We start from the raw sequence: 72089 nt of genomic DNA on the forward strand, positions 1-72089 counted from the left end.
GGTGGCGTTTGAGCTGCCGTTTCATCATTGCCACGCTCCCCCCCTGAGTGAAAAAAAAATACACCCCCCCCCTCACGAGCGCTATTTTCGGCAGAAAATAAAGTAAAAAATAAAGGGAAAATAAACCAGCAAACGGGGCTGTGTAGTGCTTGGTTACTTAAGACAGCTCTGGGGAGGGACTGCAGCCGGGGAAGCCTCGCTGGGTAAACGAAGGCTCGTTGGTGCGTTGATCTCCGCTCACTCCGATTAAAAAAACATGGCGATCGCTTCACCGGAAGATCAGAGGAGAGATCCAGGGGGAGGGACTTTGCAGAAACCGCAACAATGGTAACGCACAGAACTTTTCTGCTAGTGTTGCAGATTGGTTGCAAAAGTGTAGTGCTTTCCGGAGGGTGAATCCACTTTTTGGGATTTCCCTGAAAGCGCTACAATGAAGTGCTTTTTGCGGATCGGTTTCAGGAGTGTGGCAGATTGTCTACGACGTTGTGCATAACATTTTTGTAGCGATTTCAATTTGCCACACGCCTGCTACAAAGAATCTGTGTGGAATGGCCCTCAAAGAGTGCTGCAGTGTTTGGGGGAAAACACAGGAAGAAAAACCTCTCAACATAAAGATTTAAGGAACTGTGAATAGCTTTATAAACTCTCATTAGCCTGAAACACAAAAATTAATGTCTTTGCATGTGTTGATCTTTGTGTTCTTTAATACTTATTTACCTCAGAAATTTCACCCCCTGATTTTGCCTGACATTCCCTCTCTATGTGGAATAAAATATTTTGCCTCATGTACCATTTTAAGTTACGTATGTTAATGTGGGTTCCTGATCCTTCCCTCAGGTTCAAATATTGTACTGTGATGGGGCACAACTGCCAGAGTTCTTCAGCCAAGAAGAAAACACCTTACAAGGGCTGCTCAGTCACAGAAAAGATAGAAAACTGGAGGGAAAATCTTGCCTCTGACGGAGAGGACAGGGCCCGCCCCCACCCCAAAAGGCTGGCAATTAGTGGTATTGTTTTACAATGCTATGATGTTATAACATTACTGCATATCCACTGAAAAGTAAGTTCTGTCACTGACAAAGTACATGAGGACACATTTAACATGTTTCATAAGTACTGAATAACACTTTTATGAATTGGTGTATTCAGTTCAATGATCACAAACAGAATACTGTTTTCATTAAGATTTTGGGGGAATATCTCCTGGCCATTTCCTTAGTTGGTGACTAGGGAAGAGCAGAGGACCTTTGAAATAGCAAGAAACATGCTATAAACCATGATACAACCAGCCTTTTTTTTTTTTTACTATGTAACAGTGTTATAACATTACACAAAAAGCATAGGGTCAACTACTGATGAAGTACAGGAAGACACATTTAGCATGCTTCATAATTATTGAATAACAGTGGTATGAATTGGTACATCCAGTTTGATGATTCCCAGCCATTTCCATAGTTGGTGACTAAGGAAGAGCAGGGGACTTCTGAAATTGCAGCAACCATGATGTTCTTCAGAATACATACCGCTTTTTTACATATTGTGATATTATAATAATGTTACTGCACATGTGTGAAAAGGGAGGTTCCAGCACTGATGAAGTACAAAGCACAGCCAAAAAAACCCCTCTTTTTAAAGGAAGTGAAAAACATAAGAGGAGAGTAAGATCTGAATTTAAGGAAAAAAAAATCCCCCAAAATATAAATGCTCTTTTTTGGAAGTGTCAAAAAGTCAGGAGCATTAGCTGGGGATTCAACTCACTAGTAAACAGCAGCAAGTTGCGGAACAGAAGTATCCTTGAGAAGAAATGTATACTCTGAACAGTAGGATATTCAACTAAACATGCTATTTGCTGAAGTTCCGTTGCCATTGAAAGCACCAGCCTTTGTCATTATATCATTGCAGTTCTCTTACTGTTTATTACAGGGCATAATAACTGACAGACCATTCTTTGGGAAGAGTAAACAAAGCCTCCTTTGTGGCAATTCCCTAAATCAATTTGTCATCCCAACTCTTAAATCCCAAACCCATCTGAAAAAAACAGAGTAGGTCCCCATAGTGGAATTCATACTAAATTAGTGATTGAAATGTTCCAATTTAATGTTCCCTTTAAATCTACCTATATTTCGATTAATATGCGGGAATTATTATTGAGAGTAAGGAACTAACAATGCAGCATTTATTGTTGACTAATTTTATGTTCTAAATAAGGCAGTAAGACAAGGAGGAAGCCAGTATGGAATAGAGCCAGCTTGGTGTAGTGGTTAGGAGAGCGGACTTCTAATCTGGTGAGCCGTGTTTGATTCCCCGCTCCGCCACTTGCAACCAGCTAGGTGACCTTGGGCTTGCTGCAGCACTTATAAAGCTGTTCCGACTGAGTAGTAATATCAGGGCTCTCTCAGCCTCTGTGCAACATGGTGTCTGTTGCAGGGAGAGGAAAGGGGAAGGTGACTGTAAGCTGCTTTGAGTCTCCTTTGGGTAGAGAAAAGTGGCATATAAGAACCAACTCTTCTTCTTCTTCTAGATGGACTAAAATCTAACACATGTGATTGTTGCAAAGATAACGTATGTGTGTGTTGGGGAGTAACATGTATTCTGCCTTGAACTTCTCAAACAATGGGTAAGATAAAAAAATCTTAAGGTGGAAAATGAGGTATACATCTATATACACTCTATCCATTATGACTGCACATCAAACAACAGATTCCCAAGTGTGTGTGTGTGTGCGTCTGTGTGTATGTATGTGTGTGTATATATATATATATATATATATATATATATATATATATATATATATATATATATATATATACACACACACACACACACATTCATAAACTAGTAAAGATTATTCTTGTTAAAATAAACATATATATATATGTGTGTGTGTGTGTGTGTGTGTGTTTATTTTAACAGGAATAATCTTTACTAGTTTATGAATTGTAACTTTTCTGACATAATTTCTCCACTACCATCATGACACTCTTAGCTACAGTTGCTATCTTCCTATATTGCCTCTGGCTATATGATTTAAATCACACCACATTAAAAAAAACCATAATGTTACATTACAAGGAAGTCTACCTGAGAATAATTGCTTTTTTAGTTTACCTTTGCTTTCTTTCAGCTTGTTAGATCCACTGCATTATCAGTCTTTCCTATTAACCTACTTTTACAGCCCTGTTTGTTCCCAATATTAAATTAGATTTAAACCATTCATCTTACTTGCTGCAATTTTCCTTGCCATTCACCCTTTTTCTGCTTTTCTCGTTGATTTTCTACATTCTGCAGTTTCTGCCAGAGAGATATGTTGTCACATTTTTCACCTTTGAAAGGAAGCTGAATATTAAAAATGTGTTCTATTAAATATAAGGATATTATTGCTAGTATTATATGTCTAAAGGCAGAAGATTGAAGAAACAGTAATAATATTTATTTCAGACATGAACAACAGAGCATTTTTTTAAAGATCTGAGATTCATGTCTGTATTTTTTCTCTTTCTTCTAATTTTGTTAAAGAATGTATTTATTTTTTATCATCTGTATGGAACTTTATGTTACCTCAGACATGCCACAGTTTATTAACACATTTGAAACAATCATACATGTAGAATTTAAACATATCTACTAGCCAGAGTTTCACAAATTAACTGTCACTGTGGTTTTTTTTAGTACTGCAAAATAAAAATAAAAGTATAATTGCTTGTGTCAAAAATAGACATATGACCTCTTATCACTTTTAATTGCTGCCTGCATAGTTCTAAGGTTGCAGATTTCTTAAATCACTGTGTCTTACTCATGTATAAAGATGGCTAGCCTCAGACTGTCTCTTAAAGCCTATAGCTATCACATGGGGCAAGAGCATTCACTTTTCTATCAGCAGCTGTGGAATGAAACCAACAAAAAATTTCTAGGCAGACTACCTTCACATCTCTCGTTTCAACACAAAGAATGTTTGATCAGGGGAATGGATAAAGCAAAAAGCTACTCCATAGCTATTATCACCAAAGACAGCTGTAATCCTCCACATTTTTCCCGTGAACAAGTTCAAAAGCAACACGCTGTATGCTGTTGGGACAATTTTTCCTCTTCAGTAACTCTGGATGCTGGAAATAAAAATAATATTCATTATTTAATAGAAATAAAAGACAACATTAATGTAATGAGGTATGCTTCATCTTGGGGGGAGGGAACCTTAAAAGAACATTTGCTATGGTTAATTCTACCAGAGACAGAAATACCTATAGTTGCCTGCTAATTTGGTACTGAGGATTTGATGCTGAAATAAAATCAGGGGTCCATGAAATTCTGAAAGGTATTAGAAGAGATTATTATCAAAGGTTTAGAAAAGGGAGAACACTTTCTGAATTTTATGCATTTGTCGTTAAGTTTCTATGGTAGGATTGTCAGCCAACCAGAACTATCAGCCTGTTGTGGTCTTGTGAGGGGGAAAAAAGAGAACTCATAATTCATTTTTCTCTCAGACATTTTATGGTGCAAAACAGAGCTGAACCAATGGCTTCTGCACAAAGCACTGCCGCTACCCAGCCCTGACAAAAAGCCTCAGGAATTTCTTCACTCTGATTCCAGTTCAGATAGGGGTCGCCAGGTTGCCTGCTATTGCAGAAAACGTCCTACTCTCAAGATCTGGCCAAGAGAGATGAAAAAATCCTAAAATGTCAGGTCTCCAGATTCTGCGGTGTGAAATTGGCCATCCTGCCGATCTCTGCCTCTCAAAAGCTCTCAATGCTGTTCAGGCAAAGAAGTGAAATCGGTCCCACTAAGTTACAAGAATATTTTCTGTGAACATTTGGCAAGCAACCCTTTTTAGTTTTTAAATTAAGATTTGTTAAAATACAAAGAGACATAAAAGAAACAAAATTTTTACCAAGTAAGTACATTGCCAAAGGATTTGTTATATATTGTCCAACTGAACTGTCCTAGTTAAAATCTTTTAACTGCTACTAGTTCTATCCTCTGTCAAGTCCCTGAATATAACTAGTCCAGTCTGGGCACAGCACTGTTTTGTAGTTGTTGCATTTTTGGTAAACCATTCATTTCATAAAAGCATGAATCTCATTTACTTACAATAGGTAATCTTGAATCTTGGGCATATATTTTACTTCCATTTCCTGGCAGCCAGAACAGCAGTAAGAACATGTAAGATCATGCCTTATATCAGTGGTTCTCCACCTGGGGGTCGGGACCTCTTTGGGGGTCGAACTACCCTTTCACAGGGGCTGCGGCAAGGCAAGCAGCTTGGCTGGGGGGGATGCCATCCACACAACATCCTTGTGGGGTAGATCGAGATAGAGCGTTCCTCTGAGGCAGCAGAAAAGAGCAAGATCAGCATGGTGGGACAAGAAGCAGAACTGAACTGAGAAACCCGGGGGTGGGGGGTGGGAAACAATTTATATACAATCATGAACAATGGATTTTTATGCCATTGGTCAGTTTTGGTTTAATTTATGTGAAAGAACACTTGCATAATTTTATGGTTGGGGGTCACCACAACATGAAGGACTGTATTAAAGGGTCGCAGCACTAGGAAGGTTGAGAACTACTGCCTTACATGATTTTCCATTTGAAGATCTCTACGAAGTCAGATTTGTAATTTAACAGCAGAGTTTCTGATTTTTCAATCCAGCAATATAATGCTCACCACTCATTTCCAATAATGGTAGGCATGTTTGCATGTCCACCACATGTGGATGAAGTCATCTTCAAAACAGGACTCCATGCTCATAGTATATAGATTTTTGACAATCTTAAAGGCAGGCTTTCTCAAGTCAGGGTTTTGGGAAACCCTGCAGTTTCTTGATATCCTTGGAAGGGTTTCTCCAGTTGGGTGGGTTAATTTTTTTTTAATATTTGTTATAATGTATTGGGTGAAATGCCCATATATGGTCATGTTGACACTCCACCTCCCTTATGGCCAATGATGGGCCTGCAGGGGGTGGGAAGGGCCCTGGGTGGGTGTGATATGCTTCCCAATCATATTCTGCATGATTGCACCACTTCAGGTTCTCAAAACCTGAAGAATATTTTAGGATTTTTTCAACTGTATAAAGGTTTAGAAAGGCTGCTTAAAGGTGTCAGATGCAACTTGAAATCATTTCCATCAAGTTTTCTCTAAAGAAAAGACTAACTATAAAGATAGTTCCATACAGAAATACATATAGTATTACTAATACAATTCTGCAGTCATCCAGAAGAAGCCTTGGAGATTGTTCCTTGGCAGCTCTGCAGCATTGTTGGTATATCAGTCCCCTCCCCTTCCCCAGTAAGAAACTGGCAAGTTGGTTGGCAAGTTGCTTATGAGAAAAGCAAAAAGGCTAGTTTAGATTAGTCTTTCCCCTGTTTTGCTTTACTAGAGAAATGGTAAGTTCAGCTAGTCTTGGTGTTTCAGTTGGTTGGTCAGTTCTTAACTAGGATAGTGGCAGAAGCAATAAGGTTTTGACCAAAAGGATAAGGCAAGCTGGTGAGCACCATGATATCTCTAAGAATGTGAGGACTTTGCTTAAGTCAGTCTTTCAAAAGCTTAGTGGTTAGCAAGCATTGATGAGGTTGGGGCTGGGGAACATTACTAGAAGTCTGATGCTGACAGGCAAGAGGAGATGGCAATGAAGCCAGAATTTTCTTGTCACATATTCTAGTTCATACAGGCTCCAAGAAATGAGGCATGGGAAAGCTGCAGTGTTGGCAATGGGGTTGCCTTATCACTGGTAGCTGAGGGGGATGCCCTTAGATAGGATTGATTAAACTGAAAATAGAAATGAGACTTTAGAAAGTTACCATTTGAATGCAATAATGAAACTTCTGTATAGCCTATCAGCTTGTCAACTGCATTCTGTGATACAAGAGCTATCAAGATATTCTGCCAAAAATCACGATTTCTATAGCGATTAAAAATATTTTCAAGATGCTGGTGCACATGGCTGTCTTTTACATCCAATCATTAAGAATTCAATTTATTCACCTGGACAAAACCTAAAATTTAGTGCATTGCGCGTAGAATTCCTGCTACAAATTTGTGATGATAGTATCTACTTTGTGTACATTAAAAACCACTACTGCTCTATAATTTCCATGCAAGTTTTACTTGTTATCATAACAGTAACATTAGGGCTGCAAAGTTTTATTATTATTTATGTATTTATGTATTTATTTATTATTTATTATATTTCTATACCGCCCTCCCCGGAGGCTCAGGGTGGTTTATATTAAACTTATAAACAATACATGGAACAGTCTTCATTAATAATCATACTATAATCATTATTAGCAAAAGGTGAAAGTTGATTATGGGGTGGCATCCAATTTTAATCACTGAAGCTAAATTGATGGGGTTGAAAATTAAGAGCAAACATTGATTTTACAAATCTGCATTGATTCTGACATGTGTAGATAAATAAATAAAATATTATAGATAACCATTCTGTGGTAGATTTCATTGTGAGGTAACTAAGACATAGCACAGCAACTCAAAAGCTTTTGGTAATTGAGGGTTTTTTGTACATATTTTACTGTATTTTTTTCTCGAATTGTAAGTCACTGTGAGCTGGCATTGGCTGAGAGTTGCAACAAATAAATAAATAAATATATTAATTAATTAATTAATGTTGCACATTTCAAAAATAATAATTATTGAATCCATCCATCCATCCATTCATTGGCTGCTGACAGCTGGTGATATACTCAGGGTTTTTCTTATTGGAGTGAACAAAAGCTATTGAATAATAGCAAGCAAAGTCCACTTTAGCAGATGATGATATTAGCCATCCAGTTGTGTCTGACTGATCCCATGGATCAACTGTCACTGCATTATTTGATCTTGACAGAATACAAAAAAAGAAAAAGAAAAGAAAAGTACATATAGTGCATAGTGCAGGGGGTTAGACTAGGGTGTAAACTGCACGGAGCTTTTATTCCAACCCCAGATCGATTCAGTCCCTGCCCTCTACACAGAATGCGATTTCCATTTGGATTTGGGGGGATCTAAATTTTCCTTCTGCAGCAAGAAGGATAGATATCTTAGAGTGCTTTTAATCCTGAATGTATTATAAAATTGCATTGTTTTGAATTGGGGCTCTCCTCTGTGGTAGAGGACCCGTGATTGGCCACAGGTGGTCATGTGACAAATTTGCCTTAAAGGAGAAGCCTCTAATTTCTCTCAACTTCTGTCAGTCCTGGATTTTTTCCCCCTTCTCTGCCTTTTTCGATCTTCTCCCCCTCCCCTCCAAGAAAGAAAGAGGCTCCCTGCTTGGCTCCTCTCTCCCATCCTTCAAGAAAAGAAAGAAAGAGGCTTGGCTCCCCCCCCCCCTTCTGAACTACCCTAACCATGTGCAGAAGACTTTCCTGTTTCTATGGGGAGGGGGGGGAAGAGGAAGATCTGAGTTCAAAACGATCTGAATTCAACAGGATTGATAATGGAATGAACAAAGTAAGTGCAGACTCTGCCCAGATGACCCAGGAAGTTCCTTCCAACTCTATGATTATATATTCCCTTTTTTGCCACAGCTGTCAGCAGTGGTCATGCTGGGCCAAGTCCATACATACAGGGAAGAACCAGGCCAGATTCCTCCCCAGCCTATGGTGTCTCAACAGGGACAGAAAATGCCCCATTCAAATTTGAAGTGCCACAGAGCTGAATGGGACATTAAAAAAAAACTTTTACCCCTCCCCTGCCACCTCTGCAGTGAAGGGCAGCATAGCCTTTCCACCCAGGAGTTGTGAATGTGCATGTACTACTCTGGGGCAGACCATGTGTGCTGAGAAAAATCTTCCCCCATAGGCACATGAGAAGTCTTGGGGCATGCTGCCCTGCTGCAAGAAACCACCAGTGGTCAGGTGTGGCCATCAACATACATAAAAGGTCAATGCCAAACTCTAGGTAGAGACTGAAGTTCTACTGGAAGTATAATTGATCTCTAGTCAACAGAAATCAATTTCCTTGGAGGAATTGGCAATGATGAATAGTCGACTCCTTTCCCAACTCTACACTCACTCCTCCCTTGGCAGCTCCACCTAGGCTTGGGAAATTCCTGGAGTTTTGGGAAGGGAACTCAGCAGAGATGTAATTCAATACAGCAGAGATAATTCTGAAGCTGCGATTTTCTCCAGGGAAACTGATTTCTGTCATCTGGAAATCAGTTGCTATTCCGGAAGAACTCCAGGATTGCCAAGCTTGTGGTTGGCAATCCTCCAGGAATTCCCTGAGATAGAACTGGCATCCATAATGTCCAAACTTCTCCTCACCACAGTGTAGTTGCTGCAACAGAAGAACTTTCCTTTGACTGGCAAAGATGTTACATAATAATTTATTCACTAGGACTGTCCATCTCTCTTTACTTTCACCATGGCCTACTTCTCCTCCCCAAACTGTGCATGTGTCTCTTTGTACAGATTTCCAGAAAGATAAGACTGAAATTGCCTAGGGAGGAGACTGACAGACTTCTGCCCCTGAACTGGATTAAACAAAGAAAGGAAGTCAGGGTTAGGGGCACTTGCGCCTGGTAGGGCAGTGCCCCAATCCCCCTAATAATCCAGCCTTCAATACAATATTTCTTCAGCACATAAAGAATGGAATCGGTTTGCCTGTTAGATCAGCTGAGAATCTAGATTCATTACTACAGTGAACTTCACCCATCAACTTTTTCATTCTGGTGATTTCATCACCACTTATAATATGCAAATTTGTTTTATTGTAATTTAGTAATTAATTGGTTAAAAGGCAGATGATTAATCAACTAAAAATCTGTAATTGGTTGACAGTCTTAATTTATATGATTAAAAAAATTATCTTTCCCCTCCTATTTCTCAGTCTCTAATCAAGTTTGTGCCAGAATAATTATCTGCAGGAACCTCTAGAGACAGTGACTACAGTAGGGAACCATTAATATCATTGCACGTCTCAGAAATCCCACAGTGAAGCTCCATGCATTTTGGAATTGCTCACACAGACCTGATACTGTGAAAAACAGAGGGTGTGGAGAATAAGAGAATGACAAACAATGGGGCCATATTGCTTCCTGTAGGAGCCTTACTGAGTCCAACAGAAGTGGTGATGGACCCTATGCAATTGTGTTCATTTTGTATTAGGTATGCTGTCTAAATTATGGGTATAATATGCTTGAAGCTACACTGTCACAGATTGTCCTGGAGACTAACTGATGGCCAACAAAAATGGCCACTTCTTGGTTCCCCTTGCAAGGCTTCCCTCCCTGTCTTAAAGTGACTATGCTCCAGAAGCCCTAATTTCTCTCAGCAGAGATTTGCTTCTTAGATTTATTTTCCCCTTCTCTGCTGTCTCCAGTCCCGCCTGCCGCCCCCCCCCCCCCCCCGTTCAAGAAAAGAAAGAGACTTTTGCTGTGCTTGGCTCCCCTTTCTCCACTCTGAACTTCCCCAATCAAGTGCAGACCACTTCTGTTTCAATTCGGGGGCGGGGGGGGGCAGAGGAAGACCTGAGTTCAAGTTGATCTGAATTCAGCAGGATCCACAACGGGAAAAACAAAGTAAGTGCAGAATCAGCCCTGGAAAAAGTTTTCCAGCTTGGATTACTGTGACATTGTTTGTTTCTACAATTTATTATGCATGAAAGTTCTTTTCATTGTTTAAGTACAGTACGAGACAGAAGAAAAATGGTAAATGTGTGACAATTTAGAATTTTCCATTAATAAAGCTATAGGTGAGGCATAATTTAACTTTCATAATTAGGAATGTGAGGATATTCTGTGTTGCATTCTACCTGTTCTCCATCTTAAGTGGAGAATTTTAAAATAATTAGAATTAACCTCAACAGCACCTATTGGTACCACTCTGTACATAAGAAATGCTAAGAAGGTCTACTCATAATCCTGCCCTTTGTATACTTAACAGCCAGGACAAAGGTTTTAAGATTATACTGCCATACAAAAACAGTCAAAATGGATGTAACAGGCCAAATGTTGTCCTGTTACAACGTGAAGAATCTGTTGGTTCGTATTAGGGATATGCACAATTTTTTTTTCTTGGTTTGAGTCTATTAGACTACAGAACTTCTGGTATTCCGAAAAAGAATCCTTGGGCTAAATAATGGTATGGCATTTGTATCCAGAATTTTGTTTTGTTTTGAAATCCCAATTTTGGGGTCCCATAGACAAAATAATATATAGATAAAATAAAATAAAAATGTGAGGATCTGATTCTCACATAATATATATATGAGAACATAATGGAAGGGGGATGGACACAAATGGCCAGGTATCTTCCCCTTCCCACCTCCTTGAGTTAAGTTCCCAATGGTGCCCCCCTATGCTTTCCTTCTACAGGATTTAGAAAATGCAGTTAGTTTTCCAGTAAGCTTCGCCAGAATATGCCCACAGCTAGGGATGCCAGCCTCCAGGTAGAACCTAGGAATACCTTGGAATTACAGCTCATCTCCAACCTACAGACATCAGTTCTCTTGGAGAAAATTGATGCTTTAGAGGGTGAACTCTATATCACTATACTGAACTGAGGTCCCCATTTTCCCCAGACTCCAACTCCAATACCATTGAAGTCCCTCTCTTAAACTCTGCCCTCCCCCCAATCTCCAGGTACTTCCCAAGCAGGTTCCCTCCATCTCCAGGGGAACTATCCCCTTTCCTGTCCACTACCACTGCTCAGAAGGTGCTTGGATCTGCCACCCAGCTGCCACTGCTGCTCTCAAACTATGCCTCCTGCACTCAGCCTGGTGGGCAGGTAGCGCTTCCTCTTACTCCTTGCCTAAGGTGACCAGATTGTCCCACTTTTGGAGGGACATCTGAGGGTACCTGGCAAATTGTACTTATGTTGAAATTTAAAAATATATGTTACAATACTATTTTTGCATTCTATGCGTTTTATGAAAATTTTATGCGTTTTATGCAAATCCATATAGACCCATTTTTTAATCAAGAAAGCCCCCCCCCCCGGGTCAATGTTGTCCTGTTTTACCAATGTTAAAAACTGGGGACCAGTATCTTCAGGGCAGGAGGTCCCCCTCTATATGGCCATACTCAGACCAAGGCAGCCTCCTCCTCATCCTTGCTCTGTGGCTCAGGTGCAGGTGAGTGCGGGGGGGGGGGGGAACACAACCTCATTTCTACCGGCTTTCCTTTCTGTTTCCCCCCCAGACTGCAGCAAGAGATATTCCCACATCAAAACCCCAAGATTAGCTGGGGTGTGTGAGCTGAGAGCTCTTCACTGTTGCAGCCAATCCCAGGCTGCATCCTATTACAGCTCAGTCTCAGGTGGGTGTGAAGCTATCAGCTCAGCTCCTGCTGCTGGGGCCGATCCTAGGTTGCCTCACCTTATTGCAATGGAAGGCATGTGACGGAGAGTGCATGTGCACGGAGTGCATGTGACGGAGAGCTGTCAGCTCTTGTCACTGGGCTGGCCTTGATTAAAGCTCAAAGGGAGCTGCAAAGGGAGCCACTCCCAGCCTGAGCAGTGCTGAGCTGGCAGCTGCCACTGCCTGAGCTGCTCCTGGGCCTCTGTTTTATTTCCCCCCTTCCAAACTGAGGGAAGCAAAATGCACTGCTAAAATGACTTGCAGCCATCAACAGTCCAGTTTAAATAGGCATTCCCTTCCATCTCTTTGGAAGTGGAGAAAGTGAAACAAAAACAATTTTGCTCCCTCCTACTTGGAAGTGGGGGGAAGCAAAAGGGACCAAATCAAAGTGGGGGAAAATTGGTTTTTATTCAGGTCAGCTGTACTTGTAGCTGAAACAGATTAGAGAATCTCTAATCGGCTTAGAAAATACTGGAAAATACCAGTACGGGTTATTGTATTTTTTTGTATTTTTTCGGTTCAAGTAAACGGAATGCACAGACCTAGTCATTAGTGACATCACACGGTCTATCTGATTGCTGAGTGCTGGGAATAATTTGGCTAGCAGAAAGTTGTTTTTGTTTTTCTCTTCAAACACTGGCAGTGCAACCTCTGCTGCGAGGTACAGTGAATGGGATGCAGAGGCATGAAAAACTATGCTTTGGGAAAATGAGTCATGATAATGCTGGGTCCTAAATAGCTTTTTTGCACCTAACAAGTTTGACCCTGAAAATACAGCACAGTCCTCTAATTATATCCAGTTACAAACTGTGACTGAATAGCATTGCATTCCAAACCAAAAGCCCTTGTGGATCAGTTGGCACACATAATACATACGCAGACGTGTAATTGTGTATTTTCTTTTGATTCTGCCATTCTCTGACACAAATCTCTTTACAGTGGAACGCTATATGCATATCAGTGGTGCCAATTGTGACTTTTTTTCTAAAAACACACAACCCCGTTTCTCCCACTAGCAGTGAAGTTATAACTCTCTGACAGTAAGGAATTATCATGGAAATGATAGAGCTCCCGTTCACTGAAAGCAAGCGACTGACATCTCTATATTGGGAGTAATGAAATGCAGCTTCGGCTGGCAACAGACCAGGAGCCTGAGAAATGTCTCCTGGTGGAAATGAAAAGACTGCATCAATTGTAAGTTTGTCACATGCTTTGTATTTTGTGTGTGTGTGCATGCACACACCCAAGTCGTATGCTTTTTGATTCAGTCCGGGTTAATCTTTTTGGGCCTAATAAGTACGGCCTTTGCACTGAAACATGATCTGCACCTTTCCTAGCATTTGTATTGCAGGCAGCTACGCAGCAGCAACTTCTGTAATCCCTTCTCCCACAGTTAGAGCTACTAGAAAGGCTTAATAATATCCCAGAGGCAAAGATGAAACCGTATCTGCACAGCTACTGTTTGCTGTAGAGAGCTTTTGAAGTCAAGCTTAAGATGTCTTTATTTCCCTACCAGAAAGATTTCTTTTCTCTCCCCCCTTTTTTATTTCCTTTGCTCCAGTGTTGTCATGATGATGACTTTCTGCTTGGGAAAAAAAAATAAAATTCCAGCGCTCCCATAATGCACAAGGGAATGAGAAAGGCTTTTCATCAGAGGCTTCGGGTATATCGGTAAGTACAGTTTGTCACTGCAGAACTCACAGCCATGCCAGCAGAAATTTCAATTGAAAAAAGAATCACTTTCATTCCTCTATCATGCTCTGAACACTTACCGTATTCACTGGCTGCTGATTCTACGACATCATTGGCTTTCAACTTTTAAAAAATCAAATCTAAATTGATTTTTTTCTCTTCACATCACATATAGAGCTGGGTTTTTAAAACATACAACAAGAGAAAGGCAAGAAATGTCTTCAGCAGCTGATGTGTAGATGAAAACTAGAGATTAATTTGTAAAAGTGTTTGAGGCCAAACTCACTAAGAACTCTCACATTCTTGGGCTTTGATACTTGTTTGCCTCTCCTCAACCTACTTGTTTTTCTTCTTCACTTGCTATCTTTAGGAGCTACAATCCCTTAATATCTGGAAGTGCAGAGTTTCTTCTTTGTTTCCTTGCTTGTTTTGCAGCCTGGAAGAGAATGGAGAGAGAGACAGCCTTCGGGGCTAACCACAAGGGTCGTAACCAACTCATTTCTTAAAAGTACAAATGGACTCCTGTCATATTGAGATGATCTTTAAGAGCAGAGGGAATCTCCTGATGACTATTAAGTTCAAGGTCAAAAATGAAGAGAGGTGACTCAGGTCTGATTAAACCTGGGGATCCATCTACATATCATAAAATTCCCATTCCACATGTGAGGCAAAGTCCTAAAATGGTTCCCCAACAAACATTTTGTAATATGTTGATGGTGCCTGAGGCCAGAGTTCCAAAGAGTATTCTGATGTCTAATTCAAATTGAGTGGGAAAAGAACAACACAGCTGTAACTTGCCAGCACAATATCTTCAAAGAACATTGTTGTTTTTCTCCTCACGCAAGTTCCAGCACAGTTTAAAGGAAGCCCTTAGCCAAGGCAAAGACATACAGGGAAGGTCAGGAGGCAATCCTCAGCACAGAGCTCCTGAGAGGCTGGGAAGTGCCACAGTTTTCAAGGCTAAAATAATACATGGACATTGCACCACTTTAACAATCCATGTTTCTGTTGTTCCCGACTTCTGAAATTAGGAGCTCAAAGACAATGTTGCTGGTTTGTAAAATGTATAGGACCAGGGGCTGACTACCTCAGTGAAGGGACCACCATTTCCCACATTGTTTGATAGGATACAGTACACAAGTGCTATTCAGCAGGTACTTTAATGGCTGGATTCCTTGACATTGCCAATTGCAGAAGTAAATCTTCTCTGTTTCTCAGCCAGCTTGCATCTCCTCACCTCCACTCGTTTGTATCACACTGTTTGTACCACACTGAGAATTCAGAGAACCTGCTTACACTACATTACAACACTATATAACAACACTATATTAATGTATCAGTATTTTAGTGCTGCTTTCTTCAAAAAAGCATGCAGCCATTATATCAAAATAACAATACACAAAATATTAAAGGAGTGGAGTTGTGATGTGATGCCACTAGTGACAACACTACCCTCCTGGTTATTAGAAGAAGAAAAATTAACTTCACAATTATGAAAATGCAAAGATATATGCCACAGACCCATACTCAAATTTCTTTCAATACTTTTTGATTGACTTCCAAGAAAATCAGGCATAAATGCCCTAAGTTTAGGTGTATGCAAAATGTGAGCCTATTTGTTGGGTTACCTTCCACATATTCAGGCAATGCAGTACCCAACTGAAGTACTGTGTGCAGTTCTGGAGGCCTCACTTTGAAATAGACATGGACAAAATTGAGAGGGTTCTGGAGAGAGCAAAGAGGATGCCCTATAAGGAAAGGCTAGGGGACTTGGGCATATTCAGCCTGGAGAAGAGGAGGTCAAGAGGGGGACATGACTGCTGTCTTTAAGTATTTGAAAGGTTGTCACTTAGAGGAGGGAAGGGAATGATTCCTATTGGCATCAGAGGATAGAACCTCCGTGGAGATTAATATTGACTAGATATCAGGGGGGAAATTCACTGTCAGAGTAGTTCAGCAGTGGAACAGATTGTCTAAGGAAGTAGTGAGCTCCCCCTCACTGGCAGTCTTTAAGCAGAGGCTGGACTGATACTTATCCTGGATGCTTTAGGCTGATCCTGCATTGAGGAGGGTGTTAGACTAGGTGGCCTGTTGACAGTGTTTCATGCACACACACACTCTCACCTATCCCACTGGAAGTCCCTGATGCTTAAGGTGCAGTCCACAGGTGATTGTGCCTGTCATAAAGAATCTTAATGTAATAATATGGACAATAAATACAAAACAAGGCAAACTATGATTCAGTCCCTAAATTATTTTAAACACTGGTAATTCTTCCATAATTGCCATTAAACAATTAAACAATGGTAATTATGGAAGAACAAGTTACTCTGGTGTGAAATTCTGGAAGAATGAAACAATGCGGTGGAAGAGATCCACTCACCCCTACTGCTAAAGTATGTCTTCATTTACATCTATGTGAACCTGGATTTCAACTTACACATTCAAAGATACCTTCAGGGTGCTTTCTAATCATCTCACTCTCTTTTGCTGAAAAATTCTCACTGATTGAGATGTTATATATCATTCTGAGTCGTGTTAACTTAATCATATCTTATCTATGGAGGATTTAAGCATGCCAGTGTGGTTGACATTAATTATTAAATAAAAAGGGAAAATGATCTGTAGAATGGGATGTTCTGCTTTTGAAGTTTTTAAAAAACTTATCCTTAACTTTTTCTCTCTCTCTTTCTTACTCTCTCTTTCTCTCCCCTAGATGTAAAAAACAGCTTCTTACCTGCAAATTACTTTTTGACAAAAGTAAACCACAAAACACAAAAGGACATGCATTTGATCATGAACGCCATGGCTCATTAACTGATACTTGGTTTGTCAGCACTTGTCAGGCTTTTAACATTTTCCTCTGAGGCCAGGTATGTAAAATAGAAATGTCAAACCCTCATGGGAACCTGCAATAAAATATTGATGAGTAAACAGGAAACCTTACCTATATGCTGGGAAGCTCAGTAAATGCAAAGTGTAGCTATAAACCCAAGGTATGGTGGAGGGAGGGGAGATCTGCATTCCTTCTTCACAGCAATACTAATGAAAACATCACTTTTGTGCAGAAAAATAAAGAAAATGCTTAATGATTAAGAATCCATTTCAATTGCTCCTGAACAGAATTCAATAGGAGCCAATAGAATTTCCTTGGGATTAAGCCATCCTCATTTTTGGACCCAGACTCCCTGGTCTGTATTTTATAATCTGCCAGTGGCCATTTAAGCTATGTGTCATGCCATTAAACCTCTGAGCAGATGCTCAATTGCCCAGACATAGTGACCATAGGGGAAGCATAATGACTGCCTAACTATAAGAAGATGTCAAAATGTTACCAAAGAGTAGAAGCTAATCATTCTATTTAGTTAACAAGGAAATAATTAGATGTCCATAGAGGATATTTGAGTAGCAAGCATCAAGAATAAAGTTTCCTCTGTGGACATCTCAGTCTGTAATCTTTGGAAATGTTTGAAAGTAGAATGTCCAAAGTTATCACGAACAGAACGTAGACACGATAAGTTTGAAAAAGAGAAAGAGACAAACTGAAGGCACTTCAAAAAATTAATTCTAAATTACTCTGCCCAGCATTATGTTTATGCCATGAGGATCTGCCAAATCTTAATGTATCCTTTCTTAACAAATGGTTGCAGCATATGTGGAAAAAGCAGAGAGTTTTGTTTTGATTACTATGCATATGGAATCACAAGAAATAGACATCAAGTTATACTCAGTTGTCTTGATCATGCAAAGCTGTCAACTGTCTGATTGTGCATAAAGTCCTGTTGATCTATGTATCTTTAGATCTACTCATCTTTATAGAACCATGCCAAATATCTGTATCAGTAATAAACACAGAAAGAAAGAAAGAAAGAAAGAAAGAAAGAAAGAAAGAAAGAAAGAAAGAAAGAAAGAAAGAAAGATGGTAATTTACTATTAATTTGTTACCAAAAATGCCACCCAGAATGTTATTTTCCACAAGTACATCTCCTGTTAGATCATGTGCACAACTGAGTGTGCTGTACATTAGCGTTGTTATGCTGATGGGAATTTCTTTTCCCAAAATCACTATTTTAGATATAGCCATTGATTCCTTTTGTAATTTCTCTAAATTCTCTTTGAAATTCTAAATTCTCCTTTCACTTTCATTTCCTTTGTTCTAGCAAGAGGATTGGGAAGTTTTGGGAAGACATTGCCTGCCTCTGGCCATCTCCAAAATGAAATGCCTTCTCCTCCTTTCTTTGAATTTCTCTTTGATCAAATTGGAATGCGTTAAAATTGAATCCCAAATTCCTAAAAAGAGGCAAAGAAATGCATTGTTGTATTTCAGGGAGAAATTACATAAAGAATAATTAAGAAAATTTCTCTGAATACCATTACTTATATGTGGACTTCCTCCTAACAATATGACTTCACGATCCACTGAGCAAACATCAACTCACTAACACAGATTTTTTTTGTCTCCAGGGCTCCTTTAAAAGGCAATACTCTAGTACCACCAAACTACAGTTGTGAGGAAGGGGGAAAGTGCACTGAAGGGAAGAGGATGAGTGAGTGTTACTATTTGTTTCTTTTTAGTATCAATTTCCAGTTTCATCACCGGATTTGTTTCTTGGATTTTCCCCCTGTTGATTTTTTTCTTCATTGTTATGCATGTTGCACAGTGTTTGGGCACAATATATACATAATGTATATTGTTTTTATATTTACAGAGCGGACAATTTATATGTATCCTATACACGTAATGTATAATTTATTGGGCACACATTACATTTAAAAAGAAATGTTATACAAGAAAAAATGGTATAAGGAAAAAATCTTGTAAATAAATAATTATATGATTTAGACACAGAAGGAGAAACTATATCAAAACAGGATTTGAGAAATGAAAGTGTAGGGGGGACGGAATTGCATTGCATGCGAACAAGTGCAAGTAGCAGATGTAAAAATACTGATACCAAAACATGGGGCCATTCCGCACAAGGACCAATGTTGCCAATTGTTCACAGAATGCAGAAATGCTATATTAAAAAGTGGAATTTCATCATTCCGCATACCTTTTTTTTTTGTGGAATATAGAAGTCCCAGTAGTGTTTCATTCATTCCCCACAGGTTTCCGGTCTCGCAGGAATCGCAACAAAGGAAGCGATTTTTTTCAGCGCTTCTTCCTGCCCCTGGCCATCAATCAAATGGAACAGTCAATGGGCTGTTGTGTTCATGCTCCCGAAAAGCCCCTTTCTCTTTAAGAACATTTTTTTAAAAAACCAAACATACCCGTTGCAACGAATCTGTGTTCAATCATTTTGGAAAGACCTTTTTTGCTGGCATAGGAGCTGGTGATTAATTGTTTACACACTCAAGTAGAAAAAAAAATCTCCCCCCACAGGCGCGATTTGTGGCCGAAATTACGGGCAATGCTGAACAGGGGGCTATGTTGTGCTTGGGAACTTTAAAGACACTTGCAGTAGGGAGCTTTGTTTTACTGTGTTAATCACTTCTGTAGAGGGACTTTAGCTGGAGAAGCCTCGCTCATTCATTGCTTTCGCCGGTCTAAGGGGGAAAAAATGGCGAGAGTGACAACAAGCGCGCTGACTGGGAAAGATCCCTTTGCAAACTGTGGGCTGCTGGTGTGCTGAAAAGCAGGGAGGGAGGTTTCTGGACTTGATGCAGGGTGATTGACACTCCAGTAGTTGGGGGGTCTGCGAAGGGGGTGGGGCACCCGTCTTCTTCCTCGGAAGCTGCTGCTGTCTTCAGGGACCTCCCCCCCCCCGCTGCTGCTGCCGCCGCCACTGCCCAGCCCCGCTCTAGGGCTCCTTCTTGCCTGTCGCCTCACCTGCTGGCCAGCGCCACTCTACATGAACTCAGCCAGAGCCATTCTGACCATGGGTCTTTCTGCTGCTGAGGCATAAGCGCTGACTCTCGGGCGCTCGCTTCTCCGGATGTTCACTTCAGTTCTGTGGAGGGACTTTAGCTGGAGAAGCCTCTGAGAAGCCTCGCTCGTTCGTTGCTTTCCCCAGTCTAAGGGGGGGAAAATGGCAATCGCTTCTCTGGAAGTTCGGTGGCGAGAGCAGGGGAGGGACTTTCTTTCTACCGCTACATTGAGAACGCACATGTCTTTCGCTGATGTGTTGCAGCTTGTGCTCAGAAGTGTAGCAATTTTTTCAGGGGGAATCCACTTTTCCTGATTTCCCATAAAGCGCTACAACGAAGTGATTTTTGCGGGAGTGTTGCAGGAGTGTTGCAGATTGTGTGCGACATCATGTGGAACCTTGAATTTGTAGCGTTTACCAAAGGTAAGACTCCTGCTATATTTAAGTTGTGTGGAATGGACCATGGTTTAGTTGGCAGAAATTGGTCACAGCTTTATTGTAATGCAAATGAGCACCAGCACAGCATGGGAGGATCCAGCCATCTTGTGGACTGCAAGGAAGCCTACTATTCGAGCAGCAAGGCTCAATGCAAATGGAGATGTGCATGCGTGACAGGGATAGAGGCTTGCTACATACCTGGGAGGTTGCAGCAACCAGGAACAACCTGTCAGGATAGTGGGAAATCTTAAAAGTCAAAGCAGCTGATAGAAAAGGCTACACATAGATACAAAAAAACTAAACATCCTTTCATTCAGCTTTTGACTGTAGAACATATACAATAGTATTTAATTTGAAAACATTGTCATAACTGGTTCACATTTTGCCATTTCTACTACTACCCAGCATTTTTGTATATGTTCTACAAACAAAATCTAAGTAAAAGGCCACTATATATTTTTGATATACACTTGGTTTTTTCTGTTAGCTGCTTCAGCTTTTTGAACACCTGGGAGGTGTCAGGCAAGAGGAGGGCCCAGTGGGCAGCGGCTACAGCTAGGCCCCCCATACTACCACTTGGGAATGACAGCCAATCAGCCAGTCTCCAATGTGGCCAGAGATGGCGCTGCAGCTTCATGTATACATGGCCTCTTAAGGAGGTCATCAAAATAGGGGAGAAACTGGCACACAAGCTCAGCATCCCCCTAAAATGGATCTGACCCATGCAGGACCACCAACTGTGACAACATAATAAAACAAACATAATACAATGGAGAAGCCAGAACCACAACCATGACACCACAAAAAAGAGGGAGGGCTGGGTGGGAAAAGATGAGATTGAGAAGACTTGAGAGGCCGACCACCACATGGAGACTCTTTAAATAGGGTGTGCTTGGACAGCCCCCAGCCAGGATAAGTCTCACATCCTGAGGAACAGAGATCCGAACTTTGAGTATGGCGTTCAACAAAGTTCCCTCTTGCGTCCTAATTAACCTTAACTTGTAGTTCAGGCTGGCCAATATGGGTGGACTCAGTCTTTAAAGTACCCTTGACACAAGTTGTTTAGAATTTTAAGCGTTAGTGCCAACATTCATCTGAGCCCCCAAACTAATTATAAGCCAGTATAGCTGAGGGGAAAAACACTAGTATTATGAGTTCACTCTGATTATTCTTAAGATGTACCTTTGCAAGTATTTCCAAGCTTAGAATCCTATCTGCATTTTCCAGGGATGTCTGCAACTGGAAAACCAAAAAGGGGTTCTTTTGAGCACTGCAATTATGTATTTATAAAAGGTCAATGAGAAAACCAGAAGAAATTCCCAAGCTCTTCAGAAGTGACATAAGTTTGTGCTGAAGACAAAGCTGAATATTTATCTCTCCAGCCAATCTGAGTCCCTCCTCCTGGTATTTCCATTTTGTCTGGATTAATGTTCAATTTATTCATGCTTCTGACACCACATATACTAAAATCCCAATTATACAGGAAGATTAGCATGTCTCCTGCACAAAGATGACATGCTTCTAATACCAGATTGAGATTGCCACTTAATCCCTGGCATTATTTTTCGTGGGTGGAGAGAAATACAGTTGTGTATTAGCAGCATATGGCTGTCAATGGGTCACTCATCTTTAACCACTCCTGCGGTTAAATAAAGCCCTAAGGGCTATTGGGGAGGAGTTAGGGCGGGCTCTGTCCATGATAAAAACTCAGAGGGGCGAATCAGGAGCCGCAAAGCAGCTCCTGATTCACCCCTCTAAGTGCCACTCAAGGGCCAAGAGGCCAATGGGGAGGCGCGCGAAGCGCCTTCCAATTGGCCCATCACCAGGACAGACCAAAATTCCATTCACCCAGTCCAGTCTTGGCTGCCAGTCTGCTCCTGACCACCACAGGGAGAGGAGGTCAGCAGGGCTGCCAAGGGGGATGAGAACAGAAGCTGCACCAGCCCTTTTCGCCCCAAGGCTGTCCTAACTGTCATGTCCAACTGCAAATTGCCTCAGAACCCTGACAGAGCTGGCAGGAGGCTGCAGAGTGCGCTCCCTCCCCACCTCCCTTCAGGCCTGCTGCAAAGGACCCTCTGACAGGCCCTGACTGAGGGGAGGGAGGCCTTTCCAAGAGCAATGCAGGGGAGCCTCAGGGCATGAGGGTAGGCATTCCTTTGGGGGGGGGGATTTCTCCTTCTGCCAAACAGCTGACAGGGAGGCCACAGAAAAGCCCCTTCTCATTTAAAATACTGCTCTGGCCAGGGGTTGGACACAGCCAAGCCATGTGTCTTTCTTCTTCGCAACTCTCTGCAGATTTGAGGTCACTGCACAGTATTATTCTGCAGAAGAAATTGGCTCTTTTGACTCCTGCTTCATCTGCACAACAACCGTGTGCAGTAGGCCTCAAGTCTTTCAATTCAACAACAACCTGTGTGGGAGGCCTTAAATGTTTCTTCTCTACCACACCCCTGTCCAAAGTAGCCCTTTCTGCTTGGGGAGCTGATCTTTATACTCTGCAGGTGAGCTGTAATTCCAGGAGCTCTCCAGGCCCCACCTGGAGGTCGGCTACCCCTGGGATGGAAATATTCCTGGAGGTTTGGAGGTGGGACATAAAAATCGTACAATGCCTCAGAGTCCAGCCTTTAAAGGAGGCATTTTTGCCTGCAGTTGGGAGCGAGTGGTGCAGGTGTGTCCCTCCTGGCCTATGGGCTATGGCCAGCCCTTATCAGCAACTGTTTGTATTCTGGGGTGCGGACAGGGAGACCAGCATCAGTCCTGTGAGTCTGGAAAGTGCAGGAAGATCTAAATAAATATTTACAGCCTGAAACTGTAAATAGAGAACAAATAACCTTGGCCTGGCAAATTAAAAAACAGTATAAAAAACCTTACTAAGGTCAAGACTGCTGTGCACAGACAGTCTTCCTCTTAGGGGTGCCAGCTTCCCTGTGAGGCTCTCTACCCCACCTCCCTCATGGGGAGTCTGCTATGGGGAGAGAAAGGGAAGAGGATTGGAAAATGCTTTGAGACACCTGAGGCCTGCTGGGTCACTTCGGCCCATTCCCAGTTCTCTCACAACCCCACATACCTCACAGGTTGACTATTGTGGAGAGACGAATGGAAAAGGTCTTTGTAAACCGCTTTGAGACTCCTTTGGGTAGTAAGCAATAGGGTACAAAAATCCGTTCTTCTAAGGAGCAACCATGAAAGAAGCATGTGGGCACATCTCATTTTATCAACAATAAAAAAAGGGAAAAGAAGGAACAGGGTGGACACCTGTGTACTGTGACTACCCCATGTGTATTAGGGCAGAGGGGCATTTCGGTGAATGTGGCCTAATTTACACAAGAAGGGAAATGATGCAGAACTGGGAGGAATTGATTGCCATGTAATCCCCCCCTAAGAAGAGTCTCCAGTCTGATTTTCCCTTCACATATGTGAGGACATGGCTCTGGAAAGCTCATCTGTAACCACCATGCCAAAATTCCCGAAGGTCAGCCCTCTCCCACATTCAAAGAACATTCCACACCACAGGTTCTTGACACCCATATTTCCACACCCATACCCTCATTTGCCACCATGCCACCACAACCTCCCACACAACACACACATTCAACCCCATGCTTTTACAGACTGGACAACTCCTCCCCTTCCTCTTTCCACTGTCAAGCTCTAGCGCCCGTTGTATTCTTGGATACAACGGACTTTGCCCCTAGTCTCTTATAAACATCATGTAGATGTTAGATATTATATGAGTCAAAATGAAATCTTGTGTTAACCTCTAAACCAATATTCCTGGAGCAGAACATATGTCACCTAAAATACCTCCGAGACTTACCCTTCAAGAAAGGCTGAAATGAACACAATACCATACATATTTCACAATCTTGGGCCAAGTACTCCAGAAGAATGTGGGTTGACATGTCTAGATGTCAGTTTCCTCATAACACAAGATTTTGCTCTCAAAGGATTTTGCAAATTGGTCACAGTGAGCATTCAACTAATCCACTGTGTCTTCTTGGGGACCACAAAGCCAAAAATCTCATGTAACTTGAACCAGTCTTAGTGGATAAGACCAATGGATACCATGATGGTATTCTGTACCCCCTGACTGCCACAGGATAAGCTTGGAAATGAGCTTTAGCATATAAGTAGCTCGATTCTGCAGGAGTCTTTTCCCCCGACAGAGAATTTAATCTGACATAGGCTAAACACTGATTTAAATTCCCAGAGAATGAGAGGGTGTAATGGAGATCACTGTGGGCAGGACAGCACTTCAGAATAATTGTGTTCCTTGTATGCAAGGTCTCCTGATTCCTGAGGCCTTCCAGACTGCCAGCTGTTATCAACAATTTAATATCATTCAAGTTTTCTAGAAGAAGAGACAATTGTCACACTCAATCACCTCATCATTACACATTAACTGAAATAAGTATAATAGATTTCACAGACCTCTTAGCAATCTGCAACAGTCTCTGTGTGTACATTCTACTCAATTTATTTATTTAACCATGTGTGCCTTTTCAAAGAGATGTTGAAGTGATAAAAAGGAATTCATTGCCCAGAGCAAAAATGCAACTGTAGGCAATCATAAATATGTGCTCAATCGAGCCAGTAACCTGGTCACGAATAATAAAGAGAAGAAATAAATAATGAATGCAGTTAATTACATTACTTTGAACTAAATTAATTTACAGAATTGGATTTAAACTTGATATGTATCTGAAGCACAATGGTAAAGGAACAACTTTATTTACATATATAGACAGACGGTCACTGAATGCCTTCTCTTTACTATTAACACCACCCTGAAGTGTTGTTAAACATATACATATTAGTGACCACATTAGTGACTATGTCTGTTGCCAGACAGACAAAACATTAAAAGCAATGTTCTTTAAGAGATTAAAAATGTCAACAGTTATTGTTGTCTGTCAAACATATTCCCAGATGATGTACATAATAATAATGCTGTTAAGATGAATAAGCCCGTCTCGGAATTTGTGCTAAGTGTTGCATTTCAATTCTTTCTCCAATTTACAGGCAGGGACATTGCTGGCAGGAAATAATGTTCAGTTTCAAACACTGAACATGTTGGACAGTGCAACAAGTATTCATAATAGCAAAATGAACATGCACATGCATTAAAAACATTAGCACTGCCTGCTGGATCAAACCAATAGACCATCTAGTTCAGCAAACTGTTTCACACAGTGGCCAGAAGTTCTTGGAGGGCCAGACGAACAGGGCGTAGAGGTCAGGGTATTCCCCTGACACTGCCTCCAAGCACTGGCATTCATAGATTTGTTGCTTCTCATGTATGTATAGATTTCAGGTGACTAAGTAGGTTTGTATTAATAGTATCTTAACTTAATATTCAAAACTGTTAGGAAAATAGTGATACATTACCCTTCTTGCACATGATTGAGAACTGAGTTTAGTAAGACAAGCTATTTTGATACAAAAATGAGGAAGGGATTTTTAAGAATTGTTCTGAACTTTGGATACCCCATGACCAGGGACATTCAGTTACTCTTATGTTTGGACACTTGTTTGTTAATGAGTTGTGAACAGGATCTTTGAACTAAAATATATATTTATATATTGGTTTGTTTGTTTAATTGATTTTTGCCCACTGCTCCCAGCAGTGGGTTACAACAGGAAACCTCCCACATCAACAGTAAAATGATAAAAACAATTCTCACCTTAAAACCATTGACTGTCCACAATGTCAAATGTTAACATTGTCCTCACTCTACCACTCAACAACCTCCCCATCAGGGGCCTTAAGGAGATGGCCTGCTGTCTTGGTGGACTTGAAGAGAGGCTCCTGATCTTAATTAACCCAGTCTCAACCAAATAGCTGGTGGAAGAGCTCCATCTTACAGGCCCTGTGGAACTGCACAGGCTCCGTCAGGGCCCTGGGAGCTCATTCCACCAAAATGGAACCAGGACCAAGGAAGCCCTGACCCTGGTCAAGGTAGGCATACTACTCGTGAGCTGGGGTAGTAAAAAAAATTTGCACCTGCAGAGTACAAGGCCCTGTGGGGGGGGGGGGGTGAAGGAAATAATCTTTCAGATATGTGGGGTCCAGACTGTGGATGGCCTTAAAGGTTAATACCCAAACCTTGAACTTGATCTGGTATGCAACTGGCAACCAATGCAGCTGCCTCAGTGCAGGCTAGATACGGGCCCTCCAAGGTATTCTAGTGATGGGCCTAGTATCTGCATTCTGCTCCAGCTGCAATTTCCATGTTAAGGACAAGGGCAGGCCCTCATAGAGCGAGTTACAGAAGTCAGTCCTAGAGGTGACCATTGCATGGATCACTGTGGTTAGGTACCCCAAGGACAGGTAGGGCACCAGTAGCCTCACTTGGCATAGATGGAAGAATGCTTAGCAGGCTACTCTTGTGACCAGCATCTCCATTGATAGGGAGGTGTCAAGGGTCACCCCTAAATTCCTGGTGGACAATGTGATGTTAAGTTGCACCCCAGCCCAGTGGGGTAAACGTGCTTCCTGATCCGCTTCCCTCCTTTCCAGCCACAAGACTTTGGTCTTGGTGGGGTTGAGTTTCAGATGACTCTATTCCAACCATCTAGCCACAGGTTCCAAATATCTGGCAAATGTATCATCTGATATTTTTGACAGCCCAGCCCATAACTTCAGACCAGCTGGAACAGAGGGGGTACAAAGATGTTTAAAAGAGAGAGAACAGCCCCCTGTGGAATTCCACACAGGATTTGGTAGGGGGTAAATAAATCTTCCTCCACTGCAACCCTCTGTGTCCATTTCTGAAGGAATGAGATCCGACACTGAAGAGCTATCCTACTTATTCAAACCCTGGCAAGGTGGCAGGCCAACCACTTATAGATGACCACATCAAACATGGCCAACAGATCTAATATCACAAAGATGGCCGAAACACCCCTATACAGCTGGTGCTAGAGATGGTCCAACAGGGTCAGCACCGTCTCCACCATGTGGCCAGGACAGAAGCCCAACTGGAATGGGTCAAGTGCTGAAAATTCATCCAAGAATTCTAGGAGCTGATCTGAGGTGGCTTTTTCAACCACCTTACCCAGAAACACAAGATGCAAGACTGGACAGTAGTTGGCTGGATTCCTCACATCAAGAAATAATTTCTTCAGTAAAGGGTGAACCACCACCCCCTTCAGCACCTCAGGGAAAGTCCACAGATGACAGGGAGAGATTTATAATATCCCTGAGGGGGCCTCCTATCCACTGGTCATTCCATTTGAGTAGCCAAGACCGACAGGGATCAATAGAACAGGTGGTTGCCCTCACCGATCCCAGCGACTTGTCCATTTAGTTAACAATTCCCCCCCCAAAAAAGTTTGAAATTATATGAAGAATGTTATTCCCATGTGCATTATCACACTGTTTTTTATTTATTTTTATAATTCAACATTAGACTTTGATACCACCCATCCTAGCGAACTGGCTCTTTATTATTAACTAGGAGCAAAGCCCGTTGTATCCAAGAATACAATGGGCACTAGAGCTTGGCAGTGGGAAGAGCAAGGGGAGGAATTGTCCAGTCTGTAAGGGCATGGGGTTGAATGTGTGTGTTGTGTGGGAGGTTGTGGTGGCATGGTGGCAAATAAGGGCGTGGGTGTGGAGATATGGGTGTCAAGAACCTATGGCTTGGAATGTTCATTGACTGTGGGAGAAGACTGACCTTTGGGAATTGTGGCATAGTGGTTACAGATGAGCTTTCCAAAGCCATGTCTTCAGATATGTGAAGGGAAAATCAGACTGAAGACTCTTGTTAGGGGGAGATTACATGGCAACCAATTCCTCCCAGTTCTGTGTCATTTTCCTTTTTGTGTGAATTAAGCCACAGAAACCTAGATGACCCTCTGCCCTAATACACATGGGGTAGACACAGTACACAGATGTCCACCCTGTTCCTTCTTCTCCATTTTTTCACTGTTGATAAAATGTTATGTGCCGACATACTTCTTTCATGATTGCTCCTTAGAAGAAGAACGGGTTTTTGTACCCTGTTGTTTACTACCCAAAGGCTGTAAATATTTATTTAGACCTTCCTGCAGTTTCCAGACTCACAGGACTGATGCTGGTCTGCCTGTCTGCGCCCCAGAATACAAACAGTTGCTGATAAGGGCTGGCCATAGCCCATAGCCCAGGAGGGACACCCCTGCACCACTCCCTACCAACTGCAGGCAAAAATGGCTCCTTTGAAGGCTGGACTCTGAGGCATTGTACGATTTTGAAGTCTCACCTCCAAACCTCCAGTAATATTTCCAACTCAGGGGTAGCCAACCTCCAGGTGGGGCCTGGAGATCTCTTAGAATTACAGCTCACCTGCAGAGTATAAAGATCAGCTCCCCAGGCAGAAAGGGCTACTTTGGACAGGGTTGTGGTAGAGAAGAAACATTTAAGGCTTCCCACACAGGTTGTTGTTGAATTGAAAGACTTGAGGCCTACTGCACACGGTTGTTGTGCAGATGAAACAGGAGACAAAAGAGCCAGCTTCCTCTGCAGAATAACGCTGTGCAGTGGCCTCAAATCTGCAGAGAGTTGCAAAGAAGAAAGACACATGGCTTGGCTGTATCTAACCTCCGGCCAGAGCAGTATTTTAATTGAGAAGGGGCTTTTCTGTGGCCTCCCTGTCAGGCAACTGTTTGGCAGAAGGGGAAAGTTCCCCCCCTCCTCAAAAAGGAATGCCCTCAGGCTCCCCTGCGTTGCTCTTGGAAAGGCCTCCTTCCCTCAGTCAGGGCCTGTCAGAGGTTCCTTCGCAACAGGCCTGAAGGGGGGGGGGAGGGGGAGAGGGAGCACTCTGCAGCCTCCTGCCAGCTCTGTCAGGGTTCTGAGGGAATTTACAATTGGACATGGCAGTTAGGACAGCCTTGGGGTGAAAAGGGCTGGCACAGCCTGTCCAAGCCTTTGTTCCCATCCGTCTTGGCAGCCCTGCTGATCTCCTCTCCCTTTGGTGGTCAGGAGCAGACTGGCAGCCATGTCTCCTGATTGCCCTGGAACTCTGGTCTGTCCTGGTGAGGGCCCAATCGGAAGATGCTTCGTGTCTTCCGATTGGCCCCTCCACGTCAGTCCAGGGCCAAGGGGCCAATCCGGGAGTTTTGATTATGGACTCAGCCCACCCCAACCCTCCTTACTGTTTTATTAAGAGGGACAGATACCATCCTGAAGTGTTGTTAAACGTATACATATTGTAGACCAAGCCCTGACCTGGATAGCCCAGGCATGCCTGATCTCATCAGATCTCAGAAGCTAAACAGGATTGACCCTGGCTAGTATTTTGATGGGAGACTACCACGGAATACTAGGGCCATGATGCAGAGGTAGGCAATGACAAACCATCTCCACATATTTCTTGCCTGGCTGCTAGACAGGATCTCCTGGCTATACTATACCCAGGTCATATACAATAATAAATGAACAATTCCCTTTTCCTATGCTTCACCCATGGAGGACAGTGACATGGTATAGCCTGATGTCATAACAAAAGCTAAGCAGTGTTGATACTTGGAAAACCACCAAAGGAACATTCTGCAAAGGAAGACAATGCCATACCAGCTGTGCATCTCACTTGCCTTAAAAATCCCTTGGTGAGCTCACCCTAAGTCAGCAGTGACTTTACAGTGATTCACACATACATGATTCATCCACCCTCTTTGCTATATATTTTTTAAGAATCAATTTTATGGAGTTCAATTTTCTTTTCATGAGAGGTCTAGTTCCTTTTGCCAGATTGCTAATAATTTTCTATGACTGTTTTCCTGGTATCCACCACTCATTTGCCCAATGTTTCTAACATGAAACAATTCCCAGCACATAACAGAGGTGGTTTCCTTGGCTGCCTCAATCCCATTGTTTTGGAGTTGCAAAAGCTATATGATGTTCCAAGCGTACAAGGTTTCATGCCTGACTCCGAAAGCTGAATGACTTAGTGCTCATTTGTAGCAATATGATTTATATACTCTTACACTGTAGTTTAATCCACTCCATTCTGAGCATGCATGAGAATGATGAATGCTGCTAATTGTGAAGGCACAAATGCAGCAAATATAGGCTACACAGCTGATTTTAAATAGTGCATGACCTGCCAGAATAATCCTGAGAAATACAATAATCCAAGGAGGCAGTGACTACCTGACCAGCTGACATACTAAATGCTGCCACCGACCAGATTTTCTTTTCATCTTTTAAGATGAAGACTTCTTTGGACTTTGCTCATTTTGAATTGCAAGCAAATTGTTAGAACAACCTCATGGAGCCCTTGCCTTGATACAAAACCAATATAGTGAACAAGGTAAATTCAGATATTGATAACCTAATTTAAGAAGTTCTTAAATATCCTCACCAATAACCTTTTTGTCAGCACCATTACTTTTCTGTATCACTTCCCCACACTCCATTCATGAACTTGCAATTCCCCAGGAGGCCTCAATCCCTTCCTGAGTACTTTATGATGCTGAGCTGACCTGCTTTCACCTATCAAAGCATGGGGGGAGGCAGGCAGGGATCCTCCTTCCATACTACTGAATGCATTGCAGCAGAAGCTGAGGCCAGGTAAATGTATGAGAAGGAGGAAACAGGGGAACATTTAAAAAATCCAAGTTCATTTTCCAAAGCTATGAATTAGACATTACAGCATAAGTGTCAAAAGAAAATGACACACAGATCTGAAGATGGCATGAGTGTTTATTCTGCAGCAATTACCCATCCTTGGAAACCACTCCTTGATATTTTCAATATTGATGTTTCAATATAATTTCCTTATATCATTGTTTTTATCCATAAAGCAGAAATATAGCTGAAGTGCACTTAGCACAAGTTCTAACAAACAGATCTTCATCTTGATGTTATTATGGAGAATCAATATGCAAGCAGAAGACAAAGGAAATGTGATTTGAACAGCTGCTACTTACATTTCTTACAAAACTGCCAAACAGAATGCTGAGAGTTGTTTTTAGCAATAAGAAAAATACACAATAAGTTTGAAGACACTGATAACACTTAAATGGAACAGCTCTTCAGTACTCTGATGAGATGAGTTACTGCACAGATGGCTTCCATCATGCAAGTATTTTCTGTTTATAGTGCTGCAGGAGGTAGAAGAGGAAACGGGAATAGGCGGAGGAAAGGTTAGGAATGGGAAATTCTCACACAATTTAACAGGGTAGAATCTGTCTCTCAGGCGTGTTCTAGCATCTTATCTGCACTGCCATCAAGAGTTGTACAAACAAGTTTGTACAAAAGAAAACATGTCACTCTATTCATTTATAGGTTTAATCTGTGCAGACAAATTATTAACTTGTTTTAAAAAGCAGCAAATAGTTTTAAGATTTAATCTTTAAAGTCATGCAGTAAACATGTTACCTCACAATGCCACTGTCCAAAAGAGGTATTTTTATTTTAGGCAATAGAAATCTTCAAGAGTTAAAACTCTTGATGAGGTTAAAGTAACCAAAGACCTCCCTGTTGGCTCCACTTAATACTTAAATCAATTAATGATGTTCAGTCTTTCTTATAATCCATGAAAATGAAAACTCAGAAAGGCAACAGCTATAATCTGATTTCCCCAATAGTAGGTTGAACTAAATGTCATATGTTCACGTGGATAGCTGTGTTGGTGTAAAGTACTAGAACAAAATTTGAGTCAAATGGTCACCTTTAAGACCAACAAAGATTTATTCAAGGCATAAGCTTTTGTGCGATTGCACATTTCCTCAGACAATGGAACATGGATCCTAAGAGTACAGATATAAGGAGAAAGAAAATTGGTAGCAAATTAGTAAACAACATAAGTCCAAATATGCAGTATGATAACTCTAGCAAAGGCTAGTCAAAGCTCACCTATAACTGGATGCTGCGGTACTAGTGTGTTAAAAGATGGGGCTGTGTGAGCCAGGAAAGGATGTCAGATGTAACATGTTAGAACCCTTGTGTCTGACCTGATTCACTGTCACTGTCATATGTAAGAAACTGGCTGACTTAACTTGAAAGTGTCCCATTGCTCCATTTTGTCACCCATCCATTATTCTCTCACCTATTGCAGTGAAGCCCACAATGTGAGAGAGGGTGGCCCAGAAAACTGCCTTTTATCCAACTGCACTGGAGAGCTAAGGGGTAATGTCTGATGTCCAGAATGGAATTATGTATTTCTATCTTCATATTCTTATTGACCCAAAAGAAAACAATTTTGGAAATCACCATAACAGAGATCAATTATATGGCTAATTGCAGGGTTCTTGTAAAATAAGTATAATTAGTTTGATGGCTCCAATGTGGGGAATTCCATTGATTGATCTGAACTGTTGAAATTGGTTTGTTAATCACACAAAGTCTGAACTGTAGTTTCACAGGATATACAAAGCTACAACCTAGTATTTGTCATAGTTAACCAAGACTGGAATGGCTTCCTGTGAGCCAGATCCTGATTGCACAAACTTACCAAAGTTCAACCATGACTTTGTGTTATGTTTGCCCATAGGTAGTTCCAAGCTATACTCTTTTGTATTGCTCAGTCATTCCTTTTGTGCATTCTGATACAAGTGGAACGACAATACAGGATATAGCTCTTACTTCTAATATGGTGAGCTGGGTATGATTCCACACTCCTCCACAAGCAGCCAGCTGGGTGACCTTAGGCTCGCCATGGCACTGATAAAACTGATCTGACCGAGCAACGATATCAGGGCTCTCTCAGCCTCACCCACCTCACAGGGTGTCTGTTGTGGGGAGAGGAAAGGGAAGGCGACTGTAAGCCGCTTTGAGACTCCTTTGGGTAGAGAAAAGCGGCATATAAGAACCAGCTTTTCTTTTTCTTCTTCTACTGGCTGTTGCACCAGTGAAATGATTTACTGCATGGATTTTCTCATCCACATTATGAGCAATTACATGCTGATGAGAACTCTGACCCTTTCCACTGGGCATCTTTATCTTGGCCTTTAAAAAACTGGTTCACACTATTATTTCATGGCACTATATTTTTATTACCCAGACACCATACTGCTCAGTGAATATACTAAGCATGCGTCCAATTCTCAGTGGCCAATTTATGAAAGCCTCTCTAAATGAGGCTGCACCTCAGCTTCAGTGAACTCCAGATAGAAATCCCAAGATCTCTCTCACCAATATAGATTTAATCCTCAAAAGCCAAACAATGAGAAATTGTGCTGATTCTGAACAGAAGAAAAGAAGAAGTGTTGGTTCTTATATGCTGCTTTTCTCTACCCGAAGGAGTCTCAAGGCGGCTTACAATCGCCTTCCGCTTTCTCTCCTCGCAACAGACACCCTGTGAGGTGGGTGAGGCTGAGATAGCCCTGATATTACTGCTTGGGTCAGAACAGCTTTATCAGTGCCGTGGTGAGCCCAAGGTCACCCAGCTGGTTGCATGTGACTGAGTGAGGAATCTGGCTTACCAGATTAGAAGTCCGCACTCCTAACCACTACACCAAGCTGGCTCTCTAGACGTATCACCATTCTTTTCTTGGCAATGCACTGCCCAAAAGTTGCAGAAGTCAAGAAAATGTGCTGAGTACAGGATACCAATTATAGGAAATTACAAGATTTGGTATACAATACAAGATATCTGGTATGGAATAATGGACAAATTGTTTGATTAGATCTTGGAAAACCCTGGTTCATAGGTCCACTTCTACCATAGAAAATTGCTGGGTGACATTGAACCTGTCACGAACTCTCACCCTGGCCTACCCCACAGCATTGTTTTTGTAAGAAATGGTAGTGAGGAGAATAATATCCTAGGCCTCTTTGAGTTCCAACTGGGGACAGCTATGGGATATAAATAAAGAAATGCAAAGACCATCCTCACATCATATTGACTGCAGTTCAAACAGCCACAAACAGCCCCTCTCCCCAAAAGATGGTGAAAAAACCAAGAGTATAATAGAGAAAGAAAAGGATAATAGTTGGCTGATGATGTCATATGGGACACTGTATGCCATAACTGTGCATATTTGTGATTTGATGGCTTCTGCCACAAAAGGAATAGATGTTCCCATTTGAGCATGGGGATTGAACAAAATGGACATTGCTTAGTGCCTTATTTCTTGCATCCCTCTGATCCAGTCTTATGGAGAGTATATACATTGACAGGATTCAAAGTACTACCCTCTGCCCTTCTCTGTGGAAGATTTAATAAAGACCCTTGCGCACAGAGAGTTTGTCTTGTGATCTACGAATGATAGAATCCTTGGCACGATAGAATCCTTGGTTTTTATCATGCTCATTTTTAAATTTATTCATTTTATTTGTTTTTTGTTTGCTTATTTATTTATTACATTTATATTATGCCATTCCCAGCACAGCTGGCTCATGGCAGATCACAACAAATCATATACATAAATGAATAAAATATTTGGGGCATTGTAATGGTACTGAATATCCATTTTTGCTAATAAAGCGTACTGACTGATCTGCCACAGCTGACTGATGCAGAACCAACCTATGGTTTCACTTCTATCCATATATTTCATGTCATTACGTCCTACTGAGTAAAGTTCTATCTGGAATATACACAAGATCATGCTTTTGTTGTAAGCCTGCATGCAAGAGGCAAAGTGCATTTGACCCTCTGGTCTTAGCCCACGACTTGTAGTCTGTAGTTATTGAGCTAAACTGAGCACTGACTTTAGAACTTCCCCTAAACCTGGCCAGGATTTTTTGGGGGTATTTTTTTGGATTAATTATTATTTATTAGTTTTATTTTCTCAGCTGTTTTGGAGAGCAGTAAGGTTATGTGTCACCTAAATAAAGAAACAAGTAAATCAGACAGCCCATGATAAACAATTGTTTTATATAGCTAAGTTTTGCTTTGAATTTTTCCTGAGATTTTCCCAAATCAAAGGTGCTGTTTGGTCACATTTACAGGGAAGCATTCAGTGAAAAGTATTTCTAGGTGAACATGGATAGGATTGTACTTCACAGACAGGCCATAGAGATGCAACCCCAAGGGGGGGATATACCAGTGTCAAAGTCTGCAGTTAGATAGAAGCTCATTTGATTGTAAGACCTATTGAGCTCAGTAGGAATTCTTCCATAGGGAAAAGTCTAGAATTCTGCTACACATAAAGCATTCTTTTTTAAACAATGGGACAATCTTGAAGATGTTTTGCTTTGCTTGCAACTCAGTGACTTTCTTCTGAACTTCAATTGGCAGCTAACAGAACATGGTGGAAGAAAGGCAAAAACTGCCAAGACTGAGAAATACTTATTTGGCTTAATTCATGGATATATCATTGCTGTCTTATTATAGCAATGCCATTAGGTGATATGACAAGGTACGGTAAGAATCTAGTTCTGTTAGCACATAATGCAAGAAGGTAGACATGGAGACTGACTTGTCTAAGCTGTTTTTCAGATCATTCAAAACAGCTTACAAAAAAACACACCCTAAATTAAAACAGTAAATGCAGTCTCATAGCAATAAATAAAGGCAGTGTTTTAGGAGTAGTGTCATTATTTGTGGTTTTACAGTATTTTGTATGTTTTAAATTTGATTACATACATTGCTTTGGGCAATAAGTAAAAGTGAACTATGATTCCTTAACACTATTTTGCTCCCTTATATTTGGGATACAGCCTTCTGGGAGGAGACTGTCCGGGGCCCTGTCCATCCAGGATCATCCTGATTGGCCCTCCCCCTTCAGCTCCCACCCTCCCTCCTTGCCTGCTAGAAGCGTTGTGGCTGTGGCCTCCATTATCACCCATGAGGAGAGAGGCCTGCAGGGTATGTTCCTGCTGGGAGGGAGCAGGGGGGGGAGTTTGGAGCCACCCAGTGGGCACAAATCCCTATTGCTGCCGGTGGGGGGGTTCCACTCCCATTAGCCCACTTTGCGGCCCCAACGGAGCCGTGGCCCCTTTCAAAGCCCATTTGTTGTTGTTGTTAGGTGCGAAGTCGTGTCCGACCCATCGCGACCTCATGGAGAATGATCCTCCAGGCCTTCCTGTCCCCTACCATTCCCCGGAGTCCATTTAAGTTTGCACCTACTGCTTCAGTGACTCCATCCAGCCACCTCATTCTCTGTCATCCCCTTTTTCTTTTGCTCCCAGCATTAGGCTCTTCTCCTTCCTTCTCATGAGGTGGCCAAAGTATTTGAGTTTCATCTCCAGGATCTGGCCTTCTAAGGAGCAGTCAGAGCTTATCTCCTCTAGGGCTGACTGGTTTGTTTGCCTTGCAGTCCAAGGGACTTGCAATAGTCTTCTCCAGCACCAGAGTTCAAAAGCCTCAATTCTTTGACGCTCAGCCTTCCTTATGGTCCAACTTTCACAGCCATACATTGCAACTGGGAATACCATAGCCTTGACTAAACGCACTTTTGTTGGCAGGGTGATGTCTCTGCTTTTTAGGATGCTATCTAGATTTGCCATAGCTTTCCTCCCCAGGAGCAAGCGTCTTTTAATTTCTTTGCTGCAGTCCCCATCTGCAGTGATCTTGGAGCCCAGGAAAATAAAATCTGTCACTATCTCCATTTCTTCCCCATCTATTTGCCAGGAATTGAGAGGGCCGGATGCCATGATCTTCGTTTTCTTGATGTTGAGTTTCAAGCCAACTTTTGCACTCTCCTCCTTCACCCACATCAACAGGCTCTTTAGTTCCTCTTCACTTTCTGCCATTAGAGTGGTATCATCTGCATATCTGAGGTTGTTGATATTTCAAAGCCCATACTAGTATTTTAATAAATTGATAAAATAAACAAATTAACACATAAAGTAGCCAATAAATATCTTTGAGAAATCAGGATAGTGTAAAATGAAATTAATTTTCATACATCCTTTGCAAAATGTAGATAAATAACTTAATTCTCATTTTAGTAGAAAGATCAGGCTTTCTCAGCAGGACATTCATAAAACCCTGGTGTTCCTTCCTTCCTTCCTTCCTTCCTTCCTTCCTTCCTTCCTTCCTTCCTTCCTTCCTTCCTTCCTTCCTTCCTTCCTTCCTTTTATTTCCATTTTTAACCCACTCCCAGGAAAATGCTGATTTGTGGTAGCTTACAACATTTAAAAAATACAGATTACAGTATAAAACAACCTTAAAACTACAAAACAATAACAATAATAATTAAAACCATTATCAATCATAGATCAACAGCATTAAAAACAACAATCTTCAACCAGATGGATGTAATTTGGTGGCAGTGGAAAGAATTAGATGCAAATTCCATTTTGTTGTTTTGAGGTATCAAGGAGGGGCCCAGGATTACCTGAGTCACTATCCTGGCCTCAATAAACACCTGGTGGAAGAACTCTATCCTACATGACCCTGGAAGGGTTTCACCAATTGGAAGGGAGTTAATGCTATGTTAATGCTCCCAAGTGGCTAATAATTGACCCCGAGAGGGTGGAAAGGGGAGGGGCCCCAGTCATAAAAAGGACTTCTGGGAGCATGACAGGGAGGTGTGGCCTGCTGACATCACTTTCAGGGTTTCTAGAAGCTTGAAGAATGTTTCAGGGGTTTCCTCAATGATAAAAAGAATGAGAAAGGCTAAGAAAGACCGTCAGAGATGTAAGTCATTATGGGTTAGGGATGCTAGCCTCCAGGTTGGACCTGGGGATTCCCCTGAATTATAGCTTTCCAGAATACAGAGATGAGTGCCCCTGGAGAAAATGGATACTTTGGAGGGTAAACTTTATGGCACTGTACTCAGTTGAGGCCCCTGTACTCCCCAGATTTCATTCCCAAATTCTCAGGAGCTTTCCAACTTGTATCTGGCAATTCTATACCCTCCCCCCAGTCACCATGACCAGGGGAAACCTGGTAGCCCTATTATGGGCCTTTCATACAAAAATTATTTTGGGATCCTTATTTATTTCTAAGTATATAACACATATATGTGCTGCTAATATCTCTCAGTGATACTTGGAACCAAATTGCCAGACCCCCAAATTAGTCCAGGACCCAGAATATTGTTCCCCCATCACCCCTGCAGGGTAAAGGCCCTTTACCTGGCTAACCCAGCTTAAACACAGTTCATAGATTTCAGAACAAAACTTCACTTCCCAAACAGAATTGAACATAGGCTGATACAGATCTTACAACCACTTTGCAGCTAAATTATCAAATATTTGTTTTCTTGGATGTATGGGGATACATGGATGAAGCTGTGAAAAACAAATGGGTAAGCCGTTGGGGACAATATCTTGAAGATGGTGATTTGTTCCATTACTCAGACTTTAATTAATATGTTTTCTCATTGCCACTGATAATCCACTATTTTCTTGCACCTGTACATAGACTTTTGCAAAGCTAGGATTTGTAAAATCAAACAACCCAAGATCATATGAGCTTCTTTGATCTGAATGGCAGATGTCATCTCCAGTGTTTTCTTCTTTTGTAACTTGAACTCTGATTGATGTCAAGAACAGAGATGAATGGACAAGATGGGAAGAATATTAAGTCAGTGTCTGCAGGGCTTAGTAGTGTATCATGCAAAAAGATTGTTGAGAGTTCACCATTTTTTTTTACCCTAGAAGAAAAGAAAGAAAATTGCTTCAAATTTGGTATTCCATTGCAGAATGTATTTTTGTCCTTTGTAGTTGCTGGAGACTTTAGTAGAACTTTATGCAAAGCCTAGAGAACATTATAGCCTTGACTGACAGTTGATGTACAAGAATAAAGTCTCATGTAAAGTCTGATCATTTTTATTCCATTGACTTCTCAGAGCTTTGGATCACAGGTGACTTCTCAGTTTTTGAAGGCAGGGAGAAAGAAATGCATCAATACAAAAATATAGTACACTTTGTTTTTACAATACAATTTTGTGATTCGAGATGGACGGAGTCATGGTATTGCTGCCAAAAACGACATCCCCATTTTGAGTTACCTGTCACCCCCACCGCACTACAATATATAGTCAACGTTTACTGTGGACCATAATGTGGTATGTTCTCATATTCTAAGATACAGTATCATAAAATTGTCCATAAACAACAGTACATTGTTAGTCAGTGTGGTGAAGTACTTTGGTGACCTTAAACACATCATAACATATTCTCAGCCTCACAAGGTTATTCTGATATTAAAATGGAGAATGATGTAAACTACTTTGGGTCTCCATGAAGGACAAAGGTGAAGTGAAATGAAGTAAGTAACACTGTGATTTATTTATTGTTTTTAAGGTTATCAATATTAATGTTTTATTGATGTGAATGTATGTATACACCACCCTGAGCTGCAAGGCAGGGCAGCATAATAAACAAACAAACAAACAAATGAATGAATGAATAAATTGATTAAGATTAGAGATGCTGTAAATGTCTCTGTGAACATGATGAATAGTCAGACATCATATTCAAAGGTGTCAATTATATGCTGGTTGATTGTCCAATCAATTCGAATAATACAAAACAGCCATGATCACCTTCCAAACCAGTTTTGATTGTTTGAATTAGGTTTTCACAAAACTTCTTATGCATAAAGATGCTGCAAAGGTTAGAGGCTCACTCAATGTGTTATATAATCTTCCAATGCATTTTGGGCAACCCCATGCAACAATCATGAGGAGCCAGGATGTTATGATGCTGCTTATTGTATCATATAAGCTATGTTACAATAGCAGTTTTATTCTGTTGAGGAAATATCTTATGAATGTATGAGGATTTACCATAATCTAGATCAAACTTTTACCCAGTCTCCCACAAATATAGCAGTGGGTGGATTAGAGAGTGAGTTTCTAATACACCCCTCCCAAACAGTAAATTTTGGGAAGGCTGAAACAGAGTAGAATTTGAGTTCTGAAGCCTATGTTCATCAAGTGTTACATTGTGAGAAGTTGCATACATAAAAAGCCAATTGGGCTGTGTGGTTAGGAAATAATATAATGAAGCATTAACCACTTTTGAACCCTTTATTTCTTTGTCCAGCATTCCTTGTCACACACCCCCAATCATATTTATTTCACTTACCCTACATGCTTTAAACCATCTATGGGGAAGAAATTAACATCCATGGTCCTACTTCCATATAATGTCCATGAAAGGAGACCGTCTATATAGGGGATTTTATTGCTGGCTGTAGCAGAATAAGAGTATCCATATCCTACAATGGAAAAGCCACAATTCATGTCCCTTTTTATTACAGTCACTTCAATTTAGAATAAATATTTGACTATGGCTACAGTTCTTTATCATAATATTAATGAACTAGCAAGAAAGCCCATTGCAATCAAGAATACAATGGGCACTAGGACCCAGGAGACACCAGGAGGTTTCTCTTTCTCTCCCTCTCCCTGTGTCTCTCTCTTGGTGTGCCTCACAGCAGGAGGCATAGCAGATAACTAGGATTTGTTCTTAGGAGGGAAGCAGGATTGGTGTGCAGTTTGGGGCAGCTCTCTGTCTCTGTCTCTCCCTCCGTCGCAGCAGGAGCTATAACAGGTAATTAGGGTTCGTGCTTAGGAGGGAAGCAGGGCTGGTCAGCAGCTTGGGGCAGCTCTCTCTGTGTCTCTCTTTGCCTCCCTCACAGCAGGAGAAATAGGAGGGAATGAGGGCTCATATTCAGTCTGGCAGGGCTCTGTGTGTCTCTGTGTGTCTCTGAGAGGAACGTGGCTAGCATCCAGGGAGGGAGGGCGAGAGCTATAGGGGCAGAGCCAATTGGCCCTATTCCAACTTGGACAGCCAGACACGTTCCACCCCCAGGCTGTTTCACATGGATAAGGATGTGTGTCTTCTCAGATCTAAGGCTTAGTTCATATGTGCAAATGGTTACATGGAAAAATGGGTGTGGTGTTGGTATAGTGGAAGAAATACCTGAGCCAGTTCTGTCCACAAGTCCAATGCTTCATGGTATAACTTCTGTCTGAATATATTTCAGGCACACATCAGATTGATGTTTAAGTATGTGAACTGCCCAAAACTCTTTAATCATGTTATCTGTATCCTACTTCTGTCTGCTCTGCAAAATTTTAAGAAACTTCCTTCAATTTAAATAGTTATTCCTCTTGAGGAAAGTTTCTTAAATTGGAGCAAGGCTCCAGGATATGCTGCATGGAATGGTAGGATCCGCCCTGCGCCGTAGGACAGGGCGGTATAAAAATCCAAATAATAATTAATAAACAAACAAATAAATACAGGCTATTATCTGGTATAGAGATACTCAAAGTGTATTAGTACTACTAAATCCCATTGGTTGTACAGCATTTCTTGTATTAACTGCCTTGGCAAAATTATTTTGTGCTGTGTAGATAATATACATTCATAGATGACCAGACTAGTAAAAAGATCTGACTGGCTCTCCCTCATACATGTTTGTCCCACATAAATATCATAAGAAAACAAATCACATGATTTGTCTGGCTTCATGGTGACCACAATTTCCCACCTCCCACTTATGTCTTTTTAAAGCTTCAACAGAACTGTAAGCAAGTTCTGGCAAGCTCTAGAGCTTTAGGAGAAAGGGAGAACAACACAGTGGTTGTGCTTCTCTGTCTAGGAAGCTCCTCAAACCAATGGACGAAGGAATTGAAATATATTTTCTGTTTGCTCTCCCTGTGGTTCTTTATTTTCTTGCTCTCTTTGGTAATGGAAAAAGTGCTTTCCAAACTCCTCAATGACAAAAACATATCATGTTATATTTCCAGCCAAATAATTACAAATGGTGGTACTATCACTAACCAGAAATTTACATCCTGCTTAATATAGGAGTAGAAGATGGAGGTAAGCATCACTGACCACATGTGAACACAGTGGGATATGAACATGCCTTGGACTGTCAGTCTGTTAAGTTCTGCATCTGAATGTGCTAGCAACTGCAGATGGCCCAGCAGGGAATAGCAAGCATCTTGTGTTGCATTTCTGCTGAACAGAAGGTCTCTCACACACCGTATGGCCATTTGACTTATGCAAATAAGCCATTAAAGACAGAGTTAATCTTTCTTCGCAACTTATCTAACAAAATAATTGTGATAAAGTACGGAAACATCTGCAGTCAGGGCACTAGCTAATGTATGCCGGGCTGTATATGTACTCATTTAGATTCAGGTCATCACATCCCAGGGAATTTTCAAGGTTTGCAAGAAGCACTGATCCACCAAGACGTTTTGATGTTCCAGGTCTGTGCACTGATGAAAATATTATATAAAAATAGTTCCCTTGGCATTTTCAGTGGAGTATGGAGAAAGCCATATTCAGCTACATTTAAGTACATAAACTACATGAAGGGGGAGAGAGAAAGAAAAGTGTGTGATGGTGGGTGGGAATGATGCAATGCTGAGGAATTTGGGACACGTGAGTCATATCTTGGCATTATCAGAAGGGCAAAATGGCAGTCCAAGGAGGGGGCGCCTGTTGGGTATAAGCATGTATATGACATGGGAGGGGGGCAGTTACTCCAGTCTCAGGCTCCTGCTTAATCAGGCATCCTGGAAGTAGGAATAAAGAAAATTAGTTAATTTTTTTATTTATATGGAATCCTTCTATCATTTCATTTATTTATGGCCATTGACCAATTCCAGTATTTAAATTGCTATACTAGCAAGAATTAGAAAATGTTACTCTAAACAAGTCTTCTCTCCCCCCCCCCCATGATTTTGGGATGATTTAGACCACAGTATTTTATAAAGGCAGTGTTCTATCTTTCCAGTCATGGATTGAGACCAAAGGGAGTCCATCATTTATTTTAAATCAACACAATTATTAAAAAACACAGGGCAAACTATTCCCGTTTTTAATAACAAGTGGAATTCCTGTCATGGAAGCTGGATATTAGTTTGCCTCGGCCCCATTTAATTCAAAAATAGCACAAGGCATTATAGAGCAGCAGCCAGTTGGGAAGGGTGTTTTTTCAGATTGTATTCTAGCTGCACCTCACCCAAGCAGGCTTTTGCTGTCAACTGTTTTCTCTGCCTTTATACATCACAGGATTAGAAGAAGAGTTGGTTCTTCTATGCCACTTTTCTCTATACGAAGGTGTCTCAAAGCAGCTTACATTCGCCTTCCCTTTCCTCTCCCCACAATAGACACCCTGTGAGGTGGGTGAGGCTGAGAGAGCGCTGATATCACTGCTCGGTCAGAACAGCTTTATCAGCACCGTGGTGAGCCCAAGGTCACCCAGCTGGCTGCATGTGGAGGAGGAGCAGGGAATCAAACCCAGCTCACCAGATTAGAAGTTGACACTCCTAACCACTACACCAAGTTGGCTTCTTGCCTTTGGGAGCCAAGGAGGAATTTTGTGCTTCCCTCATATTGACTAATTATGCAAGGGGCTAGAAATCCGGGATGGTGGCAACAGGGCAGCCCCGAATCTTCCATGTTCCCTTGGATGCCGCGGGTGCCAGCAGGGGATGGGTTGGGCCAGCCCCGTGCATAAGCGGAAGAGCCGGGCCTTTCAGCCCAGCCCCTCCCTCAACCTACGGTGTTCCTAGAGGAACAATGCATGCCCCTGTCGTCCCTCAGAGCCGCGGAGCTGACAGGGGAGTCCCCCACCCCCACCTTGATGGGAGCGCAGCATGCCACTCCCCACCATTGTGCAGTGGGGGCCCCATTCCCCCCACTCATGTTTTCATTGTTGCTGCCTCCAGGCAGCGAGTCGGGCTTTCCAGCCCTGGTGTTGTGCATGTGCATTTGTGTGTGGGCATTATGCCGTGCATGTGTGTGTGTGGGCATTATGCCGTGCATAATGAGTCATTGGCTGTAGGGGGGAAGCCTCTTTCACTTGCTTTGCAATGTCATAGTGGGGGGTTGATTAAATAGGCCTTGTCTTTGGACTGTGTATGCCATAAACTAGTTCAATGCAAGCTATTGTCAAGTTTCTTCATTTGAGGGGGCACTGGGGCAAATGAAAGAAAAGTGGCACAGGTTTGGTGAAAAAGTGTTGCATCTGTTTAATCTGTCTTGTAACTTTAGATGTCTAGAAGTTGAAAAGGAACCAAGATGCTGAAATGCCTGCTTGGGATGGCAACATAGTTCGAGTATATGTTTATCGTGATTATTTATTATTTATTTATTATATTTATATACCGCCCTCCACGGAAGCTCAGGGCGGTTTACATAAGAACAAACAACAATACATAAAACAGTCTATAAACATCCAATCCAATTTCAGGATTTCCCATGCATCCAATCCAATTTCAGGATTTCCTATTCATCCAAAGATAGACAAATGCACACAGATACATGGAAAAGGTTCCATGCAAACAGAGGATCCTGGGGATCCAGATCTTTCCAGAGGTATTCATAGAGTGGGAAAGTTTGGAATGATCATTTTCTTTTTTCTGTAGCTTCATAGACATCACCACAGTATGCCTCTGAGTGGTCCCAAAGCAGATCAACTTCTTAAAAGCCTCAGCAGCCAGAGGCATTGTAGTTTGTAAGGTTTTCTTTTCCCCATATTGGTTCTATTAAGCAGTTCTCTTTGGCCTGTACAGGGCTGGCAGACTGTCAAGGTAATGTACACTGAAGTTTTAAATATTACTCATATCCTTCTTTAAATGACTCATCAGAGATTTATTTTTAAATGAGGGGGGAGTTATGGACTTCAAATATCTCTCCCAACACCTGCATTTAAGGAAGTGAACAAAGCTTCCAAATTTCCATCAAGAAACATCATTAAATCCTTGGAAGAAAGAAGTATAAGAAGATAACAATTTTACAAATAGCAATACATAAAATAATTTTAAAATGCATGTATCTGGGGAAAAAAAACAACCCAAATGTCATCTGTATTCTCTGTTACTGATTTTAAAAGGCAAGCAAAAAAAGAAAAAGTCTAAATCCTGCCTGGGTATTTAGGAGCATATTTAGAATCTAGGAGTATTTTGAGGTGTCTGATCTTGCCAGGGTGTCATGTTGCAATTTTAAAAATCTAGGTCTGGTGCTCTGCTTATGGTCTTTAGAAATACCACTATAGTGATCCATAAGCTAAGGATTTTGCAGTTGTTATTTGCCAGGGCATTCTGGCCGCATTGACTTCTGGATGCCAACCATGATTTTGCGCCTGGCATTCTACATTTGTGGGTTTCTCCGGCGCCATCCAGGAATCGGTTCATGGCTTGCATTTTACACTTCTGTCAGGAGAGTAAGTGTTCCTGGCTCCTGCCTCACCTCTCTTCCGTTTTAAAAATCTGAGCATTCATAATAATGTTTTCATGTCTTGCTCTCATTGCCAGACTCCCTCCCCACTCCCTTCCTCCCACTCCTCTGGGAAAGTGCCCAAGCACTCCCCTTTTCCATATGCTGTGACACATCCCCCCCCCACCCCCCAAGCCTTCTCAGGAACAATGCAAATTAAAAGACAGTTTGGGGGAAATGGTGCCTGCTTGCACTTTTGTTTTAAGTGTGCCACTTCAGGCAAGAATCCTGTGCCATCAGTTTCCCCCCAACCCCCATTTAGTGCATGCTATTTTTTTAAATTATTTTTTAATTTTAATTAATTTTTAAATTTAAATTTATTTTCATTAAAAAGCAATTATGTTAGGACACTGCTAAGTTGTAAAACAAAGAAGCTTTTCCCACCTGTATTTGGGAAATCTGTGGGAGGCTGCTGGATGATATTAACAATGTTCGTAGCCTCCCTGCCTGAAACTGACCATGGCTTTATTTCCCTTCATGAAATTAACAAAGAGTCTTCTGTTGCTGCAGGTGGAAATGGGGAGGTGGAGTGTGTGTGGTGCTTGTGCTACTTTGGAACTGCATTGTAATGTAATAATGTTCAACATATTTTTTTAAATATGTATAGCAAGGAGTGGAGGAGGGCAGGCAGAGACCCAGCATTGGTCAGATCTCAAAGGTCATCATTTTGAAGCAGGAAACAGTGGAGGAAGCCGATGAGACTTTTAGGTTACTGCAAATTCCCTCACAGGGTGAGGGGAGGAATTATGTGTTCTCAGGATTCACATAATGCACCAGGGAGCGTGTTCAACACTGTACCTGAATCAGGAGATATTAAGTTGAAAGTTATGAAATCCACAGAGCTGCCATGAAGTTTTTAGTCACTGCAGAAAAGGCCCAAGTATTGCTTGCAGCTTTGGCCCTGAAACAGGATTATATTGAGTTGGAAATATGGAATAAATTAAGTATGAACCAAATACATGGCATTTTGCATACATGGCCATACTCAGGAGGAACACTGTAGTGGGATAGCTTGTTGGATTAGGACTGTAAATAAAGGTACAATGTACATTGCACAAAGTCTTCTTCAGGAACTCACAGCTGTATTGCAGCTGTGAGTTTCTTCTGAGTACTGAGTACTCAATGCAAAAGTGCTGCAGGGATTCAATTCAGTTCAGGATTGTGTGGAAGATTCCTGCTTCCCCCCTGCACTATTTTTCCAAGCTAAAAGAGTGGCAAAGACTGCTATTTGCCTTGTCAGGGGGCAGCATATACAAACATTATGAGTGTCAGGAAAATGGTGTGTTGGGAGGAATCTCTCTTCCACCTGTTTTCCATTGCTGATCCAAACTGGGTCCCTGCAAAGTTTTTAAATGGAGTTTCTATTGGCAGCCTCAAAATAGTTGTGAGTCACCATGGTGGACTTGCATAATTGTAACATGTCATGAGGCCCTAAGACCTTTTTAAGGCTAGGGACCCGCCTGCAGGGGTGGGGGGAGAGCAAGGCCCAGCTGCTGTGCATGTACGGCAGCTCTGTGCAAACGCACATGCACAGAGCTGCCACGCATGCCTGTTTGCACCCTGCCAGCGGGCGCAAACGCGCATGCACAGCAGCTCTGCATGAACGCACATGCGCGGAACTTTCACATATGCCCGTTTGTGCCCACCTGCATGCCGGCGGCTACACCTCCCTCTTTTCCCCCTGTAGCACAGCGCTCGCTGGGCCACAAGCGAATCAGCCGCAAAAGCGGGGGAAGGCGTGGCCGCTGGCGGCCTGGTGCTGAGGCTTTCACGGCCTGGTACCGAGCTGCAGCCCGGGGGTTTATGACCGCCGCCCTAAGAACCTCAGTTTCAAATTTCCACTCACCATGAAGCTCATGGGGATGACTTTGGTTGTTCTGAGGACAAAACAGAGGACGGAGACTTGTGTAAGCTACTCTGAGCTCCTTGAATGAAGGACAGGATAAAATGTGATAGATGTTTACCCACAGTGTTATCTCCTTTTCCCCAGTATATTTCTTGTTGCTTTTCCCCCCAAGTGTACTGAGTTCCTTTTATTTTTAGATTATAAACCAACCTAGATCTCAGCTACATCTATTATTTTAGAGAATTTGTCCTTATACCACAACATCACAACTCAGTAGAGCACAGATGGATTTTTCAGATTTCCTGTCTAAAGTTCCATAACACAAGCATTCTTGGTGCTACCAAGCATTTTTACTATTTAATGGCCTTAGAAGGATGAAACTTTACTCAAGATTGTACTGTTGATCAGGAAGACATATGTGTAAAAATATTGTTTTTTTTAAGAAGAGTTAGTTCTTATATGCTGCTTTTCTCTACCCGAAGGAGTCTCAAAGTGGCTTTCAATCGCCTTTCCTTTCCTCTCCCCACAACAGATACCCTGTGAGGTAGGTGAGGCTGAGAGAGCCCTGATATTACTGCTCAGTCAGAAAAACTTTATCAGTGCTGTGGCGAGCCCAAGGTTACCTTGCTGGCTGCATGTGGGGGGAGTGCAGAATCAAACCCGGCTCGCCAGATTGTAAGTCAGCACTCCTAACCACTACACCAAGCTGGCTTTCTAGAATAGGAGGATGTTGGCATTAGTAGTAAAAGCTGTGTAGATTTTTTGACAATGTTGCCTTGGCATCAGAATCTATATTTCATTACTGACATTAAGCTCTGGCAATCATTTTGTGGCTGGCTCTGCCATTTTGTGGCAGCCATTTTGTTGCTGTGTCCTCTCTGCCATGCCAGAAATTCAAATGGGCCCACAGACTCAAAAAGGTTGGGGACCCCTGGTTTAAAGTAAAGTACTTACTTTTCAAAGAAAAAAAGAGGGAAACTTGGATTTCTAATTCTAAAACTATACTGAAGAAGATAAACAAGTAAGAGAATTCATGATCTGATATAGTTTAAGACCAGAGCATAATGTAAAAGTAGTAAAGGAAGTGTGGGGATGAGTAAAGTCACTTTTGGAAAGGTGAATGGGTTGGGAACATGATTATCTGAGGGATTTTGAGGCACTCAGAAGGATGCGGTATAGTTACATTATTCAGAATATGCTTTCTGTCTATGAAAGAAAACATTATATATTTTGCCCCCACATTTGACTCTTTCTCTATGGTGCTTCTTATCTGACTTAAACATATGTGATAAAGGGGGTAGTTGATCGTTTTTCTTTTTAAAATGAGGCATTCTCATAAATATTTAACTTTGTCTAATCTCATGCCATATGTAATCAGAAAGGAGGAAGGGAAATATTCTCTGGTTGGCAATTGAAATGGGCTCTGCTATCCTTTCCAGATATCTTTGAGAGCAATGAACACAGATTGGTACGAAAATAGATCATGAGTAAAGATGTTGGCTTATTTTCCTAAACAATACTTTCCTGCACAATATGCAGGAAAAAAAAGAGGATATACATAGATTCGGGCATATAGCTCATGGCTTTTAAAAAGTGGCATTTCTGGAAGTCCACTCCCAGACTCAGAATGTAATTTATGGGGATACTTTCAGAGCTCTCTTTTGTCAGATAGCAAAACTCCCATTGGATGTGCTGTGGAGCTCTATGGCAGGAAGCCCCAAGCTATAAGGCCAAAAGCCACCACTGGCTCCCTTTGACAACAGTCAAATTTGGTAGCAGTCCTACGTACCATGAACACTTCTTATTAGAGGAAAATAAGAATGGTAAAAAGTCAATGCTAGCTTCATAGTATTACCTGTGAATTTTGTATTCTTCATTTCTTTTGACAAGAAGAGACAGATCAGCATTTAAGGTCAGTTGTTTTTCTTTTTCTTTGCATGGGGCACCCAACCATTCTGAGAGGTATGCTTAAATTGCTTCTTTCACAAATTCAAGTATGTACATCCACTGGCATGTTCCCCCCCCCCAAACACACACTTTTCACAGAGAGAGTATTGCAGAGATTGATAAAGGAGTACAGCGCATGCTTAAAGGTGTCATTAAGTGTTTTAAAAAGTGTTCTTCATAAGCAGTTTGGCATTTCCAGCTTCTATAATGTATATCATTTTATTTCACCAGATTATATTACATTTGTGAAACACAGTGCAGTCCTAAGCAGAGTTACACCCATTTTTGCCCATTTTTGTCCATATACTTAGAAGCATGTAACCCTGTTTAGGTCTGCACTGTGAGCTATGTGCTGCTAAGGAATGTTCATGAACATTCCAGTAGCTCAGCAAATGTATACAAGTCAGCTTTGGTATGGAAATGTAAACCTGCCAGTTTGTTTGGGACTGACCTTTCAAAGACCCATAAAACATGACGGGTTGCATAAGGGAAGGCTGAATGATAAATAGGAGGATGTCCCAGTACAGGAAGACTACAAGTCAGGTGCCTTAAAGAGGAAATGGTGTTGGCAGTGAGTTTATTTATTTACCATATGGCATGTGCATAATCTAGCCAGGAAATCCTAAAATTGTCTAGGTTCCAAGCAAGAAATATTCAGAAGTGGTTTGCTGCTGCTGGTATTTCTTGGAGGTCACTCTTCTAAGTGCTACTCAGGGCTGACAGTGCAGTGAGATGAGAACTATGAACTAAGGAAGTTGCTTATTAGCAGTTCATATTTTTCCCACCTCGTCTCCATTCAAATGCCATACAAAATTATATGGTGTGTAAGAACATAGCTGCTGACATTCCGCATAAGACCTAAAAGAACTGGATAATGCCTGGTTTTGAATTTGATATATTAACTAGAATTAAAGCCCATTGTAGCTGATACAACGGGCGCTAGCGGGGAGGGGGGTAGCAAAGAGAGCAGTTATCCAGTCTGTAAGGGCATGAGGCTGAATGTGTGTGTTGTGTGGGGGGTTGTGGTGATGTGGTGGCAAATGAGGGCATGGGTGTGGAGATATGGGTGTCAAGAACCTGTAGTTTGGAATGTTAGTTGAATGTGGGAGAAGCCTGACCTTTGCAAGTTGTGGCATAGTGGTTAAAGATGAGCTTTCCAGAGCCATGTCTTCAGATATGTGAAGGGAAAATCAGACTGGAGACTATTCTTAGGGGGAGATTACATGGCAACCAATTCCTCCCAGTTCTGTAGCCCTACTCTGACTCTGTTTTTTTTTACTGTTGATACAATGTTATGTGCCCACATGCTTCTTTCACTATTGCCCCTTAGAAGATGGATTTTTGTACACTGCTGTTTCCTACCAAAAGAAATCACAAAGCAGTTTACAAACACATTTTCCCTTCATCTCCCCACAATAGACAACCTATGAGGGACATGGGGCTGTGAGAGCTCCGAGAGAACTGGGAATGGCCCTGAGTCACCCAGCAGGCCTCAGATGTCTCTAAGCAGTTTAAAATCGCCTTTTCTCCCTTTCCCCATAACAGATACCCTATCAGAGAAGTGGGGCTGAGAGGTATGTGAGAACTGGAATGGCCCACAGTCACCCAGCAGGCAAACATGTAATCTAATATAACATATGACTACAAAAGCCTTCTGCCCTCATACTCCAGAAGGAACAATGCTTTGTAATTGCTAGTCATGGGTTCTGCTTTGAGAAAGCCATTTTGTCCTCTGCACAGTGTATAGTTAGTGGTTAGACTGTTGGAATAGTATCCAGGATACTCAGATTCAAAACACCAGCCTGTCACTGAAGCTTGCTGGGTGACACAGGGCCAGTCACACAGTCTTAGGCTAATCTACCTTTCAGGGGAGTTTTGAAAAAATGAATAAGAGGAAAACAACGTAAGCAGGTTCTGGTCCGTATTGAGAAGAAACAGGGCATAAAAAAAGTACATGAATGAACGAATAAAATGTGTGTGTTTGTATTAACACAATGTAATGCTGTTGTGGCAGTCCACTCCATATATTCATTCTACACATCATTTTATGCATGTGCATTTTGCTTTGTACAATAAAGGCCTGAAGCTGCTGCTCCCATGAAAACTATATATAGAGAATAAAGAAATAAAGCCCACCAAGACACCACCCCAGTTCTGCAGATCTAAACAAAATTCAGTACTAGGTGCACAAAACACGATAGCATCAGCACAGTGGGAGTGGGATTGAGTATTTAAAAAACCCTGTGCATGTTTGTTTTTTAGCTGAGCGATAAAAATCCTATTTGTTTCAGGAGAGCTTTGGTTCACAAGCATGCCTAAAGCAGTAACAATTGACAAGGAGCTTAAAGGGAGATGGGGTCAGGAAAGCGCTCATTTTGTTCCTTGGAGAACGCTGTTCATGCTTATCGTGTGTTACACTTTCCACGGTGATATGCCAATTAAGTGGCTTCAAGATGAGAAGCCAATGCCTACTTCTTGTTTGGCTTGGATTTTCCTACTTGTAAAGCTAAGCTACACATAATTTGGTAAGCAATTTTGCTTAAGACTAAGACCTTGTATTCTAACTTTCTGTCCCTGAGTGAATTTTTATACATGCTAATTATAGTTTCGTGAAAAATGAGATAACAGAAGTGCTGACACAATCTTAACAAGGGTGTTGTGCCCAGTTTTCCATGCTCTAGTTATACAACTTGATCATCCTGCCTATATAACTCTTTGCAACTATCTTAGTAATATCAGCACAACAGCACAAGACTTCTGGACCTTGGGCAGTGATACGTTTATATTTAATCTTATTATTACTGTTGCTAAGATACGTTTCCAGACAAGAACATCATAAGCTTCTTACATTAATAACATCTAATTTCACTAAATGCGGCATGATACTATGCTAGGGATGGGGAATCCTTATGCCCAATTGACCACCTTCTTGAGATTGTTTACCTCTGAGAGATTGAAAGATAGGATAGACGCTGTCGCTATATGCCATTAAAGGTTTTTGAATTTGAATTTTGTATTGTTTTCATTGCTTTTAAAATGGCCAGCAATTCTGATGGACTTGCAGCAAGAAAAGGTGATTTCCCCAATTTTAGCTGCCACCATCTCCAACACAATCCCCCCCCCCCCATTTTGTGTATTCAGAAGACACAACTAGAGATGTGAAAAGTGGGGGGCGGGGGGGGATGAAACAGTTTCAGATTCAATCTGCATCAATTAGAACCAAATCTGAATCATCTGAATTACCTATGGGGTTTTCAGATTTAGCCGAATTGATTTAGCCCCTAACTGATTTGCCGCCATTGAAACCAATGTCATCATTCAAGTCTATGGGGATTTCCTCCTTTTTGTCTTTTCCAGGTTCGGGGAGGGGGGGTTGAGGTCATGGCACCCAAATTGTAGCATAGCTGCAGGAATTTCTCATCAAAAGAAATCCCAAGTTTCAAAAAGTAACATTTCACTAGGTCTATAGCCATTTCCCGTTTTCTTTGCAGCAATAAATGGGAGGAGAAATGAATAGGCACCTACAACAGTCTGAGATATCTTTTTTTCTTGCCTGTCTATTATCCTCCCTTTTTCTGTCCTGGTTTCATGGCATTCCCTAAGCAGCTCTTTTATAGTCCCTGATTATCCATACCTCTGTCTCTTCTCTTCTGGCATCCTGTCACAGTTCCCAACTTTGTTTTCTATCAGAAATGAAATAAAATCTTGGGAAGTAACATGAGATCATGGTCAGGTCAGTCAGTGTATCCTGGGATATGAAGAAGAGTTTAAAGGGGGATTTCCAGCTTTAAAGGGAAGAATTCTGTCAACAGATTGGGTGTACTATTCTTGACTGCAACACTTTTTTTGTGGAGCATTTTCTCTTCAGTAATATGCCAAACTGAACAATAACAGGTAATTAAATGCAATTTCCCCCCCTTCGCCCTGTGACTTTCCTTTGGGGATAGGCTAGACCTAGAATCCTGCTTAGTGAGACATCACTAAGAGTACTGGAGAGAAAGGAAAGGAAGGAAGTGATGGAGCATACTAAGGAACAGCTGGATCCCTGGGTGGAAGCCCCGAGTGGAATCAGCTAACTGGTGGGCAGCCTGCACTCTGACATTGCTAATTTTATAGCAAGGCACCATGATGTGATAATGCCACACGCCTGCACTAATTATAATATTAACTTGAAGGTGACATGGATCACTGTGGATGAAATTACAAAGGAGGGCTCAAAAATAGATATATCAAACTGTGAGTGTTTAAAAATGTAATAATTAAAAATATACATGCAAGTCAAACTGAAATGTGCCATAGCTGTTTTTTTGTACTCAAAAAAACTTATCACAGTACCAAAAAAGTTTTGTTGCCATTGTTTAGTTTTTAAATAGCTGAAAGTGTTAATTTCTGAGGCTGAGTCACATTTTCCCCCAAACAAATGTGTATAACTATGGATAAAGAGATAAAATTAATTATTTTCAAACCATAATATTAATTGACATTTTCTACGGCAATTGATCCCTGTAATAAATCATTAGTTACCAGAGATATAGAAATTTAGACACAGAATAAATAAACAATTCCAAATAATGACAGACGTATTGTGCCTAATGAGCAGCTACGTTTCAGATAGATATTCTTCAAACAATGTAATACTTATTGAAAAACAATTCTGTGCTGATCAGGATATCAAGTATATAGTTGCTCAGGCATTCCACAGAAGCCCTCTGAAAACGGTCGATACCAAAGTGCGTAATCTCACACACTAAGATTGCCCAAAATTGTCCATTTTGACAATGATCTGAAAGAAGACGATATTTTTGCATTCCTTTTTTTTATTATTGACTGGTATATTCAAAGGGGGGATGTAAACTTTGAGAATTCAAAAAGCAATATAAGTAGAAGTGCAACTTTTCATAAATAGTTATGTGGAGAAGGAAAAGTGATATATGACATAGGACAAATTCAGTACTAATACAACATAGGTTCTTGCTGCATGGTTCAGAGCCACGTCAGTGGTCCCAAGCAAAGGAGGGAAGCTTTGCCTCCTATGTTGTTCTCAGCTCTCTGCTGGAAGGAAGAAGAAGAAGAAGAAGAGTTGGTTCTTATATGCCGCTTTTCCCTACCTGAAGGAGGCTCAAAGCGGCTTACAATCGCCTTCCCATTCCTCTCCCCGCAACAGACACCCTGTGGGGTGGATGAGGCTGAGAGAGCCCTGATATCACTGCTCGGTCAGAACAGCTTTATCAGAGCCGTGGCGAGCCCAAGGTCACCCAGCTAGTTGCATATGGGGGAGTGAAGAATCGAACCTGACATGCCAGATTAGAAGTACACACTCCTAACCACTACACCAAACTGGCTCACCAAACAGGAAGCACAGATAAGCTGACAGGAAGGCAGAGAAAGTCAGTATTTTTTTAATAAAAAATGAATGCTAAGTCACAGACAGATTGCAATGAATGTCTCATCTCAGTCCAGTGAGTCAAGGATTTGTTTAGGCAGTCCAAGGGCATCAGAAGAAGGAGCAAATAATAGGTAGCAACAAAATGTGTCCACAACCCAGGCCTCCCAGGCCCAAGTTAACATAGGCTGTCATTTGACTCAATGTTCTGCAGTCAGCAACTGTCTCGCTAATGTGGTGTGGTACCTTTTAGACTGGAGCTTTCTTCCAGCACATAGCTAGCATTACTTAATTGGCTCAGGTGAGCCAAGTAGGGAGCAAAAGCAGGAGGATGGGCAGAGCAATATAGACCTCCTGCAACAACTTTGGAATGTGAGCCCTGATTTATCTGAAACTCCATTCCCTCCTGCTGGTCAGAACTCTCTGGCTGTTTAACATCTGGCTGAGTTAAGCTCTCATCCAGCTGAGACTTGGGTGAAGCTGGGAGCTCCTTGAGGTGTCTGCCCTAACAGGACCTGGGCTCACAACGCCTCCCTATGCCACTGCAGCTGGCCATTGGAGTGTTCTTTGCTTTCCCCCACCTTCCCTCTCCTCAGAAGTGCTGGGGGGATCCAGCAGCCTACCCTGGCCCTTGGGAGGGAAGCCTGTACCTTGGGAGATGTTGGGGGCTGGAAAGGAGGCAGCCTCCCTATGAACTTCTCTGCCCAGCCTGGACTTTGGGAGATGTGAGGGGGCAAGAAAGAGGCAGTTGACCCCCGCACACAGCTTTTCCTATCCAGTTTGCCATTTGGGAGTTGGGGGATGGGAAGGAAACAGCCCCCCCCCCTACAGCCTTCCCTATCTGGTCCAGACTTTGGGTGATGATGGGGGGAGGAAGATGGCAGCCTACCAGCCCTGTGCCCTTCCTGTCCAAGCCTCTGAAACATGTGAGGGATGAGAAAGTGGGGACCTATATAGACACTGTTGCATGGGGGTGAGAACAGGAGGGCCAGTGCCCCTCCAAAATAGCTGTTTTCTTTAGGAGAACAGATGCCTTCCCTCCTCCCTTCCCTCTTCCCTCTTCCCTTCTCTATCTCTTTCATCTTTTCTTCATCCTTTCATCCCCTCCCTCCTTTCCTCCTTTCTCCTTTCTCCCTTCATTCCCTCCATCCCCTCACCCCTCTTTTCCTCTCTCTTTTTCTTTCATACTTTCTTTCGTCCTTCATTTCCCCCTCCTTTTCCTTTCTTTCTTATTCCTTTCTCCCTTCCCTCCCCCTCTCTTTCATCCTCCCTCCCTCTTCCTTCCTTCCTTCCTTCCTTCCTTCCTTCCTTCCTTCCTTCCTTCCTTTCTTCCTTCCTTCCTTCCTTCCTAGAAAACTGATCAACCAGGCAAGCCCTAATACTATAAGTTCTAATACAACTGTTGTGTATAAATGAATATGAAAACTGGAACATAATCTTTATTTGCTCTATGAACCTCAGACAGTACCCTTCCTGTTTTGATACAGATTTTATCCCTGTAAACATGGAAATTAGCTGTTCTATATTCTACTGTATGAACTAGCATAGTGTTTTTAACTACATAAATAAGAAAAAGTTGTGTGTAAATAGATGAGAGGTCTATAATATGACCCTTTTTAGACTTTTCATTAAATGTATTGTTCCATAAAATACAATTGTTTCCTTCTGATGATGAACATGAACAACTAAATTGAGGCTATAGAGAAAGAACCCCACAAGTCCTGTAAAACATATTAATATATTTTTAAAAATCTTTGACTCACTTGGTATCACAGACATAGTACTCTATGTAGTCCCATGTGGGGAAACACTAGACTACCATTGATTTTATGTATAGTGGAACCTCTGGTATGTGCACTCAAGAGAGCAGCTAAAAATCAGTTGTCTGGGGGAATTTATCTTGAACTAAAGGCTGGAAAAAAAACCTATAATGCATTGAATGGGAACATCAGTTCAGATTTCACTGTACAGCATTTTCATGTTACATTCTGCTGTTACAAAAGCAAAGGGAATACTGTTGCAAGCTCTATACCTAAATAAGCAAATTGATCCATCAGATTAGTATTCTTTCCCCTATGAAATAGACCCAAATTAGGCAGCCTGGGTCATAGCTCTCAAATTGCTGGGCCCTGAGGCTAAAGAGCCATATGGGTCTAAGGAGCAATGTGAGAAAGGCAAAATAATAATTAATTTCCTTAAAGCAGATAAGGTTCCCATTAATGTCACAGATGAGTCAGCATTTTTTGCATGAATAATTAACTGTACCCTCCAAAGACAGCCATATCAGATTTCCTGCCAATTGTAAGTACTGAAAGAAAAATTGGAGCAATTTTTTTTCTAAATGGAGCAAAAGTGTTAGCTGAGGGAGGAAAGGAATGGAACACTTCTACCGGCTTGAATGTAAAGTCTAAGTAGTAGCCAGCCCCCCCCCCCCCACATACACACAAATGCTTCCCCTTCGCCCCCTACAAAATCTTAATAGAATGTGAATCCACTTACAATAGGAAAGATATAATAAGCTGAGTGGCCCCAGCTAGTATTCGGATGGGAGGCCATCAAGGAAAGCCAGGTTCACAATGGCCAACCACCTCTGCATGCCTCGTGCCTTGGAAACCCTGTAAAGGTTGCCATAAATCACTCACAATTTAATAGGAGGAGGGAAGAACAAGCAGTATCACAATGAAAGAACACAGCAATGTTTCTTTTTTGAATCATGTTAATTTTGTATTGTGTATCATGGAAGTAGCATAGAATGCTTCCGTTCTGAGATGGTTAATGTGAGCTACTTGTTTCCAATGTGTAGATGACCAATCATCTTTAGACAAAAGCAGAATATTGTGTAAATTGTGCTTGTAAGAACAGTGCATGAATAAATCCTGGTACATGCAAACAATGGGTACTTCTCCACACACATATTTCCTGTGTATGATTTTGCAATCTCTGAGCTTTTTAAATAACTTACAATTGCACTCTAATGTATGAGGTGTTCTCTCTCGAGATCAGTCTTTGTCAAACTTTTTTACTGTTGAGAAACCTCTGAAACATTCTTCAGGCTTTGAAAAATCCCAGAAGTGATGTCAGCAGGCCACACCTTCCTGTCATGTCCCTGGTAGTCACATGTTAGCAGAAGTGGCATCACCCAGATGCTCCCACCAAATGTGAAAGCACCAGGCCACCCTCGCAGCATAGGAAGTGACAACACAGAAATATTTTCAGATGAATTGTGAACAGAACCATACCTATACTTTGAGCTGGCTACCAATTTGCTCTTCACCAAAGGGAGCCTTCAAAAACCAGGGCAGAGCAGACCTATACCTATTGTTATCCACAATCCCACCCCAACACCAGAAACAGGGTTGAAGCTGGCCTATGGTGCTACATTGCCCCACTCCCCCATGCCAGAAACAGAGCCAGGGCATGCTTATGCCACTCCTTTGCTTCCATGCCCACCACAATACCAGAAACAGGGCTGAAGAAGGACTATGCTGCCCTGTTGCCATACTAACCCATGACAGAAACAGGGCTGGGGCAGTACTATTCTGCTCTGTCACCTCCATCCCTCACAAATCCAGAAACAGGGCTGGAGAAGGCCTATGCCATTCTATCCCCCCCCCCCCCCATTGCCAGTTAAGTTAAAATGACAGTATTCACTCTCTGGACTCCAGTTGCTACCAAGTGATATCAGCTTTGGCCTGCAAAGATTTGTATGCCTGGGGATCCTCCCCACTTCCTCTAGGTGCATTATTGGCCATTTTGGCAGGGGATAGGACAACATAACCATGAATAGTCTGTATAGTCATATCACCCAATTTTTAAAAACAAAAATATTAAAAATAATTAACTCCCACCCAACTGGAAAAACCCTTCTGGGACAGTCAAGAAACCAGCTGAAAAAACCTGCTCTAGACAATTTAGATTTCATGCAATATACTTTGGGCTCCTTGGGTACAACAACAGGTAAAAAGCAGATTTTGAAACAAACACAGGCATCATGCCAAACATCACTGATTGGCTTAAGATAAATGTCAGAATGCTAGATCATTTTTTAAAGTTTGTGCAGTGATTCCAAAGGTAGTCAATGTCATAATTACAGAAAGGAAGGACTGTTTACACATTATCTTGAAAAGTGACTGGGTGAGAGATATCGATCTGTTGCACTAAGAACTAGGCTTCCCTAAACCAGGGTGTAAACTGCACGGAGCTTTTATTCCAACCCCAGATCAATTCAGTCCCTGCCCTCTACACAGAATGCGATTTCCGTTTGGATTTGGGGCGATTTAAAATTTCCTTCTGCAGCAAGAAGGATTGATCCGTAGTGACCCTACCTTTATTGTGTGATATCTTGGAGTGCTTTTAATGCTCAATATTTAAAGGCTGTTTTGAATCTGAGCTCTCCTCCATGGTAGAGGACCCGTGATTGGCCACAGGTGGTCATGTGACAAACTTGCCTTAAAGGAGAAGCCCCTAATTTCTCTCAACTTCTGTTGGTCCTGGATTTTGTCTCCCTTCTCTGCTTTTTTCAATCCTCTCCCCCACACCCTCCAAGAAAAGAAAGAGGGTCCCTGCTTGGCTCCTCTCCCCCCCCCTTCAAGAAAAGAAAGAAAGAGGCTTGGCTTTCCCCCCCTTATGAACTACCCTAACCACATGCAGAAGACTTTCCTCTTTCAATGGGGAGGGGGGGGGAAGAGGAAGATCCGAGTTCAAAGCGATCTGAATTCAACAGGATTTACAATGGAATAAACAAAGTAAGTGCAGACTCTGCCCTGGTCCGTCTGGCAGGAATTTGATTTACCACAAAGTTTATATTAATGTATTCACTGCATCCGGTTCTTCAGTGTTTGATCTGAATTTCAGCATATCATATGGAAAAGCATTGGCAATTTAAGTTGAAACTCAATTGGTCTAGAAGCCTCTTCAGGAAAAGGCATATTTCAGTTTAGAGACTCAGATGCATTTAGGATAGTTTAGATCTACATTCCATTAACGAATCCACACTTAATGACCCAATTTGTAGAATTTATTGAGTTAAGGTCAGGAGAATTCAAGATAGTTGAAGTTACATGACCTCGGTTATAGCTTCCCAAATTAAAGATGCTTCAGCTAAAGCCTCCAGACTCTATTCTTGCTTGCAGAGTTACAAAGAGCTTTAAAAGTCAATTACAGATATGCAGGTAAGTAGAGAAAACATACCATTTTAAAAAGTACTACCATCACAGATGCTGCTTTATCAATACATCTAATTCTTAGCATGCTCCCACGTGTCAATTCTTAAATCCCAAGATTAGAAGTCATGACCAGATAAGAGATATTTTTCTACAAACCTGAGAAAAGCCTTGAGTTTGCAGGAATATTTGAAGTCTAAACCAACAAACAAAAACAAAGCGCACCCATGATACGAACGGTACCTACAGCTTTAAGAAATGAATACCCTCAGTGTCCCTTGTTAGCCAGCCACAATAGTATTAAAGTCTTCAAGCTTCAATAAAAGGCAGTAAGAGAGAACAGAGCCCTTTCTAAGGCTGCTTTGGCTTTTGAGACACGACTCCTTACATCCTTGGCAGCAATCACTATATGACTTGCTACAAAAGACTTGCCAAAACCAAGGCATTAGTAGCTGTACAACAGTCACCTCATAAAAGCTAGTGTGGTGTAATGTTAGAGTTTCTAACTAGGAACTGAGGCACTCAGGTTTACATCTCCATTCCACTGGGGAATCTCACTGGGGCAAATTCCGCACAGGTAGAAAAAGCCAAGTTGGCAGTTAAATGGAAGCAGGGCAAATCCCGTTTCCAGATGACATTGCCACCCTCCCAGACCTGTCATGGATCAGGTCCCAGAAGCCTGGGGCTAAGGGCATGGGGATTCTTCTGAGTTCCTTTAACCCACTGCGGGGGCCAACAAGGCTTATCCCGTGGAAGGCCTGTGTGGACAGGAAAGAGCCAGGCCTTCAAGGCTCAGCTCCTCCCTGTCCTACAATGGCCCAGAGGGGGCAAAAAATGCCCCTGTCAGCTTTGATGTGATGCAGGGTGGACTGGGGCATTTAGTTTTATTTTTCATCATAAGATGAGTTTGTGTTCCACACAATCCCACCTTCCTGCAAAATACTCCCCCTGCACCCCCCCTCCCCATGCAGCAGAACTAATCCACCACTGTTTTGTGTTCCCTGAGGGGAAAAGGAAAGCTGTGGAGCTTTATGCTTAACAGTACTGCACTGGCAGCAGCACAGCACAGCACAGCAACCACCATGCAAAATCAGCCCTGGTGACTTCAGGCCACCACTTATTTTCAGTAGAATCCTATTCACAGGGTTGCTGTGAGGATAAAATGAAGCAGAAGAGTGGCTTTGCTACCCACTGAAGAGAAAGTTGGAATATCAGTAAAGTAAATAAATAATTAAAAAATGTGGCATAGTAAGATTGTTAATTGATGGGAAGGAGAGAATGAAACAGGGAAGGTGTAGGATCTGGGGGGCTGCCAGGAGGAGAGAAACAGTGTGGGAAGGGATGGGGGTTACAGGGAAGAATAAAGTGTTCTCCACAAGTCTGTGAATTTACATCAAGAACCTTCAGTTCAGCAGACACCTCAGACAGCTCAGCCCAGTTGCCAAGCTGACACCACATAATTTAACTATACTTTTTAAAGGGAGAGGCTGTTAGGGAACTAGAAGGAGAGAAAGCTGCAGACAGGAGGAGGAGGAGGAGGAGGAGGAGGAGAAGAAGAAGAAGAAGAAGAAGAAGAAGAAGAAGAAGAAGAAGAAGAAGAAGAAGAAGAAGAAGAAGAAGAAGAAGAGATGGTTCTTATATGCCGCCTTTCTCTACCCGAAGGAGGCTCAAAGCGGCTTACATTCGCCTTCCCTTTCCTCTCCCCACAACAGACACCCTGTGAGGTGGGTGAGGCTGATATTCCTGCTCGGTCAGAACAGCATTAACAGTGCTGTGGTGAGGCCAAGGTCACCCAGCTGGTTGCATGTGGGGGAGTGGATAATCATACCCGGCTCGCCAGATTAGAAGTCCGCACGCCTAACCACTACTCCAAGCTGGTGTAGTTAGGTTGACTAGTGGGTGGGAAAGAGAAAGAGAAAACAGGAAAGCGAGAGAAGTGATTGGGACTTTCAGAAAAGGGAAGGAGAGAATAGTGAAGGAGGGAAAATATACATATGCAGTTTTAAAAAGACAATATAAAAATCCCTTCTGATCTGAAAAGAGTTAACATGCATTAATTTATTTCAATTTCCCTTTTCCCTTTTGTGATTAAACTCATGATTCTTTTATTCTCACACATAAACTATGTAAACTAGGCACATTTCCATCATTTGTCTAAATCAGCATAATAAAGTATGTTGCACACTGTGTACGTGAAGATCACATAAACTGGAAATAAAAACTTTACAATGGGCATACATAAAAATTATAACAATGACAAGAAGAATCTAAAAGAACGTTATTATGCATGTAAGTAAATATATCAAGAAACATAATCCCTAACACACATATAGATCAGGTTATTAAGGAATTGCTTGCTATTACATGTTCAAAAGAGGGGGAAACTCGCCGGGGTAAATCTGACTCTCCCCCTTGCAGCACCAGTGTATCCAAGCCCAGCCATTCATCTTGGAGTCTGCCCACAGCAGAGGTAAGTGTCTGAAGCCAGTCTGAGCCCACAACGACTCCCAATGCAGATAGCCAGCCCTGGGATAGTTCCCAGCATGGGTGGCTAGGATCAGTCCCAGAGCAGCTCCTAGTGTCTGTTGCCATCATGGCTGGGCTTCCCTCCACCATAGCTCTAAATCACTGCGGCAGAAGCAGATTGCAGCCAGAGCTTGGCTCCCATCCTTCAAATATTGGCTAAAAATTCATTTCCATGCTCAACCAAATAGTTTGCTCATTAACTTTTTAAAGTGATCCTTACTCTCTTAACTGGTAAAAGAAAGTGTCACAGACACTTCAAATTATTGGTTTGGAAATCTCAGCTCTCAGTGTGCAAGAAGAAAGGGTTATACTAAAATCAATCTGTCAGAACTTAGAAGATCAGGATGCTCAGTCATTAGCTGATTCTGCATGGGCAGAAAAGGCTGAGAGGGCAGCCACATGGGAGCGGAGCAAATCCCGTCTTCCACATGATTTGCAGCCGGGCCGCCACCCTCCCAGGCCTGGCGTGGATCAGACCCCAGAAGCCCCAGGCTAATGGAACACAGAATTTTCCAAGTTCCCTTAACCCACTGCAGGAGCCAAGATAGCCTGCCCTGTGGTGGCCCAGATGGGGCAAAAAATGCCTGGTCAGCTTTGTGGCACTTTGCCATGCTGCAGGGCGGACCGGAGAATTTATGTGTGTTTTCCACACAATCCTACCTTCCTAAAAAAAACAACCCCCCGCATTCCCCCCCCCATGGCGGAACTAATCTGTTGCTGCTTTGTTTCCTGGCGGGATTAATTTCAGTGGGATACTAAATATCCCACTGAAATGTGTCCCCCATGTGGACACAGATTGCTGTGAAGCACACCTAAGGCCTGCTCAGTGACTGTGGGCCATTCTCAGTTCTCTCAGGGCTCTCTCAGCCCCACCTCCCTCAATGAACATTCCAAACCACACCTTCTTGTCCCCTATCTCTCCATTTCCACGTTCTCATTTGCCACCACAGCCCCCCCCCCCGACAACACACACGTTCAATCTCATGCTGGACAACCCCTCCCCTTACTCTTCCCCATTGCCAAGGTCTAGCGCCCGTTGTATTCCTTGATTCAATGGGCATTGCCCCTTGTTTCTTTCATAAGAAGTATTCTTTAATGATTCCCAATGTTTTTCACTAAACAGCACTTTATCAAGGGATTCCAAAATCTGATACCCATGAGTGAGGAAGCAACTAGAGCTGTCTGATCTGTTCAGTTGCTGGGAAGCAGCCTGCCACACTTTGGCTCCCATGCAAAAGATGGAGCATCCCCACTCAACAGTCTTGGTTCATTTTCTATGTTTTGTCTACATATACAGGCAAAACATAGAAAGATCTCTATAGTGTTCATGTGTGTATTTCAGGGGAGAGCTCTATACATGCATCCCTTTATGCACATGGTTGAAGGTCTATTTTTAAGATAACTAGGACTTGCTGTCGTCCCTGGGAGAGCTCCATGTACATGTCAGTCTTTCCGCTGAAAAGGAATTGGGACAAGTATGTACAACACAACTATGAATGGAATGCCAAATGAAAACCAGGCACACACTAAGGAAGATTTGATTGATAGACTGGATAATCTCTAGGGTTCACTGTGAGTCAGAGCCCCAGTTTAACTGCTCTTTCTTTCCTAGTTTCAGTAAGACTGGTATCCTAACATTTCCATTTTGGCAGTAGGATTCCAAATTTTAAATGACCGACAACATGATGTGAAGAAAATCAGAAACAATAATGCAGCAATTAAAGTGTATTATAGCAATTATCCAAGAATGTTCTGAAAAGAGATAAAAACATACATTTCACCATATCTATTGAAGAGCAGCCAGAAATACTGAAATGTACCCAAGTCCTAAAGGGGAATAAAACCCTCAGAACGTAAATGGAGTCATTCAAATGAGGAATTACTAACAGCAATTCAACCAAATTCAAAAGAATGAAGTCCTCAGGACCAGATGGCCTGACAATAGATAGCAATAAAATGATAGAAATTAATTTAGTACAGCCTGAATGATATGAATACATTTTCTTGATATTTTTGTACTCTTTCCTATCTCTAAATAACAGGGTGGGTTTTTTTTCCTTCTGAAGAATGTGGGCAACATTTTCACAGGACAAGTTAATTCAGCTATCAGAAAAAAGTGCTCTGAATGGATCACATTCAACTTCCTTGAGAAACACCACTTTCCTTGTGATAAATTAAAATTGATGAGGTACTTCTGATAACCACCAAGGACATCTTTTAAATTATACCACCTGTTCATTACTCTTAGGATGTAACTAGATATGGTAATTTGATCCCCGTAATTTTTATTTAAAAAAACAAACAAAAAAACAGGACAGTTAGAGTTGCCCATACCAGGCTGGGAAATTCCTAGGAACCTGGAGGGAGGGGGCAGGGAAGGGGGTATTGGGGGGAAAGAACCTCATCAAGCTATAATGCCATGGAGTCTCTCCTCAGAAGTTATAGTTCACTCCAGGGAAACTGATCTCTACAGTCCAGAGGATCAGTTGTAATTCCAGAAAATCTATAGGTCCCACCTAGAGGTCTGCAATAGGGATGTGGGATTAGGCTCAATTTATTTATTTTTTTAAACCAACCCAAATGAATGCTGATCTGGGTTTTTTTCAGATAAATTGAATTGCACATCCCTGTAGGAATGCAGTGCCTGGCTAACTGAAACCTGAATCCATTTGGCTCCTCCATATCCCATGGAGACATTAAAGTCAATGGAAAATCTTGCCTAAATCTATTCAGTGATATGGTGGAGACAGGGTTTGAAGTAGAGACACCATACCTGCAGCATAGTTGCTGCAGCATCTCCCCAAAATAACCCCCAAGTTTCAAAAAGATTGGACCAGGTGATCCAATTTTATGGGTAATCAGTGAAGGTGTCCCCATCCTCCATTGTTTCCAATGGGGGAAAAGTAGCAAAGCAGTATAAACTCCGCAGAATTTTCCTGGGGAGGGGGGTATTTTTTCATGGCCAAGCCAGCAGGATGACCAGAAGCAGTGCAACTGTAGCAGTACAGAAACCAGCAGGACTAAGCTCACATCAGGGAATCTCTGAAGTAAAAAATGAGGGGGAGGGGCATTTCTCCAGGGATGGAAGCGCTACTGCAATCAATGTATTAGTGCCCAGCAGCAGAACCCAGTGCCACCTCCAACTTGTTTCTTTGGAGATTCTGTGGTGTGAACTTAACTTTTGAATTGTCAGTGCCTCAGTGGCACTGGTTCTGCTGGGCAGTATTGCACTGCTCCTGCTCCTGGGCTGGACTCGCAAAAATTCTGCTCTCACTTTCAATGCAATGATTCTCTGGGATGTTCTGCTGGGTTTGTATTGCATTACTATTTTTTCCTACCATAAGAAACAATGGGCGATAGGGGCACCCTCTTTGGGTTCCCATAGTTCTTAAATGGAGAGGCTCCAGAAGCTATACTGCAAATTTGATGCTTCTATCTCAGTCCCACCTTCCAGGTCACTGAAGAGACAGGCTAAATTTCCCATGGACTTCACATACTTACTGAGTTCCTTCCCCTCCCCAAACTTGACCCCCACTACAAGATCTGCTCCAGAAATCCAGGGATTTCCCAGCCTTGAGTTGGCTACCTTAGGCATAATCTCTCTCTTGCAGTCTGAAGTCCATTCTATCACTTCTGCATATTTTTCTGCATGCCCAAATCCTGCAATATTTTGGGGAAATTCTTCTTACTTGTTTGGATTAGCTGTGGAGTTTCAGGGTTAACTTAGAAAAAAATGTAAGACATTTTTTTTGTTTTATTGATTTTTGTTTTTACTAGCTATCCTTAGAGTTCAGGAAGGGGCAAGCTATAAAAGTAAATAAATAAATGTAAGCAGATAGTTCTAGATCTCTCAAGAGACCCTTTATTTTTGCTTGGTCTATTGCCATCATTTTTCACAAACAGTACAGAAATATTTTAAACAACTTTTTAGAAAGAAAGAAAGAAAGAAAGAAAGAAAGAAAGAAAGAAAGAAAGAAAGAAAGAAAGAAAGAAAGAAAGAAAGAAAGAAAGAAAGAAAGAAAGAAAGAAAGACACCAGCACACAGTCGGTCATGTGCCAGCAAAGCACTTTGAGAAAATGAGCCAAAACTGCCTGCCAAGGAATGATTGGCATCAGCCATTCTAATGTTTTGTTCCCAGAGAAATTCAAAGTGATGTCCAGTGAATTGTGATCAGTTTCAAGTGACTCATTCTTATGTATTGATTCCAAATCCTTGACAAGATAAAAAGTCACTGTTTACTCTTTGGGCACAGATGTTCTGTCATTAATATAATCAAAGCTGTCATTGAATATGAAACTATTGTTATGCCCAGCCTTTATGCCAGAGTTAGAAATGTCAAAAATATGTGGGATATATGAATCAATAAATGCAATCCATTTCAAGCTTAATTTTGGCACTCATCAATATAGCTTGGTAGAGCACTATCCTTAATGACATTTTGGGATTCTTTTTTTTTTTCTTGCTTGCCTGCCTTTGTGGTGGTCAACCTTTTTTCATGTAGGCTCTCACTGCACTTTCTCAGAAATAAGAATATACAATCTAAGAATGTTAATTTATACAAAAGCCGTGAGCAATAATGATTTAATTTGCTGTAGTGTGTAAAGGGATATACTTCTATCATCTAAACCAGCCTTTCTCAACTTTTTACTATTGAGAAATCCCTAAAACATTCTTCAAGCTTCAAGAAACCCCAGAAATGGTGTGTTCATACAAAACATGGTTGGAAAGTATAGCTATGCCCAACTGGGGCTCCTACCCTTCCCACCCCCTCCAGGCCCATCATTGGCCACTCCAAAATGGCCAGTGATAAGCCTGGAGGGGATGGGAAGAGGAGGGGCCCTGTGTGGGCATGTACACAGCTATGCTTCCTGACCATATTCTGTGTGATGTGTGCCATTTCTGGGGTTTCTTAAAGCCTGAATAATGTTTCAGGGGTTTCTCAATGGTAAAACAATTGAGAAAAGCTGTTCTAGATTATACCACTTCAGGTAATTGGTGGGGATTTAGATGATAGAATGCTGATTTATAAAAATAAATATTTCACATGCAGATATCAGGAGAAGATTTTATTTATTTACAACATATGTATATTTCCTTTCTGCACAATCAGGCATCTTCCTTGAGATGCTATTGGGGGGCATTCCTTAATATACCACCCTATGCTCTGAAGGATTCTCTAAGCATAAATTGATCCTCTATGTCTGTGAATGATGCCTCAGGGCTCTCCCAGCCTTAGTTTCTTTGGTAGTTTGGGTAAAACAATAATCTGCTGACAGTAAAATGGCCAAACATTGACCAATCATTCTGTAAAAGGTTGCTAAGGCTAAGAAAAAACAAGCAGTACTTATGTCATGAAATGTACTTTTCATAAAAGAGCAAATGCTCTTAATAGGATATTTCTTAACAGGCAGGTTTACTTATGGAGTACAAGGGGCTTCTACATGTCAGGCAAACAGAATTTAAGAGAATTTAATCCAAGAAAGAAAAGCAAAACTATATTATTTAGGAAATTTTTAAAGCAAAAAATCTTTGAAATAAGTGGCAATAATTTCTCTGCAGGATCGTTGTCCAGGAGGTACAACAGGCCTCAACCAGGGCCAGAGCCTTTTAGGTCCTGGCCCCAGCCTTGTAAAATGTGCTCCTGGAAGAGCTGAGGGCCCTGACAGAACTATCACAGTTCCGCAGGGCCTGCAAAACAGAGCTCTTCTACCAGGCATGTAGTTGAGGCCAGGACAGGAAGATTGGATCCCTCCCTGTATAGGCCCCATGTTTTGAGCTTGAGAATGTCCCAGTCTTTTCTTTCCCCTGACTTTTACTCACCCTTTTGTTCCAAAAACCAATAACCTGTCCCTATCCTTGTCCAGATGAATTATCTCCCCCACTCATCCAAGGGGAATTTGCGAAGGATGAAATCACTCCTCTGACTCACTTTCTGTGTCTCACTATTCTAGGCTCCAGACATTGGCATGTGTGAACAGAAAGATGATTTTTTAATTGTCATCTGTAACATAACTTATGTAGCCTGGATCTTTGGCATTTTTCAATTTATCCAAAATAATGGACTACACGAAAAAATCATAAAAGTGAGGCAGCAATGCACACTTCATTTTGGGTTACCAAGCAGGCTGGAGAAAGAAAATGTCCTGTCCCTTTCATAAAGAGGCTTAATGTGTGGAAATAGGGGGTTGAAGCTTTTCATGGCATAGAGATAAAAAGCATTACTCTGGTATCTAACATCTAATTAAACCTCTTTTGAAGGGACAGAACATTTTTCTCCAGGACACTTGCTTTTACCTCATAAAGGAAATAAGCGATTCTGCTGTTTTCACACTTTGTCTTCTCCGGCAATGTCTGCTCTTGCTTGCACCAGCGTCTCCACATGTCTGTACCAGAAAAACAGCCAGTGCTTCAAAGGCAATGACTATTTTACTCCAGCTACAATGGACAGCTATAATAATTTTCTTGACCACTTTAACAAATAAAACCAAGATCGAAACGAAAATAGTGACAAAGTCACTGTGGTGGCAGTTCTGTCTTTGTGGATAGATAGGGCAAAAAAAGTAAGAGTCTAAATAGGATGTAGCTATATCAGATGTCTTACCCAGTAGCCTTTATGGCAGTGGTCCCCAAAATAGCACTCAGCACAATGTGACCCACCAGTACTTTCATTGGTGATCCCCTGAATTTCTCAGTGTGTGGTGCCATTATAAGTGGGCAGGGGGGGGCAGGGCAGGGCAGGGGGGTTATTGGTTGCTATAGTAATCTCTTCCTTCCCTCACCTACAGGATTTTCCCTCCATTTTTTCTTCCTTTTTGACACAGGGCATTTCCGCAAGCAATAAATGTAGTGTAATGTTTGCTGAATGTAGGCGGGATATTTTGGCCCCTCCACATGATATCACCTACATTCAGTGTCTGGGCAGCAGCCGGCTCGCTACATCTTTCATTTTAAAGTGCAACTTCAGGAATCCCAAAAAGTGGATTCACCACCCTAAAAAGAGCAATCCAGCCAGCAGGCAACCAGCAGAAAGGAGGCATGGAGAGTGAAACATGCTATAGACTGCTCAGCTTTGACCTGCCCTCGCTCTCCCCCTTCCCCCTCCATTTCCTTCTCAGCAAAGGAGGCAGGGTGAGATGAGAGCTTCTTCTCCAAGAGGGGGTGGGTGGGGGTGATGGAGTGTGTTTGTAAACCACCCACAGTTAATTTGCCCAGATCGACTGGGGGGTGGCTGAGGGTGGCTGGGAGCTTGCAGGGAGACTTTCGGTTGTTTTAAGTGCCGGTGGGAGATCTGCCTCCCTCGCCATGCCCTCCACTTGCCAGCCGTTTTTTTGGGGGGGAGGAGGGGGGTAGCAATGTGTTTTCATAGAACTGAATACACTGTTACGTGTAAGTCTAAAGTAAAAAAAGCGGGGCAAGACCAACAAACCAATGATTGGTTGGCCCCAATGATTGGTTGACTGACAGGCTGAGGAGCAGTGAGTGAGATAGCATGTCCCTCTCGTTTGATGTTTGTGCAGCATGTTTGAAGGGGAAGATGTGGCAGGAAGGAAATATGGAGGGGAAGAATAGCGTGATTTAATATCACTATACTGCAGGTCACAGGATTCTCACTATTTACCACTGTGAGGAAATGCCCACAGCATACCCTTTTATCTGTTTTCTTCTTATTTGAAGGTTTATCAGTTTCACTCTGGCACTTTCTTATATTTTGATGCTCAGCCCTTCTTATATTTCTGAAAATGCCCCATTGCTAGGAACTGGCAGTGGCCTGGTGTAACTGCTGCCGTGCATAGTCTTAGAGAGCAAAAGGTCAGGTTGAGTCAGGGGCTTATTTACCTTTCAACTGGGCAGGGTATAACTTCTCTACACTAGAAGCTCTGTGCCTTTTTCTGGACTGAATGGGGTTTTTCAGAGATCCTCCCACTCCTCCTTGCCAATATTCCCAGTCCTTAGTCAGAGCTAAACTGCATTCTCCTCAGCAGTCAGTTCCCAACTTTTTTTTCCTCAGCTTATATATACAATGAAATTTGTTTGAACAACCTGTCACTTAATGCCTCTCTGGCTCTATAAGGCATGAACACTTATGAGCTTTCAAAGCACAGTCTATCACAGCTGCCCTCAGTCAAATGAATCGTTATCCACTGTAGGCTTAGGAGTATTGGTAAGCACCTGGACTTTTTAAAATCAGTATGTGGTTCCATTCCCCCCTCAGGTTTTCTTCTTCCTAGGCAGTATGAGGAAGGAAGTATTCCATCTGGCTCTATCTTCTGAGAAAGCCATTTTGAATTAGGCTCTGGCTTCTGTGGAAACCATTTTGGAGTAGTACCATCCTTCTCAAAATTCCTAAGGCGCCTGTAGGATCAAAAAGGTTGTGGACCTCTGCTCTATAATAACACAAACTTGTCTATTTATTTGTGTCCTTTTAATGAAACTATCTTATGGATCTATTCACAGGGATGGCAAGCAGGTTGAAAGCCATTCTTTTGATATGACTAACTTTTGTTCACATGACCTTCCTTCTCTCTAGGATTTTTTTTTTCAGGGGGGAGAGCATTGTTTATTATGGGCCAAGAGTTTTCCATTCATTTCTAATCCACCTCCTATCTCTTACTTTGCAATTAAAATCTTCATTGGACAAAGTTTGTTCTCCCTTTTAAAATGTATTTTTATATGATGACAGTTTCACTCAGACCAGAAAACACAACATGAGAAAAGCTCCAGATGCTGTCTGATGCTCTGGAGAGTTTCTTTTCCCTTCATTTTTTGCAATTGAAAAATTATTCAAGTTGTATCATAATTTAAAATGTGTGCCTGGAGTTATGCTCCTCCTTGACACTGCTGAGCCAGCCTTTCTGCAGGACAAAATATGGAAATTGTACAGATCAGTAAGGAAAGATTGCAATAATATCTTAGTGTAATTTTAGTATTAAGTATATTCACAATTGTTTAATGCACAAGATTATAGATATCTAGCATAATCAAGATGCAAGCTGACTTAAGTGAATGTGTTTTATTTTAGGTTAAAAAATTATTTTACAGGTATCATCTCAATGAAAATAGATTTGTTTAAAAATGCAACAAACACCCAGCAAACAAACAGGCCAGATTTATGATTTATATCCTGTGTGAAATCATGAGACTCAATGTGATATGGTAGTAAGAACATTGAACTAGGATCTGGTAAACCCAGGTTTGATATTGGCCTTTTATGCATGGATGTTTAACTCACTTTCACTGCACGTGTTCATCTTTTTTTTTTTTTTTTTTGCATTTCCCCTTGCTTTTACTATATCCATCAGGATCCACCCCCCCCCCCCCCCGGTAATTACCCAGCAGTAAATGCAGCTTGAAATTCCTCAGAGAATGTAGAGAAAGTTGAAGTGAAAAATGCCCTGAAGTGCAGGCATGGAATTCAGGGTACAGCACTACTATGTTGAATTCACTGGTAAACTGTGCATGCATAAAAGGCCTCCCACTCTGCCATGGAAGCTCACTGGGTAAAGAGAGTTACTTTCTCTCAGCCTAGTCCACCTTATATGTGTTGTTGTGAAAAGGGAGAATAATGTTGTAATTCACTTTGGGTCACTGTTGAGGAGAAAAGTGGGGTTTGAGTATAGATAAATACTTTATTTTTTATTTTCAACAGAAGTACACATAGTTAAGGGTAGTTCGAACAGCACCCCGAACATTTATATCTGGGTTAACAAGAGTGTTACCTCTATGAAATAATATTGTAATGTCAATATAATCAATGCAAAGAAGCTATATAGTAAAGAATATGGTGGGTATTAGTTTTATAGGAAAAATAAAATGTATTCTACTAACACGGAAAACATTTTAGACATTTGTAATGGCTTCTCTATTATCTA

The 72089-nt window shown here is 41.7% G+C and overlaps 1 long non-coding RNA gene and 1 other non-coding gene across 2 annotated transcripts; both read left to right on the top strand.

Annotated features, from left to right (window-relative positions):
- The first annotated feature begins 13342 nt into the window (after positions 1-13342).
- LOC143843278 (uncharacterized) lies at positions 13343-18710 on the top strand. Its single transcript, XR_013233521.1, has 5 exons — positions 13343-13483; positions 13851-13960; positions 16698-16854; positions 17783-17903; positions 18446-18710. It is a non-coding gene; the product is annotated as an uncharacterized LOC143843278 (long non-coding RNA).
- Positions 18711-21728: 3018 nt separating this feature from the next.
- On the top strand, positions 21729-21836 carry LOC143828096 (U6 spliceosomal RNA). Its single transcript, XR_013227499.1, has one exon. It is a non-coding gene; the product is annotated as a U6 spliceosomal RNA (small nuclear RNA).
- The last annotated feature ends 50253 nt before the right edge of the window (positions 21837-72089 follow it).

The sequence above is a fragment of the Paroedura picta genome, chromosome 1, assembly GCF_049243985.1.
Source record: "Paroedura picta isolate Pp20150507F chromosome 1, Ppicta_v3.0, whole genome shotgun sequence".
NCBI classification, from domain to species: Eukaryota; Metazoa; Chordata; class Lepidosauria; order Squamata; family Gekkonidae; genus Paroedura; species Paroedura picta.